The following is a 70684-nucleotide window of genomic DNA, read 5'->3' as shown; positions in this document are numbered from 1 at the left end:
TTTCTGTCTCTCAGTGACAGAGCGAGGTTTCTGTCTCAGTGACAGAGCGAGGTTTCTGTCTCTCAGTGACAGAGCGAGGTTTCTGTCTCTCAGTGACAGAGCGAGGTTTCTGTCTCAGTGACAGAGCGAGGTTTCTGTCTCTCAGTGACAGAGCGAGGTTTCTGTCTCAGTGACAGAGCGAGGTTTCTGTCTCTCAGTGACAGAGCGAGATTTCTGTCTCTCAGTGACAGAGTGAGGTTTCTGTCTCAGTGATAGAGCGAGATTTCTGTCTCTCAGTGACAGAGCGAGGTTTCTGTCCGTCACTGACAGAGCGAGGTTTCTGTCTCCGTGACAGTGAGGTTTCTGTCTCAGTGACAGAGTGAGGTTTCTGCCTCTCAGTGACAGAGCGGGGTTTCTGTCTCAGTGACAGATCGAGGTTTCTGTCTCAGTGACAGAGCGAGGTTTCTGTCTCAGTGACAGAGCGAGATTTCTGTCTCAGTGACAGAGCGAGGTTTCTGTCCCAGTGACAGAGCGAGGTTTCTGTCTCAGTGATAGAGCAAGGTTTCTGTCTCAGTGACAGAGCGAGGTTTCTGTCTCAGTGACAGAGCGAGGTTTCTGTCTCTCAGTGACAGAGCGAGGTTTCTGTCTCTCAGTGACAGAGCGAGGTTTCTGTCTCTCAGTGACAGAGCGAGGTTTCTGTCTCAGTGACAGAGCGAGGTTTCTGTCTCTCATTGACCGAGTGAGGTTTCTGTCTCAGTGACAGAGTGAGGTTTCTGTCTCTCAGTGACAGAGCGAGGTTTCTGTCTCTCAGTGACAGAGCGAGGTTTCTGTCTCAGTGACATAGCGAGGTTTCTGTCTCTCAGTGACAGAGCGAGGTTTCTGTCTCAGTGACAGAGCGAGGTTTCTGTCTCTCAGTGACAGAGCGAGGTTTCTGTCTCAGTGACAGAGCGAGGTTTCTGTCTCTCAGTGACAGAGCGAGGTTTCTGTCTCTCAGTGACAGAGCGAGATTTCTATCTCTCAGTGACAGAGCGAGGTTTCTGTCTCAGTGACAGAGCGAGGTTTCTGTCTCTCATTGACCGAGTGAGGTTTCTGTCTCAGTGACAGAGCGAGGTTTCTGTCTCAGTGACACAGCGAGGTTTCTGTCTCTCAGTGACAGAGCGAGGTTTCTATCTCTCAGTGACAGAGCCAGGTTTCTGTCTCAGTGACAGAGCGAGGTTTCTGTCTCTCAGTGACAGAGCGAGGTTTCTGTCTCTCAGTGACAGAGCGAGGTTTCTGTCTCAGTGACCGAGTGAGGTTTCTGTCTCAGTGACAGAGCGAGGTTTCTGTCTCTCAGTGACAGAGCGAGGTTTCTGTCTCTCAGTGACAGAGCGAGGTTTCTGTCTTAGTGACAGAGCGAGGTTTCTGTCTTAGTGACAGAGCGAGGTTTCTGTCTCTCAGTGACAGAGCGAGGTTTCTGTCTCAGTAACAGAGCGAGATTTCTGATTCTCAGTGGCAGAGCGAGGTTTCTGTCTCAGTGACAGAGCGAGGTTTCTGTCTCAGTGACAGAGCGATGTTTCTGTCTCTCTGTGACAGAGCGAGGTTTTTGTCTCTCAGTGACAGAGCGAGGTATCTGTCTCTCAGTGACAGAGCGAGGTTTCTGTCTCTCAGTGACAGAGCGAGGTTTCTCTCTCAGTGACAGAGCGAGGTATCTGTCTCTCAGTGACAGAGCGAGGTTTGTGTCTCAGTGACAGAGCGAGGTTTCTGTCTCAGTGACAGAGCGAGGTTTCTCTCTCAGTGACAGAGCGAGGTTTCTGTCTCTCTGTGACAGAGCGAGGTTTTTGTCTCTCAGTGACAGAGCGAGGTATCTGTCTCTCAGTGACAGAGCGAGGTTTGTGTCTCAGTGACAGAGCGAGGTATCTGTCTCTCAGTGACAGAGCGAGGTTTCTGTCTCAGTGACAGAACGAGGTTTCTGTCTGAGTGACAGTGCGAGGTTTCTGTCTCTCAGTGACAGAGCGAGGTTTGTGTCTCAGTGACAGAGCGAGGTATCTGTCTCTCAGTGACAGAGCGAGGTTTCTGTCTCAGTGACAGAACGAGGTTTCTGTCTGAGTGACAGTGCGAGGTTTCTGTCTCTCAGTGACAGAGCGAGGTATCTGTCTCTCAGTGACAGAGCGAGGTCTCTGTCTGAGTGACAGTGCGAGGTTTCTGTCTCTCAGTGACAGAGCGAGGTTTCTGTCTCTCAGTGACAGAGCGAGGTTTCTGTCTCTCAGTGACAGAGCGAGGTTTCTGTCTCTCAGTGACAGAGCGAGGTTTCTGTCTGAGTGACAGTGCGAGGTTTCTGTCTCAGTGACAGAGCGAGGTTTATGTCTCAGTGGCAGAGCGAGGTTTCTGTCTCAGTGACAGAGCGAGGTTTCTGTCCCAGTGACAGAGCGAGGTTTCTGTCTCTCAGTGACAGAGCGAGGTTTCTGTCTCAGTGACCGAGTGAGGTTTCTGTCTCAGTGACAGAGCGAGGTTTCTGTCACTCAGTGACAGAGCGAGGTTTCTGTCTCTCAGTGACAGAGCGAGGTTTCTGTCTTAGTGACAGAGCGAGGTTTCTGTCTTAGTGACAGAGCGAGGTTTCTGTCTCTCAGTGACAGAGCGAGGTTTCTGTCTCAGTAACAGAGCGAGATTTCTGATTCTCAGTGGCAGAGCGAGGTTTCTGTCTCAGTGACAGAGCGAGGTTTCTGTCTCAGTGACAGAGCGAGGTTTCTGTCTCTCTGTGACAGAGCGAGGTTTTTGTCTCTCAGTGACAGAGCGAGGTATCTGTCTCTCAGTGACAGAGCGAGGTTTCTGTCTCTCAGTGACAGAGCGAGGTTTCTGTCTCTCAGTGACAGAGCTAGGTTTCTCTCAGTGACAGAGCGAGGTTTCTGTCTCTCAGTGACAGAGCGAGGTTTCTGTCTCAGTGACCGAGTGAGGTTTCTGTCTCAGTGACAGAGCGAGGTTTCTGTCTCAGTGACAGAGTGAGGTTTCTGTCTCAGTGACAGAGCGAGGTTTCTGTCTCTCAGTGACAGAGCGAGGTTTCTGTCTCTCAGTGACAGAGCGAGGTTTGTGTCTCAGTGACAGAGCGAGGTTTCTGTCTCAGTGACAGAGCGAGGTTTCTCTCTCAGTGACAGAGCGAGGTTTCTGTCTCTCTGTGACAGAGCGAGGTTTTTGTCTCTCAGTGACAGAGCGAGGTATCTGTCTCTCAGTGACAGAGCGAGGTTTGTGTCTCAGTGACAGAGCGAGGTATCTGTCTCTCAGTGACAGAGCGAGGTTTCTGTCTCAGTGACAGAACGAGGTTTCTGTCTGAGTGACAGTGCGAGGTTTCTGTCTCTCAGTGACAGAGCAAGATTTCTGTCTCTCAGTGACAGAGCGAGGTTTCTGTCTCTCAGTGACATGGCGAGGTTTCTGTCTCTCAGTGACAGAGCGAGGTCTCTGTCTGAGTGACAGTGCGAGGTTTCTGTCTCTCAGTGACAGAGCGAGGTTTCTGTCTCTCAGTGACAGAGCGAGGTTTCTGTCTCTCAGTGACAGAGCGAGGTTTCTGTCTCTCAGTGACAGAGCGAGGTTTCTGTCTGAGTGACAGTGCGAGGTTTCTGTCTCAGTGACAGAGCGAGGTTTATGTCTCAGTGGCAGAGCGAGGTTTCTGTCTCAGTGACAGAGCGAGGTTTCTGTCCCAGTGACAGAGCGAGGTTTCTGTCTCAGTGACAGAGCGAGATTTCTGTCTCTCAGTGACAGAGCGAGGTTTCTGTCTCAGTGACAGAGCGAGGTTTCTCTCTCAGTGACAGAGCGAGATTTGTGTCTCTCAGTGACAGAGCGAGGTTTCTGTCTCTCAGTGACAGAGCGAGGTTTCTGTCTCAGTGACAGAGCGAGGTTTCTGTCTCAGTGACAGAGCTAGGTTTCTGTCTCTCAGTGACAGAGCGAGGTTTCTGTCTCAGTGACAGAGCGAGGTATCTGTCTCTCAGTGACTGAGCGAGGTTTCTGTCTCTCAGTGACAGAGTGAGGTTTCTGTCTCAGTGACAGAGCGAGGTTTCTGTCTCTCAGTGACAGAGCGAGGTTTCTGTCTCAGTGACAGAGCGAGGTTTCTGTCTCTCAGTGACAGAGCGAGGTTTCTGTCTCTCAGTGACAGAGTGAGGTTTCTGTCTCAGTGACTGAGCGAGGTTTCTGTCTCTCAGTGACAGAGTGAGGTATCTGTCTCTGTGACAGAGCGAGGTATCTGTCTCTCAGTGACAGAGCGAGGTTTCTGTCTCAGTGACAGAGAGAGGTTTCTGTCTCTCAGTGACAGAGCGAGGTTTCTCTCAGTGACAGAGCGAGGTTTCTGATTCTCTCAGTGACAGAGCAAGGTTTCTGTCTCAGTGACAGAGCGAGGTATCTGTCTCTCAGTGACAGAGCGAGGTTTCTGTCTCAGTGACAGAGCGAGGTTTCTGTCTCTCAGTGTCAGAGCGAGGTTTCTGTCTCAGTGACAGAGCGAGGTTTCTGTCTCTCAGTGACAGAGTGAGGTTTCTGTCTCAGTGACTGAGCGAGGTTTCTGTCTCTCAGTGACAGAGTGAGGTATCTGTCTCTGTGACAGAGCGAGGTATCTGTCTCTCAGTGACAGAGCGAGGTTTCTGTCTCAGTGACAGAGAGAGGTTTCTGTCTCTCAGTGACAGAGCGAGGTTTCTCTCAGTGACAGAGCGAGGTTTCTGATTCTCTCAGTGACAGAGCAAGGTTTCTGTCTCAGTGACAGAGCGAGGTTTCTGATTCTCTCAGTGACAGAGCGAGGTTTCTGTCTCAGTGACAGAGCGAGGTTTCTGTCTCTCAGTGACAGAGCGAGGTTTCTGTCTCAGTGACAGAGCGAGGTTTCTGTCTCTCAGTGTCAGAGCGAGGTTTCTGTCTCAGTGACAGAGCGAGGTTTCTGTCTCAGTGACAGAGCGAGGTTTCTGTCTCTCAGTGACAGAGCGAGGTTTCTGTCTCAGTGACAGAGCGAGGTTTCTGATTCTCTCAGTGACAGAGCGAGGTTTCTGTCTCTCAGTGACAGAGCGAGGTTTCTGTCTCTCAATGACAGAGCGAGGTTTCTGTCTCTCAGTGACAGAGCGAGGTTTCTGTCTCTCAGTGACAGAGCGAGGTTTCTGTCTCTCAGTGACAGAGCGAGGTTTCTGTCTCTCAGTGACAGAGCTAGGTTTCTCTCAGTGACAGAGCGAGGTTTCTGTCTCTCAGTGACAGAGCGAGGTTTCTGTCTCAGTGACCGAGTGAGGTTTCTGTCTCAGTGACAGAGCGAGGTTTCTGTCTCAGTGACAGAGTGAGGTTTCTGTCTCAGTGACAGAGCGAGGTTTCTGTCTCAGTGACCGAGTGAGGTTTCTGTCTCAGTGACAGAGCGAGGTTTCTGTCTCTCAGTGACAGAGCGAGGTTTCTGTCTCTCAGTGACAGAGCGAGGTTTCTGTCTCAGTGACAGAGCGAGGTTTCTGTCTCTCAGAGACAGAGCGAGGTTTCTGTCTTAGTGACAGAGCGAGGTTTCTGTCTCTCAGTGACAGAGCGAGGTTTCTGTCTTAGTGACAGAGCGAGGTTTCTGTCTCTCAGTGACAGAGCGAGGTTTCTGTCTCAGTAACAGAGCGAGATTTCTGATTCTCAGTGGCAGAGCGAGGTTTCTGTCTTAGTGACAGAGCGAGGTTTCTGTCTCAGTGACAGAGCGAGGTTTCTGTCTCTCTGTGACAGAGCGAGGTTTTTGTCTCTCAGTGACAGAGCGAGGTATCTGTCTCTCAGTGACAGAGCGAGGTTTCTGTCTCTCAGTGACAGAGCGAGGTTTCTCTCTCAGTGACAGAGCGAGGTATCTGTCTCTCAGTGACAGAGCGAGGTTTGTGTCTCAGTGACAGAGCGAGGTTTCTGTCTCAGTGACAGAGCGAGGTTTCTCTCTCAGTGACAGAGCGAGGTTTCTGTCTCTCTGTGACAGAGCGAGGTTTTTGTCTCTCAGTGACAGAGCGAGGTATCTGTCTCTCAGTGACAGAGCGAGGTTTGTGTCTCAGTGACAGAGCGAGGTATCTGTCTCTCAGTGACAGAGCGAGGTTTCTGTCTCAGTGACAGAACGAGGTTTCTGTCTGAGTGACAATGCGAGGTTTCTGTCTCTCAGTGACAGAGCAAGGTTTCTGTCTCTCAGTGACAGAGCGAGGTTTCTGTCTCTCAGTGACAGAGCGAGGTTTCTGTCTCTCAGTGACAGAGCGAGGTTTCTGTCTGAGTTACAGTGCGAGGTTTCTGTCTCTCAGTGACAGAGCGAGGTTTCTGTCTCTCAGTGACAGAGCGAGGTTTCTGTCTCTCAGTGACAGAGCGAGGTTTCTGTCTCTCAGTGACAGAGCGAGGTTTCTGTCTCTCAGTGACAGAGCGAGGTTTCTGTCTGAGTGACAGTGCGAGGTTTCTGTCTCTCAGTGACAGAGCGAGGTTTCTGTCTCTCAGTGACAGAGCGAGGTTTCTGTCCCTCAGTGACAGAGCGAGGTCTCTGTCTGAGTGACAGTGCGAGGTTTCTGTCTCTCAGTGACAGAGCGAGGTTTCTGTCTCTCAGTGACAGAGCGAGGTTTCTGTCTCTCAGTGACAGAGCGAGGTTTCTGTCTCTCAGTGACAGAGCGAGGTTTCTGTCTGAGTGACAGTGCGAGGTTTCTGTCTCAGTGACAGAGCGAGGTTTATGTCTCAGTGGCAGAGCGAGGTTTCTGTCTCAGTGACAGAGCGAGGTTTCTGTCCCAGTGACAGAGCGAGGTTTCTGTCTCAGTGACAGAGCGAGATTTCTGTCTCTCAGTGACAGAGCGAGGTTTCTGTCTCTCAGTGACAGAGCGAGGTTTCTCTCTCAGTGACAGAGCGAGATTTGTGTCTCTCAGTGACAGAGCGAGGTTTCTGTCTCTCAGTGACAGAGCGAGGTTTCTGTCTCAGTGACAGAGCGAGGTTTCTGTCTCAGTGACAGAGCTAGGTTTCTGTCTCTCAGTGACAGAGCGAGGTTTCTGTCTCAGTGACAGAGCGAGGTATCTGTCTCTCAGTGACTGAGCGAGGTTTCTGTCTCTCAGTGACAGAGTGAGGTTTCTGTCTCAGTGACAGAGCGAGGTTTCTGTCTCTCAGTGACAGAGCGAGGTTTCTGTCTCAGTGACAGAGCGAGGTTTCTGTCTCTCAGTGACAGAGCGAGGTTTCTGTCTCTCAGTGACAGAGTGAGGTTTCTGTCTCAGTGACTGAGCGAGGTTTCTGTCTCTCAGTGACAGAGTGAGGTATCTGTCTCTGTGACAGAGCGAGGTATCTGTCTCTCAGTGACAGAGCGAGGTTTCTGTCTCAGTGACAGAGAGAGGTTTCTGTCTCTCAGTGACAGAGCGAGGTTTCTCTCAGTGACAGAGCGAGGTTTCTGATTCTCTCAGTGACAGAGCAAGGTTTCTGTCTCAGTGACAGAGCGAGGTATCTGTCTCTCAGTGACAGAGCGAGGTTTCTGTCTCAGTGACAGAGCGAGGTTTCTGTCTCTCAGTGTCAGAGCGAGGTTTCTGTCTCAGTGACAGAGCGAGGTTTCTGTCTCTCAGTGACAGAGTGAGGTTTCTGTCTCAGTGACTGAGCGAGGTTTCTGTCTCTCAGTGACAGAGTGAGGTATCTGTCTCTGTGACAGAGCGAGGTATCTGTCTCTCAGTGACAGAGCGAGGTTTCTGTCTCAGTGACAGAGAGAGGTTTCTGTCTCTCAGTGACAGAGCGAGGTTTCTCTCAGTGACAGAGCGAGGTTTCTGATTCTCTCAGTGACAGAGCAAGGTTTCTGTCTCAGTGACAGAGCGAGGTTTCTGATTCTCTCAGTGACAGAGCGAGGTTTCTGTCTCAGTGACAGAGCGAGGTTTCTGTCTCTCAGTGACAGAGCGAGGTTTCTGTCTCAGTGACAGAGCGAGGTTTCTGTCTCTCAGTGTCAGAGCGAGGTTTCTGTCTCAGTGACAGAGCGAGGTTTCTGTCTCAGTGACAGAGCGAGGTTTCTGTCTCTCAGTGACAGAGCGAGGTTTCTGTCTCAGTGACAGAGCGAGGTTTCTGATTCTCTCAGTGACAGAGCGAGGTTTCTGTCTCTCAGTGACAGAGCGAGGTTTCTGTCTCTCAATGACAGAGCGAGGTTTCTGTCTCTCAGTGACAGAGCGAGGTTTCTGTCTCTCAGTGACAGAGCGAGGTTTCTGTCTCTCAGTGACAGAGCGAGGTTTCTGTCTCTCAGTGACAGAGCTAGGTTTCTCTCAGTGACAGAGCGAGGTTTCTGTCTCTCAGTGACAGAGCGAGGTTTCTGTCTCAGTGACCGAGTGAGGTTTCTGTCTCAGTGACAGAGCGAGGTTTCTGTCTCAGTGACAGAGTGAGGTTTCTGTCTCAGTGACAGAGCGAGGTTTCTGTCTCAGTGACCGAGTGAGGTTTCTGTCTCAGTGACAGAGCGAGGTTTCTGTCTCTCAGTGACAGAGCGAGGTTTCTGTCTCTCAGTGACAGAGCGAGGTTTCTGTCTCAGTGACAGAGCGAGGTTTCTGTCTCTCAGAGACAGAGCGAGGTTTCTGTCTTAGTGACAGAGCGAGGTTTCTGTCTCTCAGTGACAGAGCGAGGTTTCTGTCTTAGTGACAGAGCGAGGTTTCTGTCTCAGTAACAGAGCGAGATTTCTGATTCTCAGTGGCAGAGCGAGGTTTCTGTCTTAGTGACAGAGCGAGGTTTCTGTCTCAGTGACAGAGCGAGGTTTCTGTCTCTCTGTGACAGAGCGAGGTTTTTGTCTCTCAGTGACAGAGCGAGGTTTCTGTCTCTCAGTGACAGAGCGAGGTATCTGTCTCTCAGTGACAGAGCGAGGTTTGTGTCTCAGTGACAGAGCGAGGTTTCTGTCTCAGTGACAGAGCGAGGTTTCTCTCTCAGTGACAGAGCGAGGTTTCTGTCTCTCTGTGACAGAGCGAGGTTTTTGTCTCTCAGTGACAGAGCGAGGTATCTGTCTCTCAGTGACAGAGCGAGGTTTGTGTCTCAGTGACAGAGCGAGGTATCTGTCTCTCAGTGACAGAGCGAGGTTTCTGTCTCAGTGACAGAACGAGGTTTCTGTCTGAGTGACAATGCGAGGTTTCTGTCTCTCAGTGACAGAGCAAGGTTTCTGTCTCTCAGTGACAGAGCGAGGTTTCTGTCTCTCAGTGACAGAGCGAGGTTTCTGTCTCTCAGTGACAGAGCGAGGTTTCTGTCTGAGTTACAGTGCGAGGTTTCTGTCTCTCAGTGACAGAGCGAGGTTTCTGTCTCTCAGTGACAGAGCGAGGTTTCTGTCTCTCAGTGACAGAGCGAGGTTTCTGTCTCTCAGTGACAGAGCGAGGTTTCTGTCTCTCAGTGACAGAGCGAGGTTTCTGTCTGAGTGACAGTGCGAGGTTTCTGTCTCTCAGTGACAGAGCGAGGTTTCTGTCTCAGTGGCAGAGCGAGGTTTCTGTCTCAGTGATAGAGCGAGGTTTCTGTCTCTCAGTGACAGAGCGATGTTTCTGTCTCTCAGTGACAGAGCGAGATTTCTATCTCTCAGTGACAGAGCGAGGTTTCTGTCTCAGTGACAGAGCGAGGTTTCTGTCTCTCATTGACCGAGTAAGGTTTCTGTCTCAGTGACAGAGCGAGGTTTCTGTCTCAGTGACACAGCGAGGTTTCTGTCTCTCAATGACAGAGCGAGGTTTCTATCTCTCAGTGACAGAGCGAGGTTTCTGTCTCAGTGACAGAGCGAGGTTTCTGTCTCTCAGTGACAGAGCGAGGTTTCTGTCTCTCAGTGACAGAGCGAGGTTTCTATCTCTCAGTGACAGAGCGAGGTTTCTGTCTCAGTGACAGAGCGAGGTTTCTGTCTCTCAGTGACAGAGCGAGGTTTCTGTCTTAGTGACAGAGCGAGGTTTCTGTCTCTCAGTGACAGAGAGAGGTTTGTGTCTCAGTGACAGAGCGAGGTTTCTGTCTCAGTGACAGAGCGAGGTTTCTGTCTCAGTGACAGAGCGAGGTTTCTGTCTCTCAGTGACAGAGCGAGCTTTCTGTCTCTCAGTGACAGAGCGAGGTTTCTGTCTCTCAGTGACAGAGCGAGGTTTCTGTCTCTCAGTGACAGAGCGAGGTTTCTGTCTCAGTGACAGAGCGAGGTTTCTGTCTCTCAGTGACAGAGCGAGGTTTCTGTCTCTCAGTGACAGAGCGAGGTTTCTGTCTCAGTGACAGAGCGAGGTTTCTGTCTCTCAGTGACAGAGCGAGGTTTCTGTCTCAGTGACAGAGCGAGGTTTCTGTCTCTCAGTGACAGAGCGAGATTTCTGTCTCTCAGTGACAGAGTGAGGTTTCTGTCTCAGTGATAGAGCGAGATTTCTGTCTCTCAGTGACAGAGCGAGGTTTCTGTCCGTCACTGACAGAGCGAGGTTTCTGTCTCCGTGACAGTGAGGTTTCTGTCTCAGTGACAGAGTGAGGTTTCTGTCTCTCAGTGACAGAGCGGGGTTTCTGTCTCAGTGACAGAGCGAGGTTTCTGTCTCAGTGACAGAGCGAGGTTTCTGTCTCAGTGACAGAGCGAGATTTCTGTCTCAGTGACAGAGCGAGGTTTCTGTCCCAGTGACAGAGCGAGGTTTCTGTCTCAGTGATAGAGCAAGGTTTCTGTCTCAGTGACAGAGCGAGGTTTCTGTCTCAGTGACAGAGCGAGGTTTCTGTCTCTCAGTGACAGAGCGAGGTTTCTGTCTCTCAGTGACAGAGCGAGGTTTCTGTCTCTCAGTGACAGAGCGAGGTTTCTGTCTCAGTGACAGAGCGAGGTTTCTGTCTCTCATTGACCGAGTGAGGTTTCTGTCTCAGTGACAGAGTGAGGTTTCTGTCTCTCAGTGACAGAGCGAGGTTTCTGTCTCTCAGTGACAGAGCGAGGTTTCTGTCTCAGTGACATAGCGAGGTTTCTGTCTCTCAGTGACAGAGCGAGGTTTCTGTCTCAGTGACAGAGCGAGGTTTCTGTCTCTCAGTGACAGAGCGAGGTTTCTGTCTCAGTGACAGAGCGAGGTTTCTGTCTCTCAGTGACAGAGCGAGGTTTCTGTCTCTCAGTGACAGAGCGAGATTTCTATCTCTCAGTGACAGAGCGAGGTTTCTGTCTCAGTGACAGAGCGAGGTTTCTGTCTCTCATTGACCGAGTGAGGTTTCTGTCTCAGTGACAGAGCGAGGTTTCTGTCTCAGTGACACAGCGAGGTTTCTGTCTCTCAGTGACAGAGCGAGGTTTCTATCTCTCAGTGACAGAGCCAGGTTTCTGTCTCAGTGACAGAGCGAGGTTTCTGTCTCTCAGTGACAGAGCGAGGTTTCTGTCTCTCAGTGACAGAGCGAGGTTTCTGTCTCAGTGACCGAGTGAGGTTTCTGTCTCAGTGACAGAGCGAGGTTTCTGTCTCTCAGTGACAGAGCGAGGTTTCTGTCTTAGTGACAGAGCGAGGTTTCTGTCTTAGTGACAGAGCGAGGTTTCTGTCTCTCAGTGACAGAGCGAGGTTTCTGTCTCAGTAACAGAGCGAGATTTCTGATTCTCAGTGGCAGAGCGAGGTTTCTGTCTCAGTGACAGAGCGAGGTTTCTGTCTCAGTGACAGAGCGAGGTTTCTGTCTCTCTGTGACAGAGCGAGGTTTTTGTCTCTCAGTGACAGAGCGAGGTATCTGTCTCTCAGTGACAGAGCGAGGTTTCTGTCTCTCAGTGACAGAGCGAGGTTTCTCTCTCAGTGACAGAGCGAGGTATCTGTCTCTCAGTGACAGAGCGAGGTTTGTGTCTCAGTGACAGAGCGAGGTTTCTGTCTCAGTGACAGAGCGAGGTTTCTCTCTCAGTGACAGAGCGAGGTTTCTGTCTCTCTGTGACAGAGCGAGGTTTTTGTCTCTCAGTGACAGAGCGAGGTATCTGTCTCTCAGTGACAGAGCGACGTTTCTGTCTCTCAGTGACAGAGCGAGGTTTCTGTCTCAGTGACAGAGCGAGGTTTGTGTCTCAGTGACAGAGCGAGGTATCTGTCTCTCAGTGACAGAGCGAGGTTTCTGTCTCAGTGACAGAACGAGGTTTCTGTCTGAGTGACAGTGCGATGTTTCTGTCTCTCAGTGACAGAGCAAGATTTCTGTCTCTCAGTGACAGAGCGAGGTTTCTGTCTCTCAGTGACAGAGCGAGGTTTCTGTCTCTCATTGACAGAGCGAGGTTTCTGTCTCTCAGTGACAGAGCGAGGTTTCTGTCTCTCAGTGACAGAGCGAGGTTTCTGTCTGAGTGACAGTGCGAGGTTTCTGTCTCAGTGACAGAGCGAGGTTTATGTCTCAGTGGCAGAGCGAGGTTTCTGTCTCAGTGACAGAGCGAGGTTTCTGTCCCAGTGACAGAGCGAGGTTTCTGTCTCTCAGTGACAGAGCGAGGTTTCTGTCTCTCAGTGACAGAGCGAGGTTTCTGTCTCAGTGACAGAGCGAGATTTCTGTCTCTCAGTGACAGAGCGAGGTTTCTGTCTCTCAGTGACAGAGCGAGGTTTCTCTCTCAGTGACAGAGCGAGATTTGTGTCTCTCAGTGACAGAGCGAGGTTTCTGTCTCTCAGTGACAGAGCGAGGTTTCTGTCTCAGTGACAGAGCGAGGTTTCTGTCTCAGTGACAGAGCTAGGTTTCTGTCTCTCAGTGACAGAGCGAGGTTTCTGTCTCAGTGACAGAGCGAGGTATCTGTCTCTCAGTGACTGAGCGAGGTTTCTGTCTCTCAGTGACAGAGTGAGGTTTCTGTCTCAGTGACAGAGCGAGGTTTCTGTCTCTCAGTGACAGAGCGAGGTTTCTGTCTCAGTGACAGAGCGAGGTTTCTGTCTCTCAGTGACAGAGCGAGGTTTCTGTCTCTCAGTGACAGAGTGAGGTTTCTGTCTCAGTGACTGAGCGAGGTTTCTGTCTCTCAGTGACAGAGTGAGGTATCTGTCTCTGTGACAGAGCGAGGTATCTGTCTCTCAGTGACAGAGCGAGGTTTCTGTCTCAGTGACAGAGAGAGGTTTCTGTCTCTCAGTGACAGAGCGAGGTTTCTCTCAGTGACAGAGCGAGGTTTCTGATTCTCTCAGTGACAGAGCAAGGTTTCTGTCTCAGTGACAGAGCGAGGTATCTGTCTCTCAGTGACAGAGCGAGGTTTCTGTCTCAGTGACAGAGCGAGGTTTCTGTCTCTCAGTGTCAGAGCGAGGTTTCTGTCTCAGTGACTGAGCGAGGTTTCTGTCTCTCAGTGACAGAGTGAGGTATCTGTCTCTGTGACAGAGCGAGGTATCTGTCTCTCAGTGACAGAGCGAGGTTTCTGTCTCAGTGACAGAGAGAGGTTTCTGTCTCTCAGTGACAGAGCGAGGTTTCTCTCAGTGACAGAGCGAGGTTTCTGATTCTCTCAGTGACAGAGCAAGGTTTCTGTCTCAGTGACAGAGCGAGGTATCTGTCTCTCAGTGACAGAGCGAGGTTTCTGTCTCAGTGACAGAGCGAGGTTTCTGTCTCTCAGTGTCAGAGCGAGGTTTCTGTCTCAGTGACAGAGCGAGGTTTCTGTCTCAGTGACAGAGCGAGGTTTCTGTCTCTCAGTGACAGAGCGAGGTTTCTGTCTCAGTGACAGAGCGAGGTTTCTGATTCTCTCAGTGACAGAGCGAGGTTTCTGTCTCAGTGACAGAGCGAGGTTTCTGTCTCAGTGACAGCGAGGTTTCTGTCTCTCAGTGACAGAGCGAGGTTTCTGTCTCTCAGTGACAGAGCGAGGTTTCTGTCTCTCAGTGACAGAGCGAGGTTTCTGTCTCTCAGTGACAGAGCTAGGTTTCTCTCAGTGACAGAGCGAGGTTTCTGTCTCTCAGTGACAGAGCGAGGTTTCTGTCTCAGTGACCGAGTGAGGTTTCTGTCTCAGTGACAGAGCGAGGTTTCTGTCTCTCAGTGACAGAGCGAGGTTTCTGTCTCAGTGACCGAGTGAGGTTTCTGTCTCAGTGACAGAGCGAGGTTTCTGTCTCTCAGTGACAGAGCGAGGTTTCTGTCTCTCAGTGACAGAGCGAGGTTTCTGTCTTAGTGACAGAGCGAGGTTTCTGTCTCTCAGTGACAGAGCGAGGTTTCTGTCTTAGTGACAGAGCGAGGTTTCTGTCTCTCAGTGACAGAGCGAGGTTTCTGTCTCTCTGTGACAGAGCGAGGTTTTTGTCTCTCAGTGACAGAGCGAGATATCTGTCTCTCAGTGACAGAGCGAGGTTTCTGTCTCTCAGTGACAGAGCGAGGTTTCTCTCTCAGTGACAGAGCGAGGTATCTGTCTCTCAGTGACAGAGCGAGGTTTGTGTCTCAGTGACAGAGCGAGGTTTCTGTCTCAGTGACAGAGCGAGGTTTCTCTCTCAGTGACAGAGCGAGGTTTCTGTCTCTCTGTGACAGAGCGAGGTTTTTGTCTCTCAGTGACAGAGCGAGGTATCTGTCTCTCAGTGACAGAGCGAGGTTTGTGTCTCAGTGACAGAGCGAGGTATCTGTCTCTCAGTGACAGAGCGAGGTTTCTGTCTCAGTGACAGAACGAGGTTTCTGTCTGAGTGACAGTGCGAGGTTTCTTTCTCTCAGTGACAGAGCAAGGTTTCTGTCTCTCAGTGACAGAGCGAGGTTTCTGTCTCTCAGTGACAGAGCGAGGTTTCTGTCTCTCAGTGACAGAGCGAGGTTTCTGTCTGAGTGACAGTGCGAGGTTTCTGTCTCTCAGTGACAGAGCGAGGTTTCTGTCTCTCAGTGACAGAGCGAGGTTTCTGTCTCTCAGTGACAGAGCGAGGTTTCTGTCTCTCAGTGACAGAGCGAGGTTTCTGTCTCTCAGTGACAGAGCGAGGTTTCTGTCTGAGTGACAGTGCGAGGTTTCTGTCTCTCAGTGACAGAGCGAGGTTTCTGTCTCTCAGTGACAGAGCGAGGTTTCTGTCCCTCAGTGACAGAGCGAGGTTTCTGTCTCAGTGACAGAGCGAGGTTTCTGTCTCAGTGACAGAGCGAGGTTTCTCTCTCAGTGACAGAGCGAGGTTTCTGTGTCTCTGTGACAGAGCGAGGTTTCTGTCTCTCAGTGACAGAGCGAGGTTTCTGTCTCTCAGTGACAGAGCGAGGTATCTGTCTCAGTGACAGAGCGAGGTTTCTGTCTCAGTGACAGAGCGAGGTTTCTGTCTCTCATTGACCGAGTGAGGGTTCTGTCTCAGTGACAGAGCGAGATTTCTGTCTCTCAGTGACAGAGCGAGGTTTCTGTCTCAGTGATAGAGCGAGATTTCTGTCTCTCAGTGACAGAGCGAGGTTTCTGTCCGTCACTGACAGAGCGAGGTTTCTGTCTCCGTGACAGTGAGGTTTCTGTCTCAGTGACAGAGCGGGGTTTCTGTCTCTCAGTGACAGAGCGAGGTTTCTGTCTCAGTGACAGAGCGAGGTTTCTGTCTCAGTGACAGAGCGAGATTTCTGTCTCAGTGACAGAGCGAGGTTTATGTCTCAGTGGCAGAGCGAGGTTTCTGTCTCAGTGACAGAGCGAGATTTCTGTCTCTCAGTGACAGAGCGAGGTTTCTGTCTCTCAGTGACAGAGCGAGGTTTCTCTCTCAGTGACAGAGCGAGATTTGTGTCTCTCAGTGACAGAGCGAGGTTTCTGTCTCTCAGTGACAGAGCGAGGTTTCTGTCTCAGTGACAGAGCGAGGTTTCTGTCTCAGTGACAGAGCTAGGTTTCTGTCTCTCAGTGACAGAGCGAGGTTTCTGTCTCAGTGACAGAGTGAGGTTTCTGTCTCAGTGACTGAGCGAGGTTTCTGTCTCTCAGTGACAGAGTGAGGTATCTGTCTCTGTGACAGAGCGAGGTATCTGTCTCTCAGTGACAGAGCGAGGTTTCTGTCTCAGTGACAGAGAGAGGTTTCTGTCTCTCAGTGACAGAGCGAGGTTTCTCACAGTGACAGAGCGAGGTTTCTGATTCTCTCAGTGACAGAGCAAGGTTTCTGTCTCAGTGACAGAGCGAGGTATCTGTCTCTCAGTGACAGAGCGAGGTTTCTGTCTCAGTGACAGAGCGAGGTTTCTGTCTCTCAGTGACAGAGCGAGGTTTCTGTCTCTCAGTGACAGAGCGAGGTTTCTGTCTCATTGACAGAGCGAGGTTTCTGTCTCATTGACAGAGCGAGGTTTCTGTCTCAGTGACAGAGCGAGGTTTCTGTCTCTCAGTGACAGAGCGAGGTTTCTGTCTCAGTGACAGAGCGAGGTTTCTGATTCTCTCAGTGACAGAGCGAGGTTTCTGTCTCTCAGTGACAGAGCGAGGTTTCTGTCTCTCAGTGACAGAGAGAGGTTTCTGTCTCTCAGTGACAGAGCGAGGTTTCTGTCTCTCAGTGACAGAGCGAGGTTTCTGTCTCTCAGTGACAGAGCGAGGTTTCTGTCTCAGTGACAGAGCGAGGTTTCTGTCTCAGTGACAGAGCGAGGTTTCTGTCTCTCAGTGACAGAGCGAGGTTTCTCTCAGTGACAGAGCGAGGTTTCTGATTCTCAGTGACAGAGCAAGGTTTCTGTCTCAGTGACAGAGCGAGGTTTCTGTCTCAGTGACAGAGCGAGGTTTCTGTCTCTCAGTGACAGAGCGAGGTTTCTGTCTCAGTGACTGAGCGAGGTTTCTGTCTCTCAGTGACAGAGTGAGGTATCTGTCTCTGTGACAGAGCGAGGTATCTGTCTCTCAGTGACAGAGCGAGGTTTCTGTCTCAGTGACAGAGAGAGGTTTCTGTCTCTCAGTGACAGAGCGAGGTTTCTCTCAGTGACAGAGCGAGGTTTCTGATTCTCTCAGTGACAGAGCAAGGTTTCTGTCTCAGTGACAGAGCGAGGTATCTGTCTCTCAGTGACAGAGCGAGGTTTCTGTCTCAGTGACAGAGCGAGGTTTCTGTCTCTCAGTGTCAGAGCGAGGTTTCTGTCTCAGTGACAGAGCGAGGTTTCTGTCTCAGTGACAGAGCGAGGTTTCTGTCTCTCAGTGACAGAGCGAGGTTTCTGTCTCAGTGACAGAGCGAGGTTTCTGATTCTCTCAGTGACAGAGCGAGGTTTCTGTCTCAGTGACAGAGCGAGGTTTCTGTCTCAGTGACAGAGCGAGGTTTCTGTCTCTCAGTGACAGAGCGAGGTTTCTGTCTCTCAGTGACAGAGCGAGGTTTCTGTCTCTCAGTGACAGAGCGAGGTTTCATCTCTCAGTGACAGAGCGAGGTTTCTGTCTCTCAGTGACAGAGCTAGGTTTCTCTCAGTGACAGAGCGAGGTTTCTGTCTCTCAGTGACAGAGCGAGGTTTCTGTCTCAGTGACCGAGTGAGGTTTCTGTCTCAGTGACAGAGCGAGGTTTCTGTCTCTCAGTGACAGAGCGAGGTTTCTGTCTCAGTGACCGAGTGAGGTTTCTGTCTCAGTGACAGAGCGAGGTTTCTGTCTCTCAGTGACAGAGCGAGGTTTCTGTCTCTCAGTGACAGAGCGAGGTTTCTGTCTTAGTGACAGAGCGAGGTTTCTGTCTCTCAGTGACAGAGCGAGGTTTCTGTCTTAGTGACAGAGCGAGGTTTCTGTCTCTCAGTGACAGAGCGAGGTTTCTGTCTCTCTGTGACAGAGCGAGGTTTTTGTCTCTCAGTGACAGAGCGAGATATCTGTCTCTCAGTGACAGAGCGAGGTTTCTGTCTCTCAGTGACAGAGCGAGGTTTCTCTCTCAGTGACAGAGCGAGGTATCTGTCTCTCAGTGACAGAGCGAGGTTTGTGTCTCAGTGACAGAGCGAGGTTTCTGTCTCAGTGACAGAGCGAGGTTTCTCTCTCAGTGACAGAGCGAGGTTTCTGTCTCTCTGTGACAGAGCGAGGTTTTTGTCTCTCAGTGACAGAGCGAGGTATCTGTCTCTCAGTGACAGAGCGAGGTTTGTGTCTCAGTGACAGAGCGAGGTATCTGTCTCTCAGTGACAGAGCGAGGTTTCTGTCTCAGTGACAGAACGAGGTTTCTGTCTGAGTGACAGTGCGAGGTTTCTGTCTCTCAGTGACAGAGCAAGGTTTCTGTCTCTCAGTGACAGAGCGAGGTTTCTGTCTCTCAGTGACAGAGCGAGGTTTCTGTCTCTCAGTGACAGAGCGAGGTTTCTGTCTGAGTGACAGTGCGAGGTTTCTGTCTCTCAGTGACAGAGCGAGGTTTCTGTCTCTCAGTGACAGAGCGAGGTTTCTGTCTCTCAGTGACAGAGCGAGGTTTCTGTCTCTCAGTGACAGAGCGAGGTTTCTGTCTCTCAGTGACAGAGCGAGGTTTCTGTCTGAGTGACAGTGCGAGGTTTCTGTCTCTCAGTGACAGAGCGAGGTTTCTGTCTCTCAGTGACAGAGCGAGGTTTCTGTCCCTCAGTGACAGAGCGAGGTTTCTGTCTCAGTGACAGAGCGAGGTTTCTGTCTCAGTGACAGAGCGAGGTTTCTCTCTCAGTGACAGAGCGAGGTTTCTGTGTCTCTGTGACAGAGCGAGGTTTCTGTCTCTCAGTGACAGAGCGAGGTTTCTGTCTCTCAGTGACAGAGCGAGGTATCTGTCTCAGTGACAGAGCGAGGTTTCTGTCTCAGTGACAGAGCGAGGTTTCTGTCTCTCATTGACCGAGTGAGGGTTCTGTCTCAGTGACAGAGCGAGATTTCTGTCTCTCAGTGACAGAGCGAGGTTTCTGTCTCAGTGATAGAGCGAGATTTCTGTCTCTCAGTGACAGAGCGAGGTTTCTGTCCGTCACTGACAGAGCGAGGTTTCTGTCTCCGTGACAGTGAGGTTTCTATCTCAGTGACAGAGCGGGGTTTCTGTCTCTCAGTGACAGAGCGAGGTTTCTGTCTCAGTGACAGAGCGAGGTTTCTGTCTCAGTGACAGAGCGAGATTTCTGTCTCAGTGACAGAGCGAGGTTTATGTCTCAGTGGCAGAGCGAGGTTTCTGTCTCAGTGACAGAGCGAGATTTCTGTCTCTCAGTGACAGAGCGAGGTTTCTGTCTCTCAGTGACAGAGCGAGGTTTCTCTCTCAGTGACAGAGCGAGATTTGTGTCTCTCAGTGACAGAGCGAGGTTTCTGTCTCTCAGTGACAGAGCGAGGTTTCTGTCTCAGTGACAGAGCGAGGTTTCTGTCTCAGTGACAGAGCTAGGTTTCTGTCTCTCAGTGACAGAGCGAGGTTTCTGTCTCAGTGACAGAGTGAGGTTTCTGTCTCAGTGACTGAGCGAGGTTTCTGTCTCTCAGTGACAGAGCGAGGTGTCTGTCTCAGTGACAGAGCGAGGTTTCTGTCTCTCAGTGACAGAGCGAGGTTTCTGTCTCAGTGACAGAGCGATGTTTCTGTCTCTCAGTGACAGAGAGAGGTTTCTGTCTCTCAGTGACAGAGCGAGGTTTCTCTCAGTGACAGAGCGAGGTTTCTGATTCTCTCAGTGACAGAGCAAGGTTTCTGTCTCAGTGACAGAGCGAGGTATCTGTCTCTCAGTGACAGAGCGAGGTTTCTGTCTCAGTGACAGAGCGAGGTTTCTGTCTCTCAGTGTCAGAGCGAGGTTTCTGTCTCATTGACAGAGCGAGGTTTCTGTCTCAGTGACAGAGCGAGGTTTCTGTCTCTCAGTGACAGAGCGAGGTTTCTGTCTCAGTGACAGAGCGAGGTTTCTGATTCTCTCAGTGACAGAGCGAGGTTTCTGTCTCTCAGTGACAGAGCGAGGTTTCTGTCTCTCAGTGACAGAGCGAGGTTTCTGTCTCTCAGTGACAGAGCGAGGTTTCTGTCTCTCAGTGACAGAGCGAGGTTTCTGTCTCTCAGTGACAGAGCGAGGTTTCTCTCAGTGACAGAGCGAGGTTTCTGTCTCAGTGACAGAGCGAGGTTTCTGTCTCAGTGACAGAGCGAGGTTTCTGTCTCAGTGACAGAGCGAGGTTTCTGTCTCTCAGTGACAGAGCGAGGTTTCTCTCAGTGACAGAGCGAGGTTTCTGATTCTCTCAGTGACAGAGCAAGGTTTCTGTCTCAGTGACAGAGCGAGGTATCTGTCTCTCAGTGACAGAGCGAGGTTTCTGTCTCAGTGACAGAGCGAGGTTTCTGTCTCTCAGTGTCAGAGCGAGGTTTCTGTCTCAGTGACAGAGCGAGGTTTCTGTCTCAGTGACAGAGCGAGGTTTCTGTCTCTCAGTGACAGAGCGAGGTTTCTGTCTCAGTGACAGAGCGAGGTTTCTGATTCTCTCAGTGACAGAGCGAGGTTTCTGTCTCTCAGTGACAGAGCGAGGTTTCTGTCTCAGTGACAGAGCGAGGTTTCTGTCTCTCAGTGACAGAGCGAGGTTTCTGTCTCTCAGTGACAGAGCGAGGTTTCTGTCTCTCAGTGACAGAGCGAGGTTTCTGTCTCTCAGTGACAGAGCGAGGTTTCTGTCTCTCAGTGACAGAGCGAGGTTTCTGTCTCTCAGTGACAGAGCTAGGTTTCTCTCAGTGACAGAGCGAGGTTTCTGTCTCTCAGTGACAGAGCGAGGTTTCTGTCTCAGTGACCGAGTGAGATTTCTGTCTCAGTGACAGAGCGAGGTTTCTGTCTCTCAGTGACAGAGCGAGGTTTCTGTCTTAGTGACAGAGCGAGGTTTCTGTCTCTCAGTGACAGAGCGAGGTTTCTGTCTTAGTGACAGAGCGAGGTTTCTGTCTCTCAGTGACAGAGCGAGGTTTCTGTCTCAGTAACAGAGCGAGATTTCTGATTCTCAGTGGCAGAGCGAGGTTTCTGTCTTAGTGACAGAGCGAGGTTTCTGTCTCAGTGACAGAGCGAGGTTTCTGTCTCTCTGTGACAGAGCGAGGTTTTTGTCTCTCAGTGACAGAGCGAGGTATCTGTCTCTCAGTGACAGAGCGAGGTTTCTGTCTCTCAGTGACAGAGCGAGGTTTCTCTCTCAGTGACAGAGCGAGGTATCTGTCTCTCAGTGACAGAGCGAGGTTTGTGTCTCAGTGACAGAGCGAGGTTTCTGTCTCAGTGACAGAGCGAGGTTTCTCTCTCAGTGACAGAGCGAGGTTTCTGTCTCTCTGTGACAGAGCGAGGTTTTTGTCTCTCAGTGACAGAGCGAGGTATCTGTCTCTCAGTGACAGAGCGAGGTTTGTGTCTCAGTGACAGAGCGAGGTATCTGTCTCTCAGTGACAGAGCGAGGTTTCTGTCTCAGTGACAGAACGAGGTTTCTGTCTGAGTGACAGTGCGAGGTTTCTGTCTCTCAGTGACAGAGCAAGGTTTCTGTCTCTCAGTGACAGAGCGAGGTTTCTGTCTCTCAGTGACAGAGCGAGGTTTCTGTCTCTCAGTGACAGAGCGAGGTTTCTGTCTGAGTGACAGTGCGAGGTTTCTGTCTCTCAGTGACAGAGCGAGGTTTCTGTCTCTCAGTGACAGAGCGAGGTTTCTGTCTCTCAGTGACAGAGCGAGGTTTCTGTCTCTCAGTGACAGAGCGAGGTTTCTGTCTGAGTGACAGTGCGAGGTTTCTGTCTCTCAGTGACAGAGCGAGGTTTCTGTCTCTCAGTGACAGAGCGAGGTTTCTGTCCCTCAGTGACAGAGCGAGGTTTCTGTCTCAGTGACAGAGCGAGGTTTCTGTCTCAGTGACAGAGCGAGGTTTCTCTCTCAGTGACAGAGCGAGGTTTCTGTCTCAGTGACAGAGCGAGGTTTCTGTCTCAGTGACAGAGCGAGGTTTCTGTCTCAGTGATAGAGCGAGATTTCTGTCTCTCAGTGACAGAGCGGGGTTTCTGTCTCTCAGTGACAGAGCGAGGTTTCTCTCTCAGTGACAGAGCGAGATTTGTGTCTATCAGTGACAGAGCGAGGTTTCTGTCTCTCAGTGACAGAGCGAGGTTTCTGTCTCAGTGACAGAGCGAGGTTTCTGTCTCAGTGACAGAGCTAGGTTTCTGTCTCTCAGTGACAGAGCGAGGTTTCTGTCTCAGTGACTGAGCGAGGTTTCTGTCTCTCAGTGACAGAGTGAGGTATCTGTCTCTGTGACAGAGCGAGGTATCTGTCTCTCAGTGACAGAGCGAGGTTTCTGTCTCTCAGTGACAGAGCGAGGTTTCTCTCAGTGACAGAGCGAGGTTTCTGATTCTCTCAGTGACAGAGCAAGGTTTCTGTCTCAGTGACAGAGCGAGGTATCTGTCTCTCAGTGACAGAGCGAGGTTTCTGTCTCAGTGACAGAGCGAGGTTTCTGTCTCTCAGTGTCAGAGCGAGGTTTCTGTCTCATTGACAGAGCGAGGTTTCTGTCTCAGTGACAGAGCGAGGTTTCTGTCTCTCAGTGACAGAGCGAGGTTTCTGTCTCAGTGACAGAGCGAGGTTTCTGATTCTCTCAGTGACAGAGCGAGGTTTCTGTCTCTCAGTGACAGAGCGAGGTTTCTGTCTCTCAGTGACAGAGCGAGGTTTCTGTCTCTCAGTGACAGAGCGAGGTTTCTGTCTCTCAGTGACAGAGCCAGGTTTCTGTCTCTCAGTGACAGAGCCAGGTTTCTCTCAGTGACAGAGCGAGGTTTCTGTCTCAGTGACAGAGTGAGGTTTCTGTCTCTCAGTGACAGAGCGAGGTTTCTGTCTCAGTGACAGAGCGAGGTTTCTGTCTCAGTGACAGAGCGTGGTTTCTGTCTCTCAGTGACAGAGCGAGGTTTCTGTCTCAGTGACAGAGCGAGGTTTCTGTCTCAGTGACAGAGCGAGGTTTCTGTCTCAGTGACAGAGCGAGGTTTCTGTCTCAGTGACAGAGCGAGGTTTCTGTCTCAGTGACAGAGCGAGGTTTCTGTCTCTCATTGACCGAGTGAGGGTTCTGTGTCAGTGACAGAGTGAGGTTTCTGTCTCAGTGACAGAGCGAGATTTCTGTCTCTCAGTGACAGAGCGAGGTTTCTGTCTCAGTGATAGAGCGAGATTTCTGTCTCTCAGTGACAGAGCGAGGTTTCTGTCCGTCACTGACAGAGCGAGGTTTCTGTCTCCGTGACAGTGAGGTTTCTGTCTCAGTGACAGAGCGGGGTTTCTGTCTCTCAGTGACAGAGCGAGATTTCTGTCTCAGTGACAGAGCGAGGTTTATGTCTCAGTGGCAGAGCGAGGTTTCTGTCTCAGTGACAGAGCGAGGTTTCTGTCCCAGTGACAGAGCGAGGTTTCTGTCTCAGTGACAGAGCGAGATTTCTGTCTCTCAGTGACAGAGCGAGGTTTCTGTCTCTCAGTGACAGAGCGAGGTTTCTCTCTCAGTGACAGAGCGAGATTTGTGTCTCTCAGTGACAGAGCGAGGTTTCTGTCTCTCAGTGACAGAGCGAGGTTTCTGTCTCAGTGACAGAGCTAGGTTTCTGTCTCTCAGTGACAGAGCGAGGTTTCTGTCTCAGTGACAGAGCGAGGTTTCTGTCTCTCAGTGACAGAGTTAGGTTTCTGTCTCAGTGACTGAGCGAGGTTTCTGTCTCTCAGTGACAGAGCGAGGTTTCTGTCTCTCAGTGACTGAGCGAGGTTTCTGTCTCAGTGACAGAGTGAGGTTTCTGTCTCAGTGACTGAGCGAGGTTTCTGTCTCTCAGTGACAGAGTGAGGTATCTGTCTCTGTGACAGAGCGAGGTATCTGTCTCTCAGTGACAGAGCGAGGTTTCTGTCTCAGTGACAGAGAGAGGTTTCTGTCTCTCAGTGACAGAGCGAGGTTTCTCTCAGTGACAGAGCGAGGTTTCTGATTCTCTCAGTGACAGAGCAAGGTTTCTGTCTCAGTGACAGAGCGAGGTTTCTGTCTCAGTGACAGAGCGAGGTTTCTGTCTCTCAGTGACTGAGCGAGGTTTCTCTCAGTGACAGAGCGAGGTTTCTGTCTCAGTGACAGAGCGAGGTTTCTGTCTCTCAGTGACAGAGCGAGGTTTCTGTCTCAGTGACAGAGCGAGGTTTCTGATTCTCTCAGTGACAGAGCGAGGTTTCTGTCTCTCAGTGACAGAGCGAGGTTTCTGTCTCTCAGTGACAGAGCGAGGTTTCTGTCTCTCAGTGACAGAGCGAGGTTTCTGTCTCTCAGTGACAGAGCGAGGTTTCTCTCAGTGACAGAGCGAGGTTTCTGTCTCAGTGACAGAGCGAGGTTTCTGTCTCTCAGTGACAGAGCGAGGTTTCTGTCTCAGTGACAGAGCGAGGTTTCTGTCTCAGTGACAGAGCGAGGTTTCTGTCTCTCAGTGACAGAGCGAGGTTTCTGTCTCAGTGACAGAGCGAGGTTTCCATCTCAGTGACAGAGCGAGGTTTCCGTCTCAGTGACAGAGCGAGGTTTCTGTCTCAGTGACAGAGCGAGGTTTCTGTCTCAGTGACAGAGCGAGGTTTCTGTCCCAGTGACAGAGCGAGGTTTCTGTCTCAGTGACAGAGCGAGATTTCTGTCTCTCAGTGACAGAGCGAGGTTTCTGTCTCTCAGTGACAGAGCGAGGTTTCTCTCTCAGTGACAGAGCGAGGTATCTGTCTCTCAGTGACTGAGCGAGGTTTCTGTCTCAGTGACAGAGCGAGGTTTCTGTCTCTCAGTGACAGAGCGAGGTTTCTGTCTCAGAGACAGAGCGAGGTTTCTGTCTCTCAGTGACAGAACGAGGTTTCTGTCTCTCAGTGACAGAGCGAGGTTTCTGTCTCTCAGTGACAGAACTTTGAGCACGACCTCAATTCCCTGATAGTTCAAGGTGGCCAATATCATTGTTTTGCGCGCTCCAGACCCCGTACAGACCCTTTCTTCACCTCTCTTCAAAAACAGTGTATATTTTTTTATCTAAAAGCAATGTTGACCCTTCGCAAGAAGATTCCCTCTCCCCAAAGTGACCATGTTTTTAGCTCCTTGACTCTGATGTGTAAATCAAGACAAAGAAAGACTTACATTTATATAGTGCATTTCACGTTCTCGGGATGCCCCAAAGCGCTTTACAGCCAATGAAGTACTTTTTTGAAGTGTCGTCAGTGTTGTAATGTCGGAAATGCAGCAGCTTATTTATGCACAGCAAGCTCCCACACAGAGCAGTGTGATAATAAGCTGATCATTTGTTTTGGTGGTGTTGGTTGAGGGATAAATATTGGCCCCAGGATCCCGAGGAGAACTTATAAGAACATAAGAATTAGGAACAGGAGTAGGCATCTAGCCCCTCGAGCCTGCTCCACCATTCAATAAGATCATGGCTGATCTGGCCGTGGACTCAGCTCCACTTACCCGCCCGCTCCCCGTAACCCTTAATTCCCTTATTGGTTAAAAATCTATCTATCTGTGACTTGAATACATTCAATGAACTAGCCTCAACTGCTTCCTTGGGCAGAGAATTCCACAGATTCACAACCCTCTGGGAGAAGAAATTCCTTCTCAACTCGGTTTTAAATTGGCTCCCCTGTATTTTGAGGCTGTGCCCCCTAGTTCTAGTCTCCCCGACCAGTGGAAACAACCTCTCTTCCTCTATCATGTCTATCCCTTTCATTATTTTAAATGTTTCTATACGATCACCCCTCATCCTTCTGAACTCCAATGAGTAAAGACCCAGTCTACTCAATCTATCATCATAAGGTAACCCCCTCATCTCCGGAATCAGCCTAGTGAATCGTCTCTGTACCCCCTCCAAAGCTAGTATATCCTTCCTTAAGTAAGGTAACTGCCCTGCTCTTCTTCAAAATAGTGGCCATGGGATCTTTTACATCCACCTTAGAGGGCAGACGGGGCCTTGGTTTTGCGTCTTATTCGAAAGACGGCACCTCCGACAGTGCAGCACTCCCTCGGTACTGCGCTGGGAGTGTCGCTCTAGATTTTGTGCTGAAGTGTCTGGTGTGGGACTTGAACCCACAACCTCCTGACTCAGAGGCGAGAGAGTGCTGCCCACTGAGCCACGGCTGACACAAACCCATCGGCTGTGCTAGAGTATCGTTAACAAAGCTAAGTGCATGTGACCGTGCCCGCGCAGTGTCAACCAGCGGCCTCAAGTGGACGGCAAGGAAACTGCGGTCAAGGTCGCGGCACGGACCAGCGACAAGCCGAGGCGAGGAGGTCCTGGAAGGAGAGTTACTCGGTCTACATAAAACCTTACAGCACGGGAGGGTGGGCCCTTCGTGCCTGTCACGGCTCTTTGGTCGAACCACCCAATGCGTCCCACTCCCCCCGCTCTTTCCCCACAGCCCCACAATTTTTCCTCTTCAAGTATTTACCCTATTCCCGTTTGAAAATTCCCAATCGCAACAGCTCGCTGCGTTAAAACATTCTCCTCATCGCCCCCTCTGGTCCTTTTGCCAATCACCTTAAATCTGTACCTTCAGCTCAGCGAACCTTCTGCCACTGGAGACAGCTTCTCCTGATTTACTCTATCTCGAGCCCTCATGATTTTGAACACCTCGATCAAATCGCCCCTTAACCTTCTCTGCTCGAAGGAGCACAACCCCAGCTTCTCCAGTCTCTCCACAACCAATGAGCAAAACTTGGGAAATTAAAGTCGACACGGATTTGTCAAAGGGTCTTCGCGTTTGACCAACTTGATTGAGTTCTTCGATGAAGTAATAGAGAGGGTTGATGAGGGAGTGCGGTTGGTGTTGTGAATACAGAAAGCGGGGTTCCCCAGAGGTCGCTATTAGAACCACTGCTCTCTTTGACGTAAATTAATGACCTGGATTTATGTACACGGGCATCATTTCAAAGTTTGCAGATGACATGAAACTCGGAAATGTAGTAAGCAGTGAGGAGGATAGTGATAGGCTTCAGGAGGACAGAGACAGACTGGTGAACATAAGTGTTGTGTATGGAGAAAGAGTCAGACTGAACACTCTGAGCTGAAAGTCAGGTGTGACCTTAGTCTTTTATCGCAGGTCTCCAGAGCGCCTCTTCAACCTGTGAGGTCTCCTTAAATACCTGTGCTCCCAAGGGATTATGGGATCCCTTGGGACTCCAGGGGATGAGCCCTCTGGTGGCTGGACAGAGTAAATACAAGTCCACATATATAACAACAAGAACATAAGAAATAGGAGCAGGAGTAGGCCATACGGCCCCTCGAGCCTGCTCCGCCATTTAATACGATCATGGCTGATCCGATCATAGTCTCAGCTCCACTTTCCCCGCCCGCTCCCCATAACCCCTTCTCCCCTTTTCGGTTAAGAAACTGTCTATTTCTGTCTTAAATTTAGTCAATGTCCCGGCTTCCACAGCTCCCTGAGGCAGCGAATTCCACAGATTTACAACCCTGAGAGAAGAAATTTCTCCTCATCTCAGTTTCAAATGGACGGCCCCTTATTCTAAGATCATGCCCTCTAGTTCTAGTCTCCCCCATCAGTGAAAACATCCTCTCTGCATCCACCTTGTGGAACGGGCAGACACATGGCGGACGCAATTTAATGCAGAGAAGTGCGAAGCGATACATTTTGGTAGAATGAGAAGAGACAATATAAACTAAAGAGTACAATCCTAAAGGGGGTGCATGAACAGAGAGACCGGGGGGTATATGTACACAAATCACTGAAGGTGGCAGGGCAGGTTGAGAAAACAGTTAAAAAAGCTTACGGGATCCTGGGCTTTGGTAATAGAGGCATAGAGAACAAAAATCAAGGAAGTTATACTAAACATTCCTAAAACACTGGTTAGGCCCCAGCTGGAGTTTTGTGTCCAATTCTGGGCACCGTACTTAGGAAAGTTGTCAAGACCTTGGAAGAGATTTACCGGAATGGTTCCAGGGATGAGGGACTTCAGTTACATGGATAGACCGGAGAAGCTGGGGTTGTTCTCCTTGGAGCCGAGAAAGGTAACGGGAGAATTGATCAAGGTGTTCAAAATCATGAGGGGTTTTGATAGAGTAAATAAGGAGAAACTGTTCCCCGGGGGCAGAAGGGTGGGTAACCAGAGGACACAGTTGGTTGGTGAAAGAACCAGGGGGTAGATGAGGAAACATTTTTCACGCAGCGAGTTGTTGTGATCGGGAACGCGCTGCCTGAAAGGGCGGTGGGAGCAGATTCAATAGTGACTTTCAAACCGGGAATTGGGTAAATACTGGAAGGGAAAAAGACTACAGGGATATTCTCATCCTTGTTTTCAAATCCCTCCATGGCCCTCGCCCCTCCCTATCTCTGAAATCTCCTCCAGCCCCACAACCCTCCGAGATGTCTGCGCTCCTCTAATCCTGCCCTCTTGAGCATCCCTGGTTATAATCGCTCCACCATCGGTGGCCGTGCCTTCTGTTGCCTGGGCCCCAAGCTCTGGAACTCTCTCCCTAAACCTCTCCGCCTCTCTTTGCTCCTTCCAGACGCTCCTTAAAACCGACCTCTTTGACCAAGCATCTGGTCACCTGCGCTAATTTCTCCTCATGTGCCCCAGTGTTGCATTTTTTTGTCTCATAACACTCCTGTGAAGCGCCTTGGGACGTTAAAGGAGCTATATAAATACAAGTTGTTGTTGTTGTGGTGAAAGAGCAGGGGCTATTTGGACAGGGGCAGGGGCACAGACACGATGGGCTGAATAGCCGTGCTGTATAGTTCAAAGATTCTAACTGATCTCATTGCTGTGGGTGGGATCTTGCTGTGTGAGATTTGAACCGACCTGCAGCACCAGAGTGAGTGTGTGTGAAAGGTACTTTGAGCAGGTTGGGATGTCCCGAGGATGTGTTGTAAAGGGTTGTATAAATCCAAGTTCTTCTCTCCACCTTCCTGCCCACTCTAAGATCATTCTCCGATCCAGCTGGGACAAAGGCCTCCAGCAAGTACTCAAAACTCCTCCAACATCAAAACTGTTTCTATTAAAGCAACGTTAACGATAAGCTGCAAGAACCAAACACACACAACACGATATATTACATGAGAAGATTTGTGCAAAGTGCTTGCTGTGTGGTCTCTCCCTCCCACTTCAATTTTCCTCAACCAACTTCCAGAAAATCAAAAGTAAAGTACTGCGGATGCTGGGAATCTGAAATAAAAAGATATATTGCTGGGAATTATTCAGTGGCTCGGGCAATGTCTTTCCCCAAACACACCCCCTGTCCCAAAACCCACCCACCCCCGTTAAACCCACTCTCCCCCCTCCGCTAAACCCACTCCCCCCCGGCTAAACCCACTCCCCCCCGGCTAAACCCACTCTCCCCCCCTCCGCTAAACACACTCCCGCCCCGCTAAACCCACTCCCCCACTAAACCCACTCCCCCCCGCTAAACCCACTCCCCCACTAAACCCACTCCCCCCCCGCTAAACCAACTCCCCCCCCCCCCGCTAAACCCACTCCTCCCACTAAACCCACTCGCCACCACCGCTAAACCCACTCCCCCCCGGCTAAACCCACTCCCCCCCCGGCTAAACCCACTCCCCCCCGGCTAAACCCACTCTCCCCCCTCCGCTAAACCAACTCCCCCCCCCCCGGCTAAACCCACTCCTCCCACTAAACCCACTCCCCCCCTGCTAAACCCACTCCCCCCCTGCTAAACCCACTCCCCCCCGCAAAACCCACGCCCCCCCTGCTAAACCCACTCCCCCCCTGCTAAACCCACTCCTCCCACTAAACCCACTCGCCACCACCGCTAAACCCACTCCCCCCCGGCTAAACCCACTCCCCCCGCCCGCTAAACCCACTCCCCCACTAAACCCACTACCCCCCCCGCTAAACCCACTCCCCCCCGCTAAACCCACTCCCCCCCGCTAAACCCACTCCCCCCCAGCTAAACCCACTCCCCCCCGCTAAACCCCCTCCCCCCGCTAAACCCACTCCCCCCCGCTAAACCCACTCCCCCCCGCTAAACCCACTCCCCCCCGCTAAACCCACTCCCCCCCAGCTAAACCCACTCCCCCCCGCTAAACCCCCTCCCCCCGCTAAACCCACTCCCCCCGCTAAACCCACTCCCCCCCGCTAAACCCACTCCCCCCCCGCTAAACCCACTCCTCCCACTAAACCCACTCGCCACCACCGCTAAACCCACTCCCCCCCGCTAAACCCACTCCCCCCGCCCGCTAAACCCACTCCCCCCCGCTAAACCCACTCCCCCCCCCTGCTAAACCCACTCCCCCATCCGCTAAACCCACTCCCCCCCTCTAAATCCACTCCCCCCCCGCTAAACCCACTCCCCCCCGCTAAACCCACCCCCTCGCTAAACCCACTCCCCCCCGCTAAATCCACCCCCGCTAAACCCACTCTCCCCCCGCTAAACCCACTCCCCCCCCGCTAAACCCACTCCCCCCCCGCTAAACCCACTTCCCCCCCGCTAAACCCACCCATGACTTATTACAGTCGTGTATAGCATGTTAGGATACAGTTATATATAATAATGTAAGAAAAATGGCATCACCCTCCCCCAAGGTCTTATTGTCTTTATAGGTTCAGTCTCTCAGGTGGTCTACGCTCTCGCGTGGAGCGTCTGAGTTGTGGTTCAGTTGTTTGCCTTGGTGTCTGTTTTTCTTTGGGTGTGGTTGCTGGTATCTCGCCTGGGCTGTCTGTTTCGATTGGTGTGATTGTTGTTGACTCGCCCGGGCTGTCTGTTGGGATTGCCCTTTCCTCAGGTTGTTCCCTCTGTCTGTCCACCAGGTGTGGTGTGAGTTCCACATTGTAGTCTGCCTCTGGTTCCGCAGTGTTGTTGGTAAATCTGCTTTTGACTTGGTCTACATGCCTCCGGCAGGTTTTGCCATTGTCCATTTGTACTACCAGTAGCCTGTTTCCTTCCTTGCCCGTTACTGTCCCTGCAAGCCATTTGGGACCCCTGCCATAGTTTAGTACAAACACGTTGTCCCCTATCTCATTCCATCTCCCGCTCGAATTTCTGTCATGGTACTCAGTCAGCTTACGGCGCTTTGCCTCAACGATTTCGTGCATGTCTGGGAGGATTAATGAGAGCCTTGTTTTTAAAGTCCTTTTCATCAGCAAGTGCAGCATTCCAGAGCTGTGAAATAAAGGTGCAGGTCCAGAGTGACCTTGACTTCACTACATGCCTCGTGTGAATCTGTACTGAGGGGACAGGACTTTACAGATTTAGTGTTTCTGGTTGATGACCTCTCGTCAGAACTGGAACAAGTTAGAGATGGAACAGGTTTTATGCAAGTGCAAAGGCGGGGGGGATCCCAGTCAGTGAGTGCGGACGAGATCTGTATGCCAGCAGCAGTCGCGACAGGCGACCCTGCAGCGTGGGACCTTGGATTTTAAGCATGCCTTGTTTAATGATTTGCACTGCTCTCTCCGCCTGGCCGTTGGAGGCCGGCTTGAACGGTGCCATCTTGACGTGATTTATGCCGTGGTCAATTATAAAGTCTTGGAATTCTGCGCTGGTGAAGCACGGACAATTGTCACTGATCAATGTGTCAGGGATTCCGTGTGTTGCAAACATGGTTGCGAGGCTCTCCACAGTGGTGGAGGTTTTGCTCGAGTTTAAAATGGTGCATTCGATCCACTTTGAAAATGCATCTCCAACTACGAGGAACATTTTGCCCATGAATGGGCCCGCATAGTCTACGTGCACCCGCGACCACGGTTTGGTAGGCCAGGGCCAGGGGCTCAGTGGAGCCTCCCTGGGGGCATTGCTGAGTTGGGCACAAATGGTGCACCTTCGGACGCAGAGCTCCAAGTCCGCGTCAATACCAGGCCACGAGACATGGGATCTGGCTATGGCCTTCATGAGAACGATCCCCGGGTGCTCGCGGTGGAGCTCCCGGACAAATGCCTCTCTGCCTCGCAGAGGCATGACTACTCGGCTGCCCCACATCAGGCAGTCTGCTTGTAGTGATAGCTCATGCATGCGCCTGTGAAAGGGTTTTAATTCCTCGGGGCAGGCATCGCGAGCCTCTGCCCAGTCACCGGTTAGGACACATCTTTTTACTGAGGATAACGTGGGGTCGCTGGCCGTGCAGGCTCTGATTTGGCGAGCCGTCATGGGTGAACCTGTGGACTCAAAGGCATTGATTGCCATGACTATCTCACAGTCCTGTTCGTCAGACCCTTCCGTGGTCACAGGGGTAGCCTGTTGAGCGTGTCGGCACAGTTGTCTGTGCCTGATCTGTGCCTTATTGTGTAGTCGTAGGACGCCAGTATGAGTGCCCACCGTTGAATTCGCGCTGAGGTGTTGACATTTATTGCCTTGCTCTCGGATAGGAGGGATGTGAGGGGCTTGTGGTCGGTTTCTAACGTGAACTTGGCCCCAAAAAGGTATTGGTGCATTTTTTTGACACCATACACGCACGCGAGCGCCTCCTTCTCTACCATTCCGTACCCGCGCTCCGCCCGCGAAAGTGACCTGGAGGCATAAGCTATGGGTTGTAATTTACCCGCACTGTTGACATGTTGCAAAACGCACCCGACCCCATTCGCTGACACATCGCATCTGAGAACTAGCTTTTTACCTGGGTCAAAGAAAGTCAAAACACTGTTGGAACACAGAAGGTTGCGTGCCTTATTGAAGGCGCGTTCCTGGGCGTCCCCCCAAAACCAATCGCACCCCTTCCTGAGTAGCACGTGGAGAGGCTCCAGCAGCGTGCTTAAGTTCTGCATAAAGTTCCCAAAGTAATTGAGTAGCCCGAGAAAGGCGTGCAGTTCTGAGACATTCCGGGGCCTGGGTGCCAGGAGAATTGCTTCTGTTTTGGACTCTGTTGGGCGGATTCCATCAGCGGCAATCCTTCTGCCCAAAAATCCAACCTCGGGTGCGAGAAACAGGCACTTGGATTTCTTGACTCGCAGGCCTACCCGATCCAACCGCTTTAGTACTTCCTCCAAATTACGGAGATGGGAGTCGGTGTCCCTGCCCGTGATAAGTATGTCGTCTTGAAATACAAGCGTCCCCGGGATGGACTTGAGCAGACTCTCCATGTTGTGCTGGAATATGGCAGCTGCCGACCTGATGCCGAATGGGCATCGATTGTACATGAAAAGGCCTCGATGTGTGTTGATGGTGGTGAGTAGCTTGGATTCCTCGGTCAATTCTTGCGTCATATACACAGATGTGAGGTCTAATTTTGAGAAAAGTTTACCTCCAGCCAATGTGGCAAATAAGTCCTCCGCTCTGGGCAGCGGGTACTGGTCCTGTAGGGAGACTCTGTTTATGGTAGATTTGTAGTCCCCACAGATTCGTACGGATCCATCAGACTTCATGATTGGGACGATGGGACTTGCCCAGTCGCTAAATTCCACAGGTGATATAATGCCTTCCCGCAGAAGCCTGTCTAGTTCGTGTTCAATCTTTTCCCTCATCACATAGGGTACAGCTCTGGCCTTGTGATGGACTGGTCTAGCATCCTGTGTGATGTAGATTTTGATTTTGGCCCCTTTGAAAGTGCCCATACTTGGCTGAAAGAGATGTTCAAATCGCTTTATAACTGTTGAGCAGGAGGTCCGTTCCTCTAATGACATGGCATGGACATCATCCCATTTCCAGTTTAGTTTTGCCAGCCAACTTCTCCCCAGCAGTGCTGGGGGGTCTCCGCGGACAATCCACAAGGGAAGTCGGTTCACTGTCCCTTTGTGTGTGACAGAGAGCATGGCACTGCCGAGGACTGGTACGATTTCTTTGGTATAGGTTCTTAGTGTGGTGTCGATCCTTGTGAGTTTTGGTCTGTCTCTTTTATGCGGCCACAGTTGATCAAATTGTTGAGCGCCCATGAGAGATTGACTCGCTCCCGTATCCAGCTCCATGTTGACAGATATCCCGTTGAGTAGGACCCTCATCATTATAGGAGGCGTCCTGTTGTAGGAGCAGCGGCCATTGAACGTGTTGACCCGCTGTACATCGGTGTCCCGGGTACTGTCCCCACCATCTTCTGGTCCGCTTTCTGACCCATCCGATTCGCATACCAGCCGAGCTGCCGTTTTTTTTCACATGCGGGCCAAATGCCCTGTATATTCACAATTTCTGCAAACAGTCTGCTGAAATCAACATCCCCTTGACGAGTGCCCACCCCCACACCTCCAGCACAGACCTGTTCCATTGTTTAAAGTGTTCCCAAAGAATGAGCTGCGTCTGGCTGATCTCTCTTGAGCTTCTCTCAGTTTGTAGTTGATTGCTCGCATTGTGGGTTGATGAGGTGTGAACGGCCGTTCCTGTGGCCCTTGATGGCTCCTGCCTGCTGTCGAGAGCCTGTTCTCCCGGTTTTATCTGTGTGTGGGGGTAGCAGCTTGTTTAGTGCTGTGAACTTCTTGTTCCGATATTTTGTTAGTTGTCGTACCTGCATTGTAAATCAACCTCGTTTCTTCTTCCCCTACCAAGAATCTCTGTGCAACCAGTGCTGCTGCCTCTAAGGTCAGGTTCTTGGTCTCTATGAGCTTTCGGAATATGCCTGCCTGGCCTATTCTTTCAATGAAAAAGTCTCTCAGCATTTCTCTCCTCAGTTCATCGGAGAACTCACATAAACTAGCCAACCTCCGAAGTTCTGCCACGAAGTCGGGTATGCTCTGGCCCACACAGCGTCTGTAGTTGTAGAACCTGTGTCTGGCCATGTGTAGGCTGCTCGCTGGCTTCAGGTGGTCTCTTACCAGTGTGCTCAATTCTTCAAACGACTTGCTTGCTGGTTTCTCGGGTGCCAACAGATCCTTCATTAAAGCGTATGTTTTCGAGCCACAGCTGGCCAAGAGATGGGCTCTTCTCTTGTCTGCCTTATCGTCGCCCAACCAGTCTTTGGTTACAAAGCTTTGCTGGAGCCTTTCTATAAAGTCCTCCCAATTGTCTCCCGCATTGTACTTTTCATCTGATCCGTTGTTCGCCATTCTGTGGATTCTGTAATCCCGTAACTCATCGCCACTGTAAAGTCCTGTCCCCTCAGTACAGATTCACACGAGGCATGTAGTGAAGTCAAGGTCACTCTGGACCTGCACCTTTATTTCACAGCTCTGGAATGCTGCACTTGCCTGAGACCTGTCCTTATATACCTGTCTCTTGCAAGTGCACCCCTGGTGGTAAGGTATGCTGGTGGTTACAGGTCATATCTTATTACAGTCATGTATAGCATGTTAGGATACAGTTATATATAATAATGTAAGATACATGACAAAATCTGTTTCTCTCTCCACATAAACTGCCTGACCAGCTGAGTGTTGCAGCATTTCCTCATTTTATTTCTCTATTTACGAGGAACGATTCCCGCTGGTTGGGGATTCTCGGACTAGGGGACATAGTCTAAAAATTAGAGCCAGACCTTTCAGCAGTGATGTTAGGAAACACATCTACACACAAAGGGTGGTAGTAGTTTGGAATTCTCTTCTGCAAATAGCAATTGATACAATTGAAACCAGAGATCGATAGCTTTCTGTTAACTAAAGGTATTAAGGACTATGGGCCAAAGGCGGGTATATGGAGTTAGTTCACCGATCAGCCATGATCTCATTGAATGGGAGAACGAGTTCGAGGAGTTGAATTTCCTCATCCTGTTCCTATCTTCCATAGTGTCTTAAAAATCCCATCCCCACGATCACATGTTGTCAAATTTCGCCACTATCAATCCCCGTGTCCGCATGAATCATGGGAATTGCCCATGTCGACTCGAAGGGCCGTAATCACAGCCCCTCCTCCAACTGGGTGAATGTAGTGCAGCGCCCACACTGGTGGGAGGTTGTAACTGCAGCGTGACCAGTTTACATACGCAGATTTCATCATCAATTCAGACTGAGGAACTTATCATAAAAACTATAGACAGTTAAGGAGAGAATGTAGGAACTTTCGAAATGGGGACTGACTCACCTCTTTGCACCCCGAACCCCCCTTCATCCGAAGACCACACTTATTCCGGGCTGCCCGGGTACACAGGCCATTGACCGGTTTTATTTCACGGAGTGTGAGGGATGGGACTTATGGCAGAACCTGCAGCAGAGTGTATTTTGCAGCAAACAGTCATTGTGGTCTGGGCAGAGTATAGCTCAGGAAAATGAGAGGACCATGTAACCTGTCATACAATAATCAAATTTCCAGTAATAGTGATAACGAATTCATAGAATGCATTCAAGAGTTTTCCAGGTCAGTATTTCGAGGAACCAACTCGGGAGCAGGCTATTTTCGATCTTGTATTGTGCAATGAGGTAGGGTCAATTAATAACCTTGTAGTAAAGGGGCCTCAAAGCGCTTTCCAGCCAATGCAGTATTTTGGGGTGTAGTCACTGCTGTAATGTGGGAAACGCAGCAGCCAATTTGTGCACAGCAAGCTCCCACAAACTGGGTGATAATGACCAAATAATCTGTTTTTTTTGTTATGTTGATTGAGGATTAAATATTGGCCAGGACACCGGGGATAATTTCCCTGCTCTTCTTCGAAATAATGCCATGGATCTTTTACAACTACTTCAGAGAGCAGACGGGGCCCTGGTTTAACGTCTCATCCAAAAGACATCACCTCTGACAGTGCAGCACTCCCTCAGTACTCCCCCCCTGCTAAACCCACTCCCCCCCTGCTAAACCCACTTCCCCCCCGCTAAACCCACTCCCCCCGCGCTAAACCCACTCCCCCCCTGCTAAACCCACTCCCCCACTAATCCCACTCGCCCCCGCTAAACCCACTCCCCCCCCGCTAAACCCACTCCCCCCCTGCTAAACCCACTCCCCCCCCGCTAAACCCACTCCCCCATTAAACCCACTCCCCCCCCGCTAAACCCACTCCCCCACTAATCCCACTCCCCCCCGCTAATCCCACTCCCCCCCGCTAAACGCACTCCCCCCCTGCTAAACCCACTCCCCCCCTGCTAAACCCACTCCCCCCCTGCTAAACCCACTCCCCCCCGCTAAACCCACTCCCCCCCCGCTAAACCCACTCCACCCCTGCTAAACCCACTCCCCCCCCGCTAAACCACACTCCTCCCACTAAACCCACTCGCCACCACCGCTAAACCCACTCCCCCCGCTAAACCCACTCCCCCCCTGCTAAACCCACTCCCCCCCGCTAAACCCACTCCCCCATCAAACCCACCCCCCCCCCGCTAAACCCACTTCCCCCCCGCTAAACCCACTCCCCCCCTGCTAAACCCACTCCCCCCCTGCTAAACCCACTCCCCCCCGCTAAACCCACTCCCCCCCCGCTAAACCCACTCCCCCCCGCTAAACCCACTCCCCCCCCGCTAAACCCACTCCCCCCCCGCTAAACCCACTCCCCCGCCGCTAAACCCACTCCCCCCCCGCTAAACCCACTCCCCCCCGCTAAACCCACTCCCCCCGCTAAACCCACTCCCCCTCCCCGCTAAACCCACTCCCCCCCTGCTAAACCCACTCCCCCCCGCTAAACCCACTCCCCCCGCCGCTAAACCCACTCCCCCCCCGCTAAACCCACTCCCCCCCGCTAAACCCACTCCCCCCGCTAAACCCACTCCCCCTCCCCGCTAAACCCACTCCCCCCCGCTAAACCCACTCCCCCCGCTAAACCCACTCCCCCCGCTAAACCCACTCCCCCCGCTAAACCCACTCCCCCCCGCTAAACCCACTCCCCCCGCTAAACCCACTCCCCCTCCCCGCTAAACCCACTCCCCCCGCTAAACCCACTCCCCCCGCTAAACCCACTCCCCCCGCTAAACCCACTCCCCCTCCCCGCTAAACCCACTCCCCCCGCTAAACCCACTCCCCCCGCTAAACCCACTCCCCCCGCTAAACCCACTCCCCCCCGCTAAACCCACTCCCCCCGCTAAACCCACTCCCCCTCCCCGCTAAACCCACTCCCCCCGCTAAACCCACTCCCCCCGCTAAACCCACTCCCCCCGCTAAACCCACTACCCCCCGGCTAAACCCACTCCCCCCCGCTAAACCCACTCCCCCACTAAACACACTCCCCCGCCCCGCTAAACCCACTCCCCCACTAAACGCACTCCCCCCCCCCGCTAAACCCACTCCCCCCCCGCTAAACCCACTCCCCCCCCGCTAAACCCACTCCCCCCGCTAAACCCACTCCCCCCTGCTAAACCCACTCCCCCCGCTAAACCCACTCCCCCCCCCGCTAAACCCACTCCCCCCGTTAAACCCACTCCCCCCCGCTAAACCCACTCCCCCCGCTAAACCCACTCCCCCACTAAACGCACTCCCCCCCCCCCGCTAAACCCACTCCCCCCCTGCTAAACCCACTCCCCCACTAAACCCACTCCCCCCCGGAAAACCCACTCCCCCCCCGCTAAACCCACTCCCCCACTAAACCCACTCCCCACCGCTAAACCCACTCCCCCCCGCTAAACCCACTCCCCCATTAAACCCACTCCCCCGCTGCTAAACCCACTCCCCCCCCGCTAAACCCACTCCCCCCCGCTAAACCCACTCCCCCCGCTAAACCCACTCCCCCTCCCCGCTAAACCCACTCCCCCCCCCGCTAAACCCACTCCCCCCCCGCTAAACCCACTCCCCCCCCCGCTAAACCCACTTACCCCCCGCTAAACCCACTCCCCCATTAAACCCACTCCCCCCCCCGCTAAACCCACTCCCCCCGCCGCTAAACCCACTCCCCCCGCTAAACCCACTCCCCCCCGCTAAACCCACTCCCCCTCCCCGCTAAACCCACTCCCCCCGCTAAACCCACTCCCCCCGCTAAACCCACTACCCCCCGGCTAAACCCACTCCCCCCCCCGCTAAACCCACTCCCCCTCCCCGCTAAACCCACTCCCCCCGCTAAACCCACTCCCCCCGCTAAACCCACTACCCCCCGGCTAAACCCACTCCCCCCGCTAAACCCACTCCCCCACTAAACACACTCCCCCGCCCCGCTAAACCCACTCCCCCACTAAACGCACTCCCCCCCCCGCTAAACCCACTCCCCCCCCGCTAAACCCACTCCCCCCGCTAAACCCACTCCCCCCCCCGCTAAACCCACTCCCCCCGTTAAACCCACTCCCCCCGCTAAACCCACTCCCCCCGCTAAACCCACTCCCCCACTAAACGCACTCCCCCCCCCGCTAAACCCACTCCCCCCCTGCTAAACCCACTCCCCCACTAAACCCACTCCCCCCCGCTAAACCCACTCCCCCCCTGCTAAACCCACTCCCCCACTAAACCCACTCCCCCCCGCTAAACCCACTCCCCCACTAAACCCACTCCCCACCGCTAAACCCACTCCCCCCCTGCTAAACCCACTCCCCCCCTGCTAAACCCACTCCCCCCCTGCTAAACCCACCCCCCCCCCGCTAAACCCACTCCCCCCCTGCTAAACCCACTCCCCCGCTGCTAAACCCACTCCCCCCCCGCTAAACCCACTCCCCCATTAAACCCACTCCCCCACCGCTAAACCCACTCCCCCCCGCTAAACCCACTCCCCCATTAAACCCACTCCCCCCGCTAAACCCACTCCCCCCCCCCGCTAAACCCACTCCCCCCCCGCTAAACCCACTCCCCCGCTAAACCCACTCCCCCATTAAACCCACTCCCCCATTAAACCCACTCCCCCCCCGCTAAACCCACTCCCCCCCCCCCGCTAAACCCACTCCCCCATTAAACCCACTCCCCCCCGCTAAACCCACTCCCCCCCGCTAAACCCACTCCCCCCGCTAAACCCACTCCCCCCCGCTAAACCCACTCCCCCCGCTAAACCCACTCCCCCCGCTAAACCCACTCCCCCCGCTAAACCCACTCCCCCCGCTAAACCCACTACCCCCCGGCTAAACCCACTCCCCCCCGCTAAACCCACTCCCCCCCTGCTAAACCCACTCCCCCCCGCTAAACCCACTCCCCCCGCTAAACCCACTCCCCCCCTGCTAAACCCACTCCCCCCGCTAAACCCACTCCCCCCTGCTAAACCCACTCCCCCCCGCTAAACCCACTCCCCCCGCTAAACCCACTACCCCCCGGCTAAACCCACTCCCCCCGCTAAACCCACTCCCCCACTAAACACACTCCCCCCCCCGCTAAACCCACTCCCCCCCCGCTAAACCCACTCCCCCACTAAACGCACTCCCCCCCCCGCTAAACCCACTCCCCCCCCGCTAAACCCACTCCCCCCTGCTAAACCCACTCCCCCCGCTAAACCCACTCCCCCCGCCGCTAAACCCACTCCCCCCGTTAAACCCACTCCCCCCGCTAAACCCACTCCCCCCGCTAAACCCACTCCCCCACTAAACGCACTCCCCCCCCCGCTAAACCCACTCCCCCCCTGCTAAACCCACTCCCCCACTAAACCCACTCCCCCCCGCTAAACCCACTCCCCCCCTGCTAAACCCACTCCCCCACTAAACCCACTCCCCCCCGCTAAACCCACTCCCCCACTAAACCCACTCCCCACCGCTAAACCCACTCCCCCCCTGCTAAACCCACTCCCCCCCTGCTAAACCCACTCCCCCCCTGCTAAACCCACTCCCCCCCCGCTAAACCCACTCCCCCCCTGCTAAACCCACTCCCCCGCTGCTAAACCCACTCCCCCCCCGCTAAACCCACTCCCCCACTAAACCCACTCCCCCCCGCTAAACCCACTCCCCCCCTGCTAAACCCACTCCCCCACTAAACCCACTCCCCCCCCGCTAAACCCACTCCCCCCCTGCTAAACCCACTCCCCCGCTGCTAAACCCACTCCCCCCCGCTAAACCCACTCCCCCATTAAACCCACTCCCCCCGCTAAACCCACTCCCCCACTAAACGCACTCCCCCCCCCGCTAAACCCACTCCCCCCCCCCGCTAAACCCACTCCCCCCCCGCTAAACCCACTCCCCCGCTAAACCCACTCCCCCATTAAACCCACTCCCCCATTAAACCCACTCCCCCCCCGCTAAACCCACTCCCCCCCCCCCGCTAAACCCACTCCCCCATTAAACCCACTCCCCCGCTGCTAAACCCACTCCCCCCCGCTAAACCCACTCCCCCCGCTAAACCCACTCCCCCCCGCTAAACCCACTCCCCCCGCTAAACTCACTCCCCCCGCTAAACCCACTCCCCCCGCTAAACCCACTCCCCCCCGCTAAACCCACTCCCCCCGCTAAACCCACTCCCCCTCCCCGCTAAACCCACTCCCCCCGCTAAACCCACTCCCCCCGCTAAACCCACTACCCCCCGGCTAAACCCACTCCCCCCCGCTAAACCCACTCCCCCCCGCTAAACCCACTCCCCCCGCTAAACCCACTCCCCCCTGCTAAACCCACTCCCCCCCGCTAAACCCACTCCCCCCCCGCTAAACCCACTCCCCCCCTGCTAAACCCACTCCCCCATTAAACCCACTCCCCCCGCTAAACCCACTCCCCCACTAAACGCACTCCCCCCCCCGCTAAACCCACTCCCCCCCTGCTAAACCCACTCCCCCACTAAACCCACTCCCCCCCGCTAAACCCACTCCCCCCCTGCTAAACCCACTCCCCCACTAAACCCACTCCCCCCCGCTAAACCCACTCCCCCACTAAACCCACTCCCCACCGCTAAACCCACTCCCCCCCTGCTAAACCCACTCCCCCCCTGCTAAACCCACTCCCCCCCTGCTAAACCCACTCCCCCCCGCTAAACCCACTCCCCCCGCTAAACCCACTCCCCCATTAAACCCACTCCCCCCGCTAAACCCACTCCCACCCCCGCTAAACCCACTCCCCCCCCGCTAAACCCACTTCCCCCCCGCTAAACCCACTCCCCCCGCTAAACCCACTCCCCCCCCCCGCTAAACCCACTCCCCCCCGCTAAACCCACTCCCCCCGCTAAACCCACTCCCCCCGCTAAACCCACTCCCCCCCGCTAAACCCACTCCCCCCCTGCTAAACCCACTCCCCCCCGCTAAACCCACTCCCCCCCCCCGCTAAACCCACTCCCCCCCGCTAAACCCACTCCCCCCGCTAAACCCACTCCCCCCGCTAAACCCACTCCCCCCCGCTAAACCCACTCCCCCCCCGCTAAACCCACTCCCCCCGCTAAACCCACTCCCCCCGCTAAACCCACTCCCCCCCGCTAAACCCACTCCCCCCCGCTAAACCCACTTCCCCCCGCTAAACCCACTCCCCCCCGCTAAACCCACTCCCCCCCCCCGCTAAACCCACTCCCCCCCCCCGCTAAACCCACTCCCCCGCTAAACCCACTCCCCCATTAAACCCACTCCCCCATTAAACCCACTCCCCCCCCGCTAAACCACCCCACCCCCCGCTAAACCCACTCCCCCCCTGCTAAACCCACTCCCCACGCCGCTAAACCCACTCCCCCCCCGCTATACCCACTCCCCCTCCGCTAAACCCACTCCCCCCCCGCTAAACCCACTCCCTCCCCACTAAACCCACTCCCCCCCCGCTAAACCCACTCCCCCCCCCGCTATACCCACTCCCCCCCCCCCCCGCTAAACCCTCCCATGACTTATTACAGTCGTGTATAGCATGTTAGGATACAGTTATATATAATAATGTAAGAAAAATGGCATCACCCTCCCCCAAAGTCTTATTGTCTTTATAGGTTCAGTCTCTCAGGTGGTCTACGCTCTCGCGTGGAGCGTCTGAGTTGTGGTTCAGTTGTTTGCCTTGGTGTCTGTTTTTCTTTGGGTGTGGTTGCTGGTATCTCGCCTGGGCTGTCTGTTTCGATTGGTGTGATTGTTGTTGACTCGCCTGGGCTGTCTGTTGGGATTGCCCTTTCCTCAGGTTGTTCCCTCTGTCTGTCCACCAGGTGTGGTGCGAGTTCCACATTGTAGTCTGCCTCTGGTTCCGCAGTGTTGGTAAATCTGCTTTTGACTTGGTCTACATGCCTCCGGCAGGTTTTGCCATTGTCCATTTGTACTACCAGTAGCCTGTTTCCTTCCTTGCCCGTTACTGTCCCTGCAAGCCATTTGGGAACCCTGCCATAGTTTAGTACAAACACTTTGTCCCCTATCTCATTCCATCTCCCGCTCGAATTTCTGTCACGGTACTCAGTCAGCTTACGGCGCTTTGCCTCAAAGATTTCGTGCATGTCTGGGAGGATTAATGAGAGCCTTGTTTTTAAAGTCCTTTTCATCAGCAAGTGCAGCATTCCAGAGCTGTGAAATAAAGGTGCAGGTCCAGAGTGACCTTGACTTCACTACATGCCTCGTGTGAATCTGTACTGAGGGGACAGGACTTTACAGATTTAGTGTTTCTGGTCGATGACCTCTCGTCAGAACTGGAACAAGTTAGAGATGGAACAGGTTTTATGCAAGTGCAAAGGCGGGGGGGATCCCAGTCAGTGAGTGCGGACGAGATCTGTATGCCAGCAGCAGTCGCGACAGGCGACCCTGCAGCGTGGGACCTTGGATTTTAAGCATGCCTTGTTTAATGATTTGCACTGCTCTCTCCGCCTGGCCGTTGGAGGCCGGCTTGAACGGTGCCATCTTGACGTGATTTATGCCGTGGTCAATTATAAAGTCTTGGAATTCTGCGCTGGTGAAGCACGGACAATTGTCACTGATCAATGTGTCAGGGATTCCGTGTGTTGCAAACATGGTTGCGAGGCTCTCCACAGTGGTGGAGGTTTTGCTCGAGTTTAAAATGGTGCATTCGATCCACTTTGAAAATGCATCTCCAACTACGAGGAACATTTTGCCCATGAATGAGCCCACATAGTCTATGTACACCCGCGACCACGGTTTGGTAGGCCAGGGCCAGGGGCTCAGTGGAGCCTCCCTGGGGGCATTGCTGAGTTGGGCACAAATGGTGCACCTTCGGACGCAGAGCTCCAAGTCCGCGTCAATACCAGGCCACGAGACATGGGATCTGGCTATGGCCTTCATGAGAACGATCCCCGGGTGCTCGCGGTGGAGCTCCCGGACAAATGCCTCTCTGCCTCGCAGAGGCATGACTACTCGGCTGCCCCACATCAGGCAGTCTGCTTGTAGTGATAGCTCATGCATGCGCCTGTGAAAGGGTTTTAATTCCTCGGGGCAGGCATCGCGAGCCTCTGCCCAGTCACCGGTTAGGACACATCTTTTTACTGAGGATAACGTGGGGTCGCTGGCCGTGCAGGCTCTGATTTGGCGAGCCGTCATGGGCGAACCTGTGGACTCAAAGGCATTGATTGCCATGACTATCTCACAGTCCTGTTCGTCAGACCCTTCCGTGGTCACAGGGGTAGCCTGTTGAGCGTGTCGGCACAGTTGTCTGTGCCTGGTCTGTGCCTTATTGTGTAGTCGTAGGACGCCAGCATGAGTGCCCACCATTGAATTCGCGCCGAGGCGTTGGCGTTTATTGCCTTGCTCTCGGATAGGAGGGACGTGAGGGGCTTGTGGTCGGTTTCTAACGCGAACTTGGCCCCAAAAAGGTATTGGTGCATTTTTTTGACACCGTACACGCACGCGAGCGCCTCCTTCTCTACCATTCCGTACCCGCGCTCCGCCCGCGAAAGTGACCTGGAGGCATAAGCTATGGGTTGTAATTTACCCGCACTATTGACATGTTGCAAAACGCACCCGACCCCATACGCTGACGCATCGCATGTGAGAACTAGCTTTTTACCTGGGTCAAAGAAAGTCAAAACACTGTTGGAACACAGAAGGTTGCGTGCCTTATTGAAGGCGCGTTCCTGGGCGTCCCCCCAAAACCAATTGCATCCCTTCCTGAGTAGCACGTGGAGAGTCTCCAGCAGCGTGCTTAAGTTCTGCATAAAGTTCCCAAAGTAATTGAGTAGCCTGAGAAAGGCGCGCAGTTCTGAGACATTCCGGGGCCTGGGTGCCAGGAGAATTGCTTCTGTTTTGGACTCTGTGTTGGGCGGATTCCATCAGCGGCAATCCTTCTGCCCAAAAATCCAACCTCGGGTGCGAGAAACAGGCACTTGGATTTCTTGACTCGCAGGCCTACCCGATCCAACCGCTTTAGTACTTCCTCCAAATTACGGAGATGGGAGTCGGTGTCCCTGCCCGTGATAAGTATGTCGTCTTGAAATACAACCGTCCCCGGGATGGACTTGAGCAGACTCTCCATGTTGCGCTGGAATATGGCAGCTGCCGACCTGATGCCGAATGGGCATCGATTGTACATGAAAAGGCCTCGGTGTGTTGATGGTGGTGAGTAGCTTGGATTCCTCGGTCAATTCTTGCGTCATATACGCAGATGTGAGGTCTAATTTTGAGAAAAGTTTACCTCCAGCCAATGTGGCAAATAAGTCCTCCGCTCTGGGCAGCGGGTACTGGTCCTGTAGGGAGACTCTGTTTATAGTAGATTTGTAGTCCCCACAGATTTGTACGGATCCATCAGGCTTCATGACTGGGACGATGGGACTTACCCAGTCACTAAATTCCACAGGTGATATAATGCCTTCCCGCAGAAGCCTGTCTAGTTCGTGTTCAATCTTTTCCCTCATCACATAGGGTACAGCTCTGGCCTTGTGATGGACCGGTCTAGCATCCTGTGTGATGTAGATTTTGACTTTGGCCCATTTGAAAGTGCCCATACTTGGCTGAAAGAGATGTTCAAATCGCTTTATAACTGTTGAGCAGGAGGTCCGTTCCTCTAATGACATGGCATGGACATCATCCCATTTCCAGTTTAGTTTTGCCAGCCAACTTCTCCCCAGCAGTGCTGGGGGGGTCTCCAGGGAAAATCCACAGGGGAAGTCGGTTCACTGTCCCTTTGTGTGTGACAGAGAGCATGGCACTGCCGAGGACTGGTACGATTTCTTTGGTATAGGTTCTTAGTGTGGTGTCGATCCTTGTGAGTTTTGGTCTGTCTCTTTTATGCGGCCACAGTTGATCAAATTGTTGAGCGCCCATGAGAGATTGACTCGCTCCCGTATCCAGCTCCATGTTGACAGATATCCCGTTGAGTAGGACCCTCATCATTATAGGAGGCGTCCTGTTGTAGGAGCAGCGGCCATTGAACGTGTTGACCCGCTGTACATCGGTGTCCCGGGTACTGTCCCCACCATCTTCTGGTCCGCTTTCTGACCCATCCGATTCGTATACCAGCCGAGCTGCCGTTTTTTTGCACATGCGGGCCAAATGCCCTGTATATTCACAATTTCTGCAAACAGTCTGCTGAAATCAACATCCCCTTGACGAGTGCCCACCCCCACACCTCCAGCACAGACCTGTTCCATTGTTTAAAGTGTTCCCAAAGAATGAGCTGCGTCTGGCTGATCTCTCTTGAGCTTCTCTCAGTTTGTAGTTGATTGCTCGCATTGTGGGTTGATGAGTTGTGAACGGCCGTTCCTGTGGCCCTTGATGGCTCCTGCCTGCTGTCGAGAGCCTGTTCTCCCGGTTTTGTCTGTGTGTGGGGGTAGCAGCTTGTTTAGTGCTGTGAACTTCTTGTTCCGATATTTTGTTAGTTGTCGTACCTGCATTGTAAATCAACCTCGTTTCTTCTTCCCCTACCAAGAATGTCTGTGCAACCAGTGCTGCTGCCTCTAAGGTCAGGTTCTTGGTCTCTATGAGCTTTCGGAATATGCCTGCCTGGCCTATTCTTTCAATGAAAAAGTCTCTCAGCATTTCTCTCCTCAGTTCATCGGAGAACTCACATAAACTAGCCAACCTCCGAAGTTCCGCCACGAAGTCGGGTATGCTCTGGCCCACACAGCGTCTGTATTTGTAGAACCTATGTCTGGCCATGTGTAGTCTGCTCGCTAGCTTCAGGTGGTCTCTTACCAGTGTGCTCAATTCTTCAAACGACTTGCTTGCTGGTTTCTCGGGTGCCAACAGATCCTTCATTAAAGCGTATGTTTTCGAGCCACAGCTGGTCAAGAGATGGGCTCTTCTCTTGTTTGCCTTATCGTCGCCCAACCAGTCTTTGGTTACAAAGCTTTGCTGGAGCCTTTCTATAAAGTCCTCCCAATTGTCTCCCGCATTGTACTTTTCATCTGATCCGTTGTTCGCCATTCTGTGGATTCTGTAATCCCGTAACTCGTCGCCACTGTAAAGTCCTGTCCCCTCAGTACAGATTCACACGAGGCATGTAGTGAAGTCAAGGTCACTCTGGACCTGCACCTTTATTTCACAGCTCTGGAATGCTGCACTTGCCTGAGACCTGTCCTTATATACCTGTCTCTTGCAAGTGCACCCCTGGTGGTAAGGTATGCTGGTGGTTACAGGTCATATCTTATTACAGTCATGTATAGCATGTTAGGATACAGTTATATATAATAATGTAAGATACATGACAAAATCTGTTTCTCTCTCCACATAAACTGCCTGACCAGCTGAGTGTTGCAGCATTTCCTCATTTTATTTCTCTATTTACGAGGAACGATTTCCGCTGGTTGGGGATTCTCGGACTAGGGGACATAGTCTAAAAATTAGAGCCAGACCTTTCAGCAGTGATGTTAGGAAACACATCTACACACAAAGGGTGGTAGTAGTTTGGAATTCTCTTCTGCAAATAGCAATTGATACAATTGAAACCAGAGATCGATAGCTTTCTGTTAACTAAAGGTATTAAGGACTATGGGCCAAAGGCGGGTATATGGAGTTAGTTCACCGATCAGCCATGATCTCATTGAATGGGAGAACGAGTTCGAGGAGTTGAATTTCCTCATCCTGTTCCTATCTTCCATAGTGTCTTAAAAATCCCATCCCCACGATCACATGTTGTCAAATTTCGCCACTATCAATCCCCGTGTCCGCATGAATCATGGGAATTGCCCATGTCGACTCGAAGGGCCGTAATCACAGCCCCTCCTCCAACTGGGTGAATGTAGTGCAGCGCCCACACTGGTGGGAGGTTGTAACTGCAGCGTGACCAGTTTACATACGCAGATTTCATCATCAATTCAGACTGAGGAACTTATCATAAAAACTATAGACAGTTAAGGAGAGAATGTAGGAACTTTCGAAATGGGGACTGACTCACCTCTTTGCACCCCGAACCCCCCTTCATCCGAAGACCACACTTATTCCGGGCTGCCCGGGTACACAGGCCATTGACCGGTTTTATTTCACGGAGTGTGAGGGATGGGACTTATGGCAGAACCTGCAGCAGAGTGTATTTTGCAGCAAACAGTCATTGTGGTCTGGGCAGAGTATAGCTCAGGAAAATGAGAGGACCATGTAACCTGTCATACAATAATCAAATTTCCAGTAATAGTGATAACGAATTCATAGAATGCATTCAAGAGTTTTCCAGGTCAGTATTTCGAGGAACCAACTCGGGAGCAGGCTATTTTCGATCTTGTATTGTGCAATGAGGTAGGGTCAATTAATAACCTTGTAGTAAAGGGGCCTCAAAGCGCTTTACAGCCAATGCAGTATTTTGGGGTGTAGTCACTGCTGTAATGTGGGAAACGCAGCAGCCAATTTGTGCATAGCAAGCTCCCACAAACTGGGTGATAATGACCAAATAATCTGTTTTTTTTGTTATGTTGATTGAGGATTAAATATTGGCCAGGACACCGGGGATAATTTCCCTGCTCTTCTTCGAAATAATGCCATGGGATCTTTTGCAATTACTTCAGAGAGCAGACGGGGCCCTGGTTTAATGTCTCATCCAAAAGACATCACCTCTGACAGTGCAGCACTCCCTCAGTACTGCCCCTCCGACAGTGCAGCACTCCCTCGGTACTGCCCCTCCGATAGTGCGGGGCTCCCTCAGTACTGCCCCTCCGACAGTGCGGGGCTCCCTCAGTACTGCCCCTCCGACAGTGCGGCGCTCCCTCAGTACTGCCCCTCCGACTGTGCAGCGCTCCCTCAGTACTGCCCCTCCGACAGTGCGGCACTCCCTCGGTACTGCCCCTCCGACAGTGCGGCACTCCCTCAGTACTGCCCCTCTGACAGTGCGGCGCTCCCTCAGTACTGCCCCTCCGACAGTGCAGCACTCCCTCAGTACTGCCCCTCCGACAGTGCGGCGCTCCCTCGGTGCTGCCCCTCCGACAGTGCGGCGCTCCCTCAGTACTGCCCCTCCGACAGTGCGGCGCTCCCTCAGTACTGCTCCTCTGACAGTGCAGCACTCCCTAGGTACTGCCCCTGCAACGGTGCGGCGCTCCCTCAGTACTGCCCCTCCGACAGTGCGGCACTCCCTCAGTACTGCTCCTCTGACAGTGCAGCACTCCCTCAGTACTGCCCCTCACAGTGCAGCACTCCCTCAGTTCTGCCCCTCCAACAGTGCAGTGCTCCCTCAGTACTGCACTGGGAGTGTCAACTTAGATTTACGTGCTCAAGTCCCTGGAGTGGGACTTGAACCCACAAACTTCTGACCCAGAGGCGAGTGTGCTGCCCACTGAGCCCCGGCGAGGAACTTAAATCTGAACAAAGCATGTTACGTAGAGGCAAGTTGGCAAAGGGAGGTTGGGAAACTAGATTAAAAGATATGATGGTACGTAAGCAATGGCAAACGTTTAAAGAAATGATTCATAATTCACAACAAATATACTTTTCCTTAAGGAATAAAAATCCAGTGGTTCAACCATGGCTAGCAAGAGAAGTTTAAGATAATATTAGATTAAAGTGCAGTAACCTGCAGGATTACAGACCTAGAGCTGGTAATTGGGATTGGACTGGTTGACCTTTTGTTGGATGGAGCAGATATAATGGTAAGTACTGCAGGGAATAGAATACGGCCAGGGTGATGATCTGGACTAGTGTCGATCGTCTGGATGGTTCAGAGAGGAATTTTCCCAGATTTTTTCTCCCCAAATTGGCCTGGGTTTTTATCTGTGCAATGTCCCTCCATATACATTTAAAGACAGGAAGGAGTGGCCTGGATTCCCCAGCGAGATGGAGTGAGGCCCACCTCCTCTCCACCTCGCTCACTAGGGCCTCACTCGCCTCTTGGCTGAAGTGCCTGGCAGTCTGCCTTCCCTCCTACTCCTCCATCTCAGCAGAAGTGGCTGCAGTGGGGTGGTTTAAATGCGCGTGGGCCCAGGAAGCTGGCGTGCCCTGCATTTGCGTTTGCGGCCGGAAAAGAAACCAAGAAAAGAAAAAAAGTTTTTATTTCCAAGCTCATGCGCAAAATGGCCACCTCCTTCAACACCGAAAGTTTTGGCTCGGGCGCACCAAGTGAGTCGTGCACCGCCAGACTCAACGCCAATGCTCCTCCAGATCACTTCTTGGCCGAAAATTCCTGACGCGGGCGCAAACTAATTCCTGGCGCTAACTTTTTGCGCTCCTCTACAAATAGCGCCCCGAAATACCAAAAGCTAAAGATGCAGCCCAAAATGTTGTCAAAGGGCAGTAGGCCCGAGCATTTAGAATTCAGCAAAGGATGGCGAAGAAATTGATAAAGAAAGGGCAAATGGAATATGAGAATAAACTAGCGAGCGACGTAAAAACTGACTGTAACAGCTTCTACAGGTATGTAAAAAGGAAAAGATTAGCGACAGTAAATGTGGGTCCCTTACAGGCTGAGACAGGGGAAATTATAATGTGGAATAAGGAAATGGCAGAGAAATTAAACAAGTACTTTGTGTCTGTCTTCACGGAAGAAAACATAAAAAACATTCTAGAAATAGTGGGTCCAAATGAGAATGAGGAACTTAAAGAAATTAGTGTTAGTAAAAACATAGTACTCGAGAAATTAATAGGACTAAAAGCCAACAAATCCCCTAGACATGATGACCTATATCCTCGGGCTTTGAAAGAGAAAGTGGAGGCATTGGTGGTCATGTTATAAAATTCCCTCGATTCGAGAACGGTTCCCACGGATTGGAAGGTAGCAAATGTAACCCCGCTATTCGAGAAAGAAGAGAGAGAGAAAGTGGGGAACTACAGACCAGTTAGCCTGACATCAAAGGTAGAGAAAATGCAGGAATCAATTATTAAGGAGGTGATAACAGCGCACTTAGAGTTAAGAGTTTTTTGAAGTTGTAACCAGCAGAATACATAAAGGAACCAGTGCTCTGTAGTATATTTGGATTTTCAGAAGGCATTCGATAAGGTCCCACATGGTGGGCCACCCCGACCTGTGTGCGAACACCACTGCAGGTTGAGCTATAAATAGAGCTGGGGCACTGGGCCCTGGGCGGAGGTGCGGTGAATGGGGGTACGGGGCCCAGGAGAGCCGAGGGGCCCAGGGGGCAGCACGGGCCCAGCCCACACTGTGCGATATGTGTAGCGCACTGGGTCCGTGCAGCAGAGCAGGTCTCCAGTCGTCCTGGTTAACCCTTGCCCCTGGACCAAGACCTCGCTCTGTCAAGCCCCGTGTGGTGGCTGGTGTGCAACGGCCACCCCACGTTAAAACAATCCACCCACAGGCATCTTCCGCCCCCTCAATTGGAGTTCGGGATCTGGAACATCGGGTCCTCCATTGAAACATCTGTGAACTCGCGTGGAAGCAAGTCATCCTCGTTCGAGGGACCGCCAATGGTGACACAAGAGGTTATTACAGAAAATTAGGACATGGGATTGGGGGTACTAGCATGGATTGAGGATTGGTTAACGGACAGAAAACAGAGAGTAGGAATAAAGGGGTCATTTTCGGGTTGGCAGGCTGTAACTAGTGGGGTACCGCAAGAATCAGAGCTTGGGCCCCAGCTATTCACAATCTATATCAATGATCTGGGTGAAGGGACCGAGTGTAATATGTCCAAGTTTGCTGATGATACAAAGCTAGGTGGAAAAGTAATTTGTGAGGAGGATGCAAAGAGGCGGTACAGAGATATAGACAGGCTACGTGAGTGGGCAAAATATGACAAATGGAATATAATGTAGAGGAAGGTGAAGTTATATCCAATTGGGTAGGTAAAATAGAAAAGCAGAAATGTTTTTATTAAAAAAAAAACAGCTGCCTGTAATCCTGTCTATTTTACAAGAAATGGGACAGTGTAAAGGGAGCTTTACTCTGTTCTGTATCTAACCCCGTGCTACAATTGTACAGGGCCTTGGTGAGAACACATCTGCAGCACTGAGCACAGTTCTGGTCTCCTTATCTAAGGAAGGATATACTTGCCTTCGAGGGAGTGCAACAAAGGTTCACCAGACTGATTCCTGGGATGAGAGGGCTGTCCTATGAGGAGAGATTGAGTAGAATGGGCCTCTACTCTCTGGAGTTTAGAAGAATGAGAGGTGATCTCATTGAAACATACCAGATTCTGAGGGGGGGTGACGGGGTCGATGCTGAGAGGTTGTTTCCCCCCGGGCTGGGGAGTCTAGAACCAGGGGTCACAGTCTCAGGATAAGGGGGCGGCCATTTAGGACTGAGATGTGGAGGAATTTCTTCACTCAGAGGGTGATGAATCTTTGGAATTCTCTGCCCCAGAGGGCTGTGGATGCTGAGTCTCTGAGTATATTCAAGGTTGAGATCGATGGATTTTTGGACTCTCGGAGAATCGAGGGATATGGAGATCGGGCGGGAAAGTGGAGTTGAGGTCGAAGATCAGCCATGATCTTATTGAATGGCGGAGCAGGCTCGAGGGGCCGAATGGCCGACTCCTGCTCCTATATCTTATGTTGTTGTATTCTTATGCTATACCTGCCCTGGGAGTGTTTGATGGGACAGTGTAGAGGGAGCTTTACTCTGTATCTAACCCCGTGCTGTACCTGCCCTGGGAGTGTTTGATGGGACAGTGTAGAGGGAGCTTTACTCTGTATCTAACCCCGTGCTGTACCTGCCCTGGGAGTGTTTGATGGGACAGTGTAGAGGGAGCTTTACTCTGTATCTAACCCCGTGCTGTACCTGCCCTGGGAGTGTTTGATGGGACAGTGTAGAGGGAGCTTTACTCTGTATCTAACCCCGTGCTGTACCTGCCCTGGGAGTGTTTGATGGGACAGTGTAGAGGGAGCTTGACTCTGTATCTAACCCCTGTACCTGCCCTGGGAGTGTTTGATGGGACAGTGTAGAGGGAACTTTACTCTGTATCTAACCCCCTGTACCTGCCCTGGGAGTGTTTGATGGGACAGTGTAGAGGGAACTTTACTCTGTATCTAACCCCCTGTACCTGCCCTGGGAGTGTTTGATGGGACAGTGTATGGGTGAGTGGGGGGGGGGAAACAGAACTTTTTATAAAAAGGCTAAAAGAAAGTTAAATTGTAGACAAGAAACGATGAAGTAGATGGCAGCAGGAAGGGAAGCGACTGATGGTGGACAGTGAGATGCCTGCTCTGTCCGTGTGATGTGTTTTACACTATCCCCATCGCCCTGACCTCCTGTGGCTCGTGTGTCCGTGGGCGTCCCGTTACTTCCCAGACAGCTGGGAGCAGAGGTATTTATTTTGCTCGCTGGGTCTCAGTGGAGTTCAGTGCTACCTTCCTGTGTTTGTGACATTCCACCAACCGTGCTCACCGCTTCACAATTGGCCAATTTCCCAGCGGGAGAATGGGGAGAATGTGCTGCACACCTGCTTCCTTCCTCGGGGCGATCATTCACCCCCAGTCCTCTCGCCCCGCCCCCTCGCCCCGCCCCCTCTCCCTCTCGCCCCGCCCCCTCGCCTCGCCCCCTCTCGCACCGTCCCCTCCCTCTCGCAACCCCCGCTCCCCCTCTCGCCCCGCCCCCTCGCCCCGCCCCCTCTCGCACCGTCCCTTCCCTCTCACACCGTCCCTTCCCTCTCGCACCGTCCCCTCCCTCTCGCACCGTCCCCTCCCTCTCGCAACCCCCCCTCCCCCTCGCCCCGCCCCCTCTCGCAACCCCCGCTCCCCCTCTCGCCCCGCCCCCTCGCCCCGCCCCCTCTCACACCGTCCCTTCCCTCTCGCACCGTCCCCTCCCTCTCGCACCGTCCCCTCCCTCTCGCAACCCCCGCTCCCCCTCTCGCCCCGCCCCCTCGCCCCGCCCCCTCTCGCACCGTCCCCTCCCTCTCGCACCGTCCCCTCCCTCTCGCAACCCCCGCTCCCCCTCGCCCCGCCCCCTCTCACCCCGCCCCCTCTCACCCCGCCCCCTCTCGCCCCACCCCCTCCCTCGCACCGCCCCTCTCCCTCTCGCACGCCCCCTCCCTCTCGCCCCGCCCCCTCTCGCCCCGCCCCCTCTCGCCCCGCCCCCTCGCCCCGCCCCCTCTCGCACCGTCCCCTCCCTCGCACCGCCCCTCTCCCTCTCGCAACCCCCGCTCCCCCTCTCGCCCCGCCCCCTCTCGCCCCGCCCCCTCTCGCCCCGCCCCCTCTCGCCCCGCCCCCTCTCGCCCCGCCCCCTCGCCTCGCCCCCTCTCGCACCGTCCCCTCCCTCTCGCACCGTCCCCTCCCTCTCGCAACCCCCGCTCCCCCTCTCGCCCCGCCCCCTCTCGCCCCACCCCCTCCCTCGCACCGCCCCTCTCCCTCTCGCACGCCCCCTCCCTCTCACATGCCCCCTCCCTCTCGCATGCCCCCTCCCTCTCGTACGCCCCCTCTCTCTCGCACGCCCCCTCCCTCTCTCGCACCGCCCCCTCTCTCTCTCGCACGCCCCCTCCCTCTCTCGCACCGCCCCCTCTCTCTCTCGCACCGCCCCCTCTCTCTCTCGCACGCCCCCTCCCTCTCTCTCACGCACCGCCCCCTCTCTCTCTCGCACGCCCCCTCCCTCTCTCGCACGCCCCCTCCCACTCGCACGCCCCCCTCTCTCTCGCACCGCCCCCTCCCTCTCGCACGCCCCCTCTCTCTCACGCACCGCCCCCTCTCTCTCTCGCACGCCCCCTCTCTCTCGCACGCCCCCTCTCCCTCGCACCGCCCCCCTCCCTCTCGCACGCCCCCTCCCTCTCGCACCGCCCCCCTCCCTCTCGCACGCCCCCCTCTCTCTCGCACGCCCCCTCTCTCTCGCACGCCCCCTCTCTCTCGCACGCCCCCTCTCTCTCGCACACCCCCCTCTCTCTCGCACGCCCCCTCTCTCTCGCACGACCCCTCTCTCTCACACGCCCCCTCCCTCTCTCACATGCCCCCCTCTCTCTCGCATGCCCCCTCTCTCTCGCACGCCCCCTCCCTCTCTCGCACGCCCCCTCCCTCTCTCGCACGCCCCCTCCCTCTCTCGCACGCCCCCTCTCTCTCGCACGCCCCCCTCTCTCTCACACGCCCCCTCTCTCTCGCACCGCCCCCTCCCTCTCGCACGCCCCCTCCCTCTCGCACCACCCTCTCTCTCACACGCCCCCTCTCTCTCGCACCGCCCCCTCCCTCTCGCACGCCCCCTCCCTCTCGCACGCCCCCTCTCTCTCGCACCGCCCCCTCCCTCTCGCACCGCCCCCTCCCTCTCACACCGCCCCCTCCCTCTCGCACGCCCCCTCCCTCTCGCACCGCCCCCTCTCGCACGTCTTTCTTTCCTCTTATAAGAACCTAGGAACAGGAGGCGGCCATTCTGCTGCTCGAGCCTGTCCCGCCATTCCATGTGATCATGGCTGATCTGTGACCTAACTCCATCTCCCCGCCTTTGGCCCATCTCCCTTGATACCTTTGGTTAACAAAAGTCTATCAATCTCCGATTTAAAATTAATAATTGACCCAGCATCAATTGCCCTTTGCGGAAGAGAGTTCTAAACCTCTACAACACTTTGTGTGTAGGTGTGTTTTCTAATTTCACTCCTGAAAATGCTGCCTCTGAGCTTTCGATTTTGCCCCTGGTCCTAGACTCCCCAACCAGCGGAAATAGTTTCTCTCTACCATATCTGTTCCTCTTAATATCTTAAAAACTTTGACCAAATCACCCCTTCATCTTCTAAATTCCCCGGAAAACAACTCTAATTTGTGTAATCTCTCCTCGTAACTTAACCCTTGGAGTCTAGGTTACCATTCTGGTAAACTCACGCTGCACTCCCTCCAAGACCAATATACCCTCCCTGAGATGTGGGGCCCAGAACTGCTCACAGTGCTCCAGGTGTGGGCCCAGAACTGCTCACTGTGCTCCAAGTGTGGGCCTAGAACTGCTCACAGTGCTCCAGGTGTGGGCCCAGAACTGCTCACAGTGCTCCAGGTGTGGGCCCAGAACTGCTCACAGTGCTCCAGGTGTGGGCCCAGAACTGCTCACAGTGCTCCAGGTGTGGGGCCCAGAACTGCTCACAGTGCTCCAGGTGTGGGCCCAGAACTGCTCACAGTGCTCCAGGTGTGGGCCCAGAACTGCTCACAGTGCTCCAGGTGTGGGCCCAGAACTGCTCACAGTGCTCCAGGTGTGGGCCCAGAACTGCTCACAGTGCTCCAGGTGTGGGCCCAGAACTGCTCACAGTGCTCCAGGTGTGGGCTAACCAGGGCTTTGTACAGCTGCAGCATAACCTCTACCTCCTTGTATTCCAGCACTCTAGATATGAAGACCAGCGTCCCATTAGCCTTTTTGGTTATTTTCTGTCTCGGTTCATGACATTTCAATGATCCATGTACCTGACACCCAAGTCTCTTCGGGACCTCCCCTGTTTCTAGCGTTTCACCATTTAGAAAGGACCTATCCTTTTTAGATCCAAAGTGGATCCAGGATTTGTGCTATTTTTGGCATTTTTGTATGCTATTTCTTTTTATTTTATGATGTCTCTGACCTCTTTAATCATCCATGGCTGGGTTTTTTTTTAGCAAGTAGGTGCTGTATCCCCTCCAGGGTATAATCTGGTTCCTCTGCACTGCAGCACTTTATATATTCTATTTTCTCTCTCAAAGTGGATAACCTCACATTTTCCCACATTATTCTCCATCTGCAGTGGTCCCAACACCGAGCTCTGGCGATCACCATTGAAAGAGGAATGTTCATTGTTGGTCAGGGGCACCAAGCCTTGGGCTGATCGGGTTGTCCCACTGCCGCCCGAGGCCAGTACATTCCGGCTCAGCAAGAGGAAGCAAGAAAAGAAGAGGCTTAGGGGAAGGGGAGGAAATTCAAGGGGAGGGAACATCTCCCATTGATCTTCTGTCGTTTTACCCATGAACAGATTTTCCCAGTTTACTGGGGGGCAGTCTCTGTCTCATACTGTCGGAGTGGGCCTTGCCCAAATCGACACCCTCAGCAGTTGTTTTGTGTTTCTCCCCTTTGTGCCCCTGACTGACAATGAACATTCCTGTTTCAGTGGTGATCACCAGAGCTCGGTATTGGGACCACTGCAGGTGGAGAATAATGAGGGAAAATGTGAGGTTATCCACTTTGGCAGCGAAAAGAGAACAGCAAATTATAATTTAAATGGAGAAAAATTGCAAAGTGCTGCAGTACAGAGGGACCTGGGGGTCCCTGTGAATGAAACACAAAAAGTTAGTATGCCGGTACAGCAAGTGATCAGGAAGGCAAATGGAATGTTGACCTTTATTGCAATGGGGGATGGAGTATAAAAGCAGAGAAGTCCTGCTACAACTGTATAGGGTATTGGTGAGGCCACACCTGGAGTACTGCGTGCAGTTTTGGGCTCTTGCAGGATATACTTGCACTGGAGGCTGTTCAGAGAAGGTTCACGAGATTGATTCCGGAGATGAGGGGATTGACTTATGAAGATAGGTTGAGTAGGTTGGGCCTATACACATTGGAGTTCAGAAGAATGAGAGGTGATCTTATCGAAACAGATAAGATTATGACGGGGCTCGACAAGGTGGATGCAGAGAGGATGTTTCCACTCACAGGGAAAACTAAAACTAGGGGATATAATCTCAGAATAAGGGGCAGCCCATTTAAAACTGAGATGAGGAGAAATTTCTTCTCAGAGGGTTGGAGATCTGTGGAATTCTCTGCCCCAGAGAGCTGTGGAGGCTGGGACATTGAATATATTTAAGGTGGAGATAGACAGATTTTTGAGCGATAAGGGGATAAGGGGTTATGGGGAGCGGGCGGGGAAGTGATCAGCCATGACCTTATTAAATGGCGGAGCAGGCTCGAGGGACCAAATGGCTGACTCCAGCTCTTATTTCTTACGTACTTATATAAACCTGACTCCAGTCCCTCACCGATATGGTTGACACCTAACTGACCTGGGAAGGGCCCGAGCAAGGCGCTCAAACTGCTGCAGAGAAGGTGGTCCAGCATCGTGCCCCTGGGGCCACTCGAGGCCGAGTTTACCAGCACTGCCCACACCCCGAGAATGGATAATGAATCGACGTGTCGCCTGCGTGCTTCACTCCATCACTCAGCCTGCCCGCTCTATCTGCGGCTGTAACTACAGAACACACTGGCAGAAAGTAATTGCAGCTTACTGCCCGTGGTCCGTGCCAGCACATTAACTGTCATTACAGCCTGCGGAGGCTTTGGCTAAGGCTCTGGTGTCGCTGAAAACAGGTAACCCACTGAATGCAACCCAGCAATCCAGCTGGATCCGGACCAGCAGTGAGTTACAGGCTGGGCTCGAATCGAGGAGTGTGGGTGAGTCATATATAGATCATCACCGGAGGCGGTCCCTCGAACGAGGATGACTTGCTTCCACGAGTTCACAGATGTTTCAATGAAGGACCCGATGTTCCAGTCCTGAACTCCAGTTGAGGGGGTGGAAGATGGCGGTGGGTGGATTTTTTTAACGTGGGGTGACCGTTGCACACCAGCCACCACACGGGGCTTGGCAGAGCGAGGCCTTGGTCCAGTGGCAAGGGTTAACCAGGACGATGGGAGCACGTGCTCTGCTGCACGGACCTAGTGCGCGTACACATATCGCAGTGTGGGCTGGGCCCGTGCTGCCCCCTGGGCCCACGGCTGTCCTGGGCCCCGTACCCTCAATTCGCCGCACCTCCGCCACGATCTCCCCCTGCACCAAACATTCGCAGAACCTTATATATAGAACAACACTACTGTCAGCCGTGGCTCAGTGGGCAGTACACTCGCCTGAGTCAGAAGGTTGTGGGTTCAAGTCCCACTCCAGACACTTGAGCACATAAATCCAGGCAGACGCTCCCAGCACAGTGCTGAGGGAGCGTTGCACTCTCGGAGGTGCTGTCTTTTGGATGAGGCGTTAAAACGAGGCCCTGTCTGCTCTCCCTCAGGTGGATGTAAAAGATCCCACGGCACTATTTCGAAGAAGAGCGAGGAGTTATCCCTGGTGTCCTGGGGCCAATATTTATCCCTCAATTAACATCACTGAAACAGATTATCTGGTCATTATCACATTGCTGTCTGTGGGAGCTTGCTGTGCGCAAATTGGCTGCCGCATTTCCCACATAACAACAGTGACTACACTCAAAAAGTACTTCATTGGCTGTAAAGCGCTTTGAGATGTCCGTTGTTTGTGAAAGGCGCGATAGAAATGCAAGTCTTTCTTTTAGTAAAACATCCCAAAGTGGTGCACCGGGATGATGATCAGACAAAGTTCGTCACCCAGGAACATATGGAGTTATTAGGACAGGGCTTGGTCAAAGAGGTCGGTTTTAAGAAGCATCTTAAGGAGAAGATAGCGGGAGACGTTTAGGGAGGGTATCCCAGAGTTTAGGGCTTTGGCAGCTGAAGACACGGCCGTCAATGGTGGGGCGATGGAAATAGGGGATGCGCAAGAGGCCAGAATTAGGGAGCACAGATATCTCGGAGGGTTGTAGGGCTGGAGGAGGTTACGGAGATAGGGAGCGGGTGAGACCCTGGAGGGATTCAAAAGCAAGGTTGAGAAATTTAAAATTGAGCCATTGCCGCACCGGGAGACAATGTAGGTCAGCGAGCACAGGGGGTGATGGGTGAGTGGGACTAGGTGTGAGTTAGGACACGGGTCAGTGAGCGCAGGGGGCGATGAGTGAGTGGGACTCGGTGCGAGTTAGGACACGGGTCAGTGAGCACAGGGGGTGATGGGTGAGTGGGACTAGATGCGAGTGAGGACACGGGGCAGTGAGCACAGGGGGTGATGGGTGAGTGGGACTTGGTGCGAGTTAGGACACGGGGCAGCGAGCACAGGGGGTGATGGGTGAGTGGGACTTGGTGCGAGTTAGGACACGGGTCAGTGAGCACAGGGGGTGATGGGTGAGCGGGACTTGGTGCGAGTTAGGACACGGGTCAGCGAGCACAGGGGGTGATGGGTGAGTGGGACTAGGTGTGAGTTAGGACACGGGGCAGTGAGCACAGGGGGTGATGGGTGAGCAGGACTTGGTGCGAGTTAGGACACATTGCAGTGAGCACAGGGGATGATGGGTGAGCGGGACTTGGTGCGAGTTAGGACACGGGGCAGTGAGCACAGGGGGTGATGGGTGAGCGGGACTGGGTGTGAGTTAGGACACAGGGCAGTGAGCACAGGGGATGATGGGTGAGCGGGACTAGGTGCGAGTTAGGACACGGGGCAGTGAGCACAGGGGGTGATGGGTGAACGGGACTGGGTGTGAGTTAGGACACGGGTCAGCGAACACGGTGGGGTGATGGGTGAGTGGGACTCGGTGCGAGTTAGAACACGGGGCAGTGAGCACAGGGGGTGATGGGTGAACGGGACTGGGTGTGAGTTAGGACACGGGTCAGCGAACACGGTGGGGTGATGGGTGAGTGGGACTCGGTGCGAGTTAGAACACGGGGCAGTGAGCACAGGGGGTGATGGGTGAACGGGACTGGGTGTGAGTTAGGACACGGGTCAGCGAACACGGTGGGGTAATGGGTGAGCGGGACTCGGTGCGAGTTAGGACACGGGCTGCCGGATTTTGGATACACTTAAGTTTATGGAGGGTAGAAGATGGGAGGCCAGCCAGGAAAGCGTTGGAATAGTCAAGTCTAGAGGTAACAAAGGCACGGATGAGGGTTTGAGCAGTGGATGAGCTGAGGCAGGGGCGGAGGTCAAAGTAGGCTTGCTTGGTGATGGAGCAGATATGTGGTTGGAGATATGTTATCTCGGGGTCAAACAGGATGCCAAGGTGACGAACAATTTGGTTTATTCTCAGACAGGAGTTGGGGGGAGGGATGGAGAGGCCAGGAAACGGAGTTTGTGGCGGGGACTGAAGACAATGGCTCCGGTCTTCCCAATATTTAGTTGGAGAAAATTTCTGCTCATCCAGAACTGGATGTCGGACAGGCAGTCTGACAATTCAGAGACCGTGGAGGGGTCGGGGGAAGTGGTGGTGAGGTAGAGCTGGGTGTCAGTGTACATGTGGAAACTGACACTGTGTTTCCGGATGATGTCACCGAGGGGCAACATGTAGATGAGAAATAGGAGGGACCAAGGATAGATCCTGGGGGACACCAGAGGTAACGATGCGGGGGTGGGAAGAGAAGCTATTGCAGGTGATTCTCGGGCTACGATTAGATGGATAAGAATGGAACCAGGCGAGTGCAGTCCCACCCAACTGGACGATGGTGGAGAGGTGTTGGAGGAGGATGGAGTGGTCACCCGTGTCACAGGCTGCGCTAGGTTGAGAAGTCGAGTTTGCAAGGTCGAGGGGATGGCCGTGAACATGGGTTGGGGAGTTTATTAGGAGGGTGAGATTAAAGGAGGATAGGAGGCTAGTGAACTCAGAGGAGAGAGATGAATTGAGATGGAGGTTGGAATCACCGAGGATGAGAAGTCGCTCGGTGCAGAGGCTGAGGGAGGAAAGCAGTGAGGATAACTTGGTGAGAAGTTTGGCGAGGTACTTGGGTGGGTGGCAGAGAACGAGTATTTTAACTGAGAGGCGAGAGGGGTGGAATAAGGTGAGATGCTCAAAGGAGGAGTAGGGTGACAGACCAAGGTGTGATTTGGTGATGAGAGTCACACCGCCACCACGGCGCTCTGGGCGGGGCAGGTGGTGGGAGGTATAGCCAGGCGGGGAGACCATTTAAGGGTAAGGTGTCATCGCCCCTCAGCCAGGTTTAGAAATATAGAAACATAGAAAATAGGAGCAGTAGTAGGCCATTCGGCCCTTTGAGCCTGCACCACCATTCAATATGATCTTGGCTGATCCTCTATCTCAACACCATATTCCCCTTTTTCCCCAGACTCCTTGATGTCTCTTGTGTCTAGAAATCTATCTATCTCCCTCTTAAATATATTCAGTGACTTGGCCTCCACAGCCTTCTGTGGTAGAGAATTCCACAGGTTCACCACCCTCTGAGTGAAAACATTTCTCCTCATCTCGGTCCTAAATTTCCTACCCCGTATCCTGAGACTGTGACCCCTTGTTCTAGACTTCCCAGTCCCGGGGGAAACATCCTCCCCACATCCAGTCTATCCAACCCCGTCAGAATTTTATACATTTCAATGGGGACCCCTCTCATTCTTCTAAACTCTAGTGAGGGCCATGATGTCGATGCCATCACCCACGATAAGCTCATGGGTGGGAAGGGAAGGGACGTGTTGGAGGGAGATGCGGAGAGCGATGGCAATAGCTGAGGCGCTGGCTCTGTGCACGGGGTCAGGGGTGGGAGGGGAGAGTTGGACGAGAAGGATGTGCTGAAGATTAGCCTGCAGTGGGCCCGCTGGGCGAGAGAGTAGGACGGGGCAGTTGTGGGGAGGTTGCTGCTCGTGAGGAGCAGGAGAGGCGGAAGGTCGAGGAGTGCTGAAGGGGTGGGGTAGGGATTTGGGGGAGTAGATTACCTGCGAGAGGAGAAACGAGACAAAGCACAACAATAGGAGAGAGATCCAGGAGGGGCAAAGAGGAAAGACATAAGTACAGAATCACCGATCTCCGGGAGTGAGTGAAAGGCTGGGGTCTAATCGAGGGGTTCGGGGGGTTTATATATAGAATAACAGATACCTGGGAGTGAGTTACAGGCTGGGGTCTAATCGAGGGGTTCGGGGGGTTTATATATAGAATAACCGATCCCCGGAAGTGAGTTACAGACTGGGATCTAATCGAGGGGTTCGGGGGGTTTATATATAGAATAACCGATCCCCGGGAGTGAGTTACAGACTGGGATCTAATCGAGGGGTTCGGGGGGGTTTATATATAGAATAACAGATCCCCGGGAGTGAGTTACAGGCTGGGATCTAATCGAGGGGTTCGGGGGGGGTTTATATATAGAACAACAGATCCCCGGGAGTGAGTTACAGGCTGGGATCTAATCGAGGGGTTCGGGGGGTTTATATATAGAATAACAGATACCCGGGAGTGAATTACAGGCTGGGATCTAATCGAGGGGTTCGGGGGTTTATATATAGAATAACAGATCCCCAGGAGTGAGTTACAGTCTGGGATCTAATCGAGGGGTTCGGGGGGTTTATATATAGAATAACAGATACCCGGGAGTGAGTTACAGGCTGGGGTCTAATCGAGGGGTTCGGGGGTTTATATATAGAATAACAGATACCTGGGAGTGAGTTACAGGCTGGGATCTAATCGAGGGGTTCGGTGGGGGGTTTATATATAGTATAACAGATACCCGGGAGTGAGTTACAGGCTGGGATCTAATCGAGGGGTTCGGGGGGGTTTATATATAGAATAACAGATACCCGGGAGTGAGTTACAGGCTGGGATCTAATCGAGGGGTTCGGGGGGGGTTTATATATAGAATAACAGATACCCGGGAGTGAGTTACAGGCTGGGATCTAATCGAGGGGTTCGGGGGGTTTATATATAGAATAACAGATACCCAGGAGTGAGTTACAGACTGGAATCTAATCGAGGGGTTCGGGGGGTTTATATATAGAATAACAGATACCCGGGAGTGAGTTACAGGCTGGGATCTAATCGAGGGGTTCGGGGGGTTTATATATAGAATAACAGATACCCGAGAGTGAGTTACAGGCTGGAATCTAATCGAGGGGTTCGGGGGTTTATATATAGAATAACAGATACCCGAGAGTGAGTTACAGGCTGGGATCGAACCGAGGGGTTTATATGGAGTTGGTGTACTGACTGTGCAGCCCGAGCCAAGTGGTGTAATACTTGCTATTCTGTTACACCGTTGCTGGAAGCATTTTGGCAGAGTGTTGCAGACAGCCGTGTGAGACGCTTGCTGTTTTGAATTTGCTGGCATGTCCGACCAAAGCTCTTGGCAGGCTGGCTGTTTGGTTCAGCGAGCAGCTTGTTTTCTAACCTGTTATCATTGGGCAGCTGGCTGCCGTCCTGGTATCGCAGAAACTTCCTCAATAGCTGGCACCTATCCGAGGGAGGGAAAGCTGGGACCGAGGGTGAGGGAGAGAGTCGGAGCACGCCGGGATTCAGCAGAAGCTCGTCCTCAATGTCTCCCGACTTTGTCCCACAAAGTTTTGCTTTGATATCGAGGCAGCATTCTTTCTATCCCATCAACGTTCGTGTATACGTTCTTATCAATGTGAAGGATGTTATTTCAGAAAACCCGATTTTCCATTTTAAACACACACGGGTTAGATACAGAGTAATCTCCCTCTACACTGTCCCATCAAACACTCCCAGGGCAGGTACAGCACAGGTTAGATACAGAGTAAAGCTCCCTCTACACTGTCCCATCAAACACTCCCAGGGCAGGTACAGGGGGTTAGATACAGAGTAAAGCTCCCTCTACACTGTCCCATCAAACACTCCCAGGGCAGGTACAGCACGGGTTAGATACAGAGTAAAGCTCCCTCTACACTGTCCCATCAAACACTCCCAGGGCAGGTACAGCACGGGTTAGATACAGAGTAAAGCTCCCTCTACACTGTCCCATCAAACACTCCCAGGGCAGGTACAGCACGGGTTAGATACAGAGTAAAGCTCCCTCTACACTGTCCCATCACACACTCCCAGGACAGGTACAGGGGGTTAGATACAGAGTAAAGCTCCCTCTACACTGTCCCATCAAACACTCCCAGGGAAGGTACAGCACGGGGTTAGATACAGAGTAAAGCTCCCTCTACACTGTCCCATCAAACACTCCCAGGGCAGGTACAGCACGGGTTAGATACAGAGTAAAGCTCCCTCTACACTGTCCCATCAAACACTCCCAGGGAAGGTACAGCACGGGGTTAGATACAGAGTAAAGCTCCCTCTACACTGTCCCATCAAACACTCCCAGGGCAGGTACAGCACGGGTTAGATACAGAGTAAAGCTCCCTCTACACTGTCCCATCAAACACTCCCAGGGAAGGTACAGCACGGGGTTAGATACAGAGTAAAGCTCCCTCTACACTGTCCCATCAAACACTCCCAGCGCAGGTACAGGGGGTTAGATACAAAGTAAAGCTCCCTTTACACTGTCCCATCAAACACATCCAGGGCAGGTACAGCACGGGTTAGATACAGAGTAAAGCTCCCTCTACACTGTCCCATCAAACACTCCCAGGGCAGGTACAGCACGGGGTTAGATACAGAGTAAAGCTCCCTCTAAACGGTAGGATTGAGAAAGAGGTTCTGCAGCTAGGGGCTAATTAAAAAGCAGAACCAGGAAGGTATTAATCTCAGGATTATTGACGGAGCCACGAGCAAATTGGCATAGCGTCAAGAAGATCAGAGAGATGAATGCATGGCTCAAAGATTGGTGTGGGAGTAATGGGTTTCAATTCCCGGGACACTTGGACCAGTACTGGGGAAGGAGGAAGCTGTTCCATTGGGATGGGCTTCACGTAAACCGGTCTGGGACCAGTGTCCTGGCGAATCAAATAACTGGGGCTGTAGATAGGGCTTTAAACTAAATAGTTTGGGGGGAGGGTCCAGGTGAGGGGTAATGTAGCAAGTTAAAGAGAAAGGAGAAGACCATAGAGCAGGGTAGTGACAGTGGTAATTATAACCAGAGTGTGACAGAAAGGTACTGAGCGTACAAACATAAGTATTCACCAGCATATAGGGTCAGAGTAGGGAAAAATAGTAAAAAGACAAAATTAAAGGCTGAATGCACTTAAAGGCTAAAAATCTGAATGCACGCCGCATTTGTAACAAGATAGATGAGTTGACGGCTCAAATTGATATAAATGGGTATGATCTGATAGCCATTACAGAGACGTGGTTGCAAGGTGACCAAGGCTGGGAACTGAATATTCAGGGGTATTTGACAATTCGAAAGGATAGGCAGGAAAGAAAATGAGGTGGGCTCGTTCTGTTAACAAAGGATGAGGTCAGTGCAGTAGTGAGAAACGACATTGGCTCAGAAGAACCACACCTGGAGTACTGCGTACAGTTTTGGTCTGCGTATTTAAGGAAGGATATACTTGCATTGGAGGCAGTTCAGTGAAGGTTCACTCGGTTGATTCCTGAGATGAAGCGGTTGTCTTAAAAGGAAAGGTTGAGCAGGTTGGGCCTATACACATTGGAGTTTAGAAGAATGAGAGGTGATCTTATTGAAACATATAAGATTCTGAGGGGGCTTGACAGGGTAGATGCAGGGAGGATGTTTCCCCTAGTGGGGGAATCTAGAACTAGGGGACATAATCTCAGAATAACCGGTCGCCCATTTAATACGGAGGTGAGAAGAAATTTCTTCTCTCAGAGGGTCGTGAATCTTTGAAATTCTCTGCCCTTGAGAGCTGTGGAGGTTGAATCATTGAATATATCCAAGGTGGAGACAGACAGATTTTTGAACTATTGAGGAGTCCAGGGTTACGGGGAGCGGGCAGGGAAGTGGAGTTGAGGTCAAGATCAGATCAGCCATGTTCGTATTGAATGGCGGAGCAGGCTCGAGGGGCCGTATGGTCAACTCCTGTTCCTATTTCTTATGTTCTTATGTTCTAAACCAGTGCTGTCCAGTAATTTAGCCACATGTGACTAATTGGGAATCCAGATTGTATTTTATAGTTTCTTGAACTCTCTTGGTTCAACTGAGCTCTATTTATTTGGGAGACCTCAGACAGCTGTGTGGAGCTTAAGGTGGCGTTCCTTCACAGACCCTCTCAATTCAGCTCCCTATACCTCCGAGCTAGAGGGCGCTAGACATTATATCGATACCGCCTAGCTCGAGGGCACTATACATTATATCGATACCGCCTAGCTCGAGGGCACTATACATTATATCGATACCGCCTAGCTAGAGGGCGCTAGGGACATTATATCGATACCGCCTAGCTCGAGGGCACTATACATTATATCGATACCGCCTAGCTAGAGGGCGCTAGGGACATTATATCGATACCGCCTAGCTTGAGGGCACTATACATTATATCAGTACCTCCTAGCCAGAGGGCGCTAGACATTATATCGATACCGCCTAGCTCGAGGGCGCTAGGGACATTATATCGATACCGCCTAGCTAGAGGGCGCTATACATTATTTTATTACACCTTTCCTTTCATAAGAAACAAAAATGAATTAAAGTTAGTTTCAATATAAACGGGTAGTACACTCCTTATGAATACATGTATTAAGCAACTACAAGTTCAACAAACAACAACAAAACTCTTGTCTTATTAATTTTTTATCCCAGTGTCCAGTGTCCATGATTCCTTATTTCTGTACATAGTGCTCCAGGTATTTTAGTGTTGTGTGGATTCTGTTGCTTTGCCTCTAACTGATTGTTTCAGTGGTGTTCTGTGCACTGATCGCTATAGTCCCTTTACCAGTGCTCGGAGGGAAATATCAAGCAACATATCCCTGTTCTCACGTGTTGTTGTTGAAGTGCTGTTTCGCGTGTTAGTTGGCTGAGTTGGCAGTGGATCATCTGTGGGTACCACTGAGATCTCTGGAGTTGCGATGAATGTCTCAGCGCTCTTTCTCAGATGTTTCCTATTTCTGCGATACTCATGGCCATCTTCTGTAATGACCCGATATGATCGAATGCCGCCTTGTTTCTGAACCTGGGCTTTTTGCCACTCTTTGCTTTCTCGTGTTTGTTTGAGCCTCACTGTTTCTCATTCCTGCAGTGTCGGAAGTGCTGTAGCACCTCTGCTGTAGTAGTGAGCTTGTTTGACGTGGTTCCTTTCTTTGTTGACGAAGACAGCATGTATGATTCTTGGTTCGAGGAGTTAATTTGCGACTGGGATGTTTGTCTTTGTGCGGTGACTGAGCAGGCGTTGTGCTGGTGAACTATCAAGGCCTTCCGTTGGTGTGTTTTGCCAGATCAGAAGGTTCATGTAGAAACCATCACAGTCTTTCTTTGTCGTCTTTATTACCCGCTTTGCGAGCTTAACTGCGTTCACAACCTTTCCGTTGCTTTGTGGATATTCCGGTGAACGTGTTGCGTGATCGAATCCATATTCTGTGGCAACGTTTGTGAATTGTTGAGAGTTGAAGGGAGGTCCATTGTCAGATTGAACCTTGTCTGGAATACCGTGGTTAGAGAAGTGTTTCTTGAGGTTTTTGATGATGACAGCAGATTGGCGTGCAGATTGTCGAGCTCGAAATAGTCCGAGCGGTAGTAGCCCACTGTGCATAAGTAGTCTTGGCCATCGAGTGTGAATGTGTCACAACCAATCTTTTCCCACGGTCTCTGAGGGAGGTCATGACTTATCGATGGTTCATTTGGTTGGCTCGATTGATGGGTGTTACATGTTTCACACTTTGAAACATCGGCCCTGATCCTCTGCTTCCTGCGGGCGCGCGACAGAAAAAGGTAAAAAAGATGCACGCCTACCTGTTCCTGCTGCGCGCACCGGCAATCCCCGTCCTGAGGCCTCCACTCCCTGCGCATCGCCGCACATGCACGTCAGGATAGCCGTATGCTGGAGCTGCAGTCACGTGGCACTGGGCAGCCAATCCAGGTACAGGATTTTCTCATTCATAATAATGGGAACTCCCTAAGTAGGAATTCTCATTATTGAGAACCCCCCCCCCCCAAACACCCAAACACAAATAAACAATAGAAAAAATACATCATATATTTAAGATTAATTTAAATTAAAGTTAATAAATGTCTTCTTTAAATAAAATATTTTTACGATTTTTTAAAAAGTATTTTTAATTATGGTTTAAAATAAACTTACCTTAGTGGGTAGGGTTTTTAACATTAAAATGTGTTTTTAAAATGTTATTTTACTATATTTTTGTATGTTTTAAAACTAGGCTATGCACCTGCTTTTACCAGGCGCAAGAGTTTTCAGGACATTCGCAGGGCAAGAGATGGTTAAATCCCGCAATCCTGTCCGTGCCAATGTTCTAGCTGTGGGGATATGGATGATCTGTGAAGCCAGAGTTTGACAGATCAGAAAAGCCGGTTTTCAGCACATGCGCATTGCGCGCCGAAAACCGGCTTTCGCGATGCCTTCCCAGATCCACACGCACTCCGCACACACCGTACGCACTCTGCACGCACTCCGCACGCACTCCGTACGCACTCCGTACACTCCGCTCGCACTCCGTACGCACATTCCGTACGCACACTCCGCACGCACTCCGTACGCACACTCCGCACGCACTCCGCACGCACTCCGTGCATGCACTCCGTACACACACTCCGTACACACACTCCGCACGCACTCCGTACACACACTCCGTACGCACTCCATTCACTCCGTGCACTCCGTACGCACACTCCGCACGCACTCCATACACACACTCCGTACGCACTCCGTACACACACTCCGCACGCACTCCGCACGCACTCCGTACACACACTCCGTACACACACTCCGTACACACACTCCGCACGCACTCCGTACACACACTCCGTACACACACTCCGCACGCACTCCGCACGCACTCCGTGCATGCACTCCGTACACACACTCCGTACACACACTCCGCACGCACTCCGTACACACACTCCGCACGCACTCCGTACACACACTCCGTACACACACTCCGTACACACACTCCGTACATACACTCCGCACGCACTCCGTACACACACTCCGTACACACACTCCGTACACACACTCCGTACACACACTCCGCACGCACTCCGCACGCACTCCGTACACACACTCCGTACACACACTCCGTACACACACTCCACACACACTCCGTACACACACTCCGCACGCACTCCGTACACACACTCCGTACACTCTGTACACTCCGTACGCACACTCCGTACGCACACTCCGCACGCACTCCGTACACACACTCCATACACTCCGTGCACTCCGTATGCACACTCCGTACGCACACTCCGCACGCACTCCATACACACACTCCGTACGCACTCCATACTCACACTCCGTACGCACTCCGTACACACACTCCGCACGCACTCCGCACGCATTCAGTATGGAACCGGGGAAGCCAGGATTTTTGCCTTTTATGTCACTGTTCAGTCCTGGCCAGTAAACGGATTCTCTGGCACGTCAAAGAGTGCTCTCGATGCCAGTGTGAATGTCGGATCTCAGGGATTTTGGGATGACACAGCGATAGCCTTTGAAGACTGTGCCGTCCTGTGTTGAGAGTCTGTCACGAACTTTGAAGTATGCTTGCGTTTCAGGCAGACATTCACGTGTGGTTTCTGGCCATCCCGTTGTGATTTGTTGTATGACCAGTTGTCGTGTGGAGTCGCTTGTAGTTGCGTGTTGTATGGTAGTCAGTCCTTGTTTGGAGGCTGGGAGAAAGTCCACCATGTGGATGCATTCCACTGCAATTTCTGTCAATGATCTCTCCACGTTTTCGAGGTATGCGCGCGAGAGGGTACATTTCTTTTCCTGGTTGATACTTTATTTCAACGTCATATTGGTTGAACTGAATGAGCAGACGTTGTAGTCACTTGGGTGCTGCAGATAACGGCTTGCGTCGTATAGCAACCAAAGGCTTATGGTCTGTCCATAGCGTGATCTTGCGACCGTATATATATTGATGGTTTCGTTCCATTCTGAAGACTTGAGCAAGCAGCTTCTTTTCGATTTGAGAGCATCGCGTTTCTGCTGGTGTGAGCGCTCGGCTCGGGTATGCGATTGGTTGTCCCTGTTGCAGAAGGACAAACCCAAGGCCCTTGCTCAAAGCATCTCCTTGACCTTCGATTACAAGTTTATTGTCCAAGTACCTGAGCACTGGAGAATCTGTCATAGATTGAGTAGACTGGGTCTTTACTCGTTGGAGTTCAGAAGGATGAGGGGTGATCTTATAGAAACATTTAAAATCATGAAAGGGATAGACAAGATCGAGGCAGAGAGGTTGTTTCCACTGGTCGGGGAGACTAGAACTAGGGGGCACAGCCTCAAAATACGGGGGAGCCAATTTAAAACCGAGTTGAGAAGGAATTTCTTCTCCCAGAGGGTTGTGAATCTGTGGAATTCTCTGCCCAAGGAAGCAGTTGAGGCTAGCTCATTGAATGTATTCAAGTCACAGATGGATAGATTTTTAACCAATAAGGGAATTAAGGGTTACGGGGAGCGGGCGGGTAAGTGGAGCTGAGTCCACGGCCAGATCAGCCATGATCTTGTTGAATGGCGGAGCAGGCTCGAGGGGTTAGATGGCCTACTCCTGTTCCTAATTCTTATGTTCTTATGTTCTTATGTCATGCGTTGTTTGATAGCTTCAAACACTTTGTCTTGTTCTTCAGTTCATTTCCAGACCGTGTCTTTATGAGTAAGCATCGCAGAGGCTCACTGAGGTCTGAAAGATCAGGCAAGAATTTAGCAAGGTACTTTGTCATGCCACCAAATCAGTGTACACCTGCAACATCCTGCGGTTTCTGCATTTTGTTGATTGCAACCACTTTGCTTGGGTTGGCGTTGAGTCCATCACTAGACAGTATGTGTCCCATGTATTTCACTTGGGAGCTCTTGTATTCGAACTTATCGAAGTTTAGTTTAATGTTTTGCTCTCTGCATCTCTGCATGAATTTGTGTAAGTTTGCGTCATGATCGTGATTGGCCTCTTTAAGTGTCTC

Source organism: Pristiophorus japonicus, chromosome 4, assembly GCF_044704955.1.
Source record: "Pristiophorus japonicus isolate sPriJap1 chromosome 4, sPriJap1.hap1, whole genome shotgun sequence".
NCBI classification, from domain to species: Eukaryota; Metazoa; Chordata; class Chondrichthyes; family Pristiophoridae; genus Pristiophorus; species Pristiophorus japonicus.
Note: the sequence above shows the minus strand (reverse complement) of the source record.